We start from the raw sequence: 71,625 nt of genomic DNA on the forward strand, positions 1-71,625 counted from the left end.
TCTGCCTCCGGCACTTTGAGCATTGCAAGTTGATGACTCCAGGTAAGTAGAGGAGCAACCTCATATGCATCATGCAAATGGGTGTAGCTGGAGAAACTGTTTCCACTCTGCTGAGCAGCGCACAGCTCAATTTCTCCACATTATGTATGTTCAATCGCTTTGCAGAAGAAAAAGGCATCTGTTGGAAGATGCCTGGATAGTTTCAAGGGTAAACTAAAGGCGGCATTTTATTTCCTCAGAGTTGCCTGAGTTACTGGCAAATTTGCGGTTCAGATTCCGATTTGACTTAATATTGAAGCTGCCAAATAGGTTTGCACCTGCTAAGCAATGACTCAGCGTGACAAGATGCTTCCATTCCATAAGCATCTTACATCACGACAATGACTACTTGCAAAAAAGAAGGCTTACGTGTGAACACAACTTTTATATTGTTTTCTAGTTGCTTTATTTTGCAAAAGGAGACGGGTTTGTGATATAAGAAGGGAAATTGCATGGCTTAGTAGATGAAGAGCAGGTTATGTCTGGGGGGGGGGATTTTTGCAGGTATGGCTGAGGGCCTGTTCCAAGGTAGATGTCTTTTCTGCCATGCAGTGAGTGCAAACTTGTGGTAACAAAGGAATGACAATTTCACTTGCTTTATAGAAAAGATGATCTGTGTGGATTTTTCATTCTGACTCATGTTCATGTTGTCCTCTGTGAAGGATAGGGTTGCCAACCTCCAGGTACTAGCTAGCGATCTCCCGCTATTACAACTGATCTCCAGCCGATAGAGATCAGTTCACCTGGAGAAAACAGCCGCTTTGAAAATTGGACTCTACGGCATTGAAGTCCCTCCCCTCCCCACACCCTGCCCTCCTCAGGCTCCGCCCCAAAATCTCCCACCTGTGGCAAAGAGGGACCTGACAACCCTAGTGAAGGAATAGTGTTACCACAGTGTTGGCCCCACATCATGGCGCCCCTTCTTGTGGAAAAGATGACACATTTGAAAGCGGGTTTTCCTTCTAGTTTCCCTTCTAGTTTTTCTCCCACTTTGCCTTTGATGTTAAGCTGTCAGGTCCTAGGGCCAGAGGAGCGGAGTCAATAGCAGTCTGAGTTCAAAGCCGAGGTATCAAGAGAGTCCAGGTACAAATAGCCAAAACGTCATCCAAGAGCGGGGTCTCAGTCCAGTCCGAGTTCATAGGCAAGCCAAGGGTCAGAAGCAGGTAAACAGAGTGCCAAAGAAGAGTCACAGTCCAGTCCAAAGTCCAAGATACACCCAAGAGTCCAAACAGGTAACTCACAGGTAATACGGAGTGAAAACACACGTTCCCACATCAGCCTGGCTGCTAAGATTTGTTTAAATAGCCTAAGATGACCCAGCTGTTGCTGGTTCCTCTGGCTCAGCAGTCCTTGCTGGAGGGAACTCATCCTCCTCATCGCTGTCAGCTGGCATAGTTCTCGTAGAGCTTGCAGTCTCGCACTTCTCCTACGCCGGAGGAGGAGGGTTCTACCCCTTTGGCGTCGCTGCTGTAGCGGTGGTGGGGGGCTGCTGCTGGGCCCAGCTGAGTCCTCTGCCCTGGGTAGTTGTAGGCATGGGTCACAGTCATCCGCTTGACCCTTCTCTGCCTGCTGCGGTCCCTCCCTGGCACTGGCAGCAGTTTCCAGCTCTTCTACTCCCGAGGAAGCCTCACCAGACTGATCTCTGGCAGAAGCTTCAGCAGGCTGACCCATGACACAAGTACATTCCCTGCAACACCCTGAAGTAATTTAGTGTGCCCTTTAGAAATATGTACTTCAATCACAGGCACCAAGCCCTTGTGAATTCCCCTCAGTTGTGACACAAGATGAACAATTTTTTTTGTTTCCTTCTAAATTTGCCATTAAAACAATAGTAAAGGTGACATTAAAAGTTTATCTCATTAGTGTGTGAAATTACCTTTGCCTCATCAGCATTCAGTCATTGCACGACTGGCTGCCACCGATTTTATTAATGAGTAGAGATAGTCCAGTGGGAAATTCTATAAGAAATTGGTTTTTTTTTCATTCACGGTAGAAAAACAAAAACACTTAAATGGCTATATTTTCACCCTCCCCCAAAATAATGGCACTTTAGAGAGTCAGACAAGAATAAGTCTGCCGTTTTATCTGGGAAATTTATAAGGTTTGGGGCTTTGACCTTTAATCAAACTTTTGCCAAAGAGCTTTAATGGCTCCTGTGTTTTGTTTTCATCTTTCTCTGGGGATTAAAACAAATAGACTTCCTTTTACTTCACTCTTCTAGAGAGTCCTTAAAACAATTTAAAAAAAAATAATTGTTCCAGGAAAATCCCCTATAATTCACAGATAATTCAGTATAGTGCTGAAGGATATAGTGATGGCCACTAACTTAGATGTCTTTAAAGCTCCTTTCCTTTATCCCTTAGAAGCTCCCCGATCCATTGATCTTGAGCAGCATAAATCTAATGCTTGAGGGATATAAGGACTGAAATAAATCTTGCCACTGACAATGTAGCCTTGGGATCCCTGTCACTTAATAAAAAAGGCATTATGTCAGAGATAGAGTCATTAGATTTATACGTTAAAAGGGGAGAGATATAACGTGATCGAAGTTCCTCGTAAAAGCGGCATTCCAAGAGGGTATGAGCTAATGAATCAATAGAGCCAGAAGAGCAAGGACAGGTCCTGTCTGGGTATGGTATATTCAAAATCCTGCCCTGCATAACCATAGAGGGGTTAGCATTCAGTCTAGCTAAATAGAAGGCTCTAGAAAGACGAGTTGTCAGCTAGTAAGTATAAGTGGGCAAACCGTGTGGTGGTGGTGTTTCGAAGAACTGATATGAAAAAACGCGGCGAGCACAAAAAGTAGTGCTGTTATAATCAAGCTCTTTAATGCACTTTTTAATTTTGGTGAAAGCTTCAGTTTTTCCAAGATCTAATAACATATCCTGCGAGAAGCCCAACAATGACAATTTCTCATCTAAAGAGATGTCTTTAAAAGAAGATTTGACAAAATTCATAGAGAAGGGGTCCATCAGTGCCTATTAATCAAGATGGCTAAACTGGACATTCACCATGTTAAGAGGCAGTAAGTCTCCGAATACCAGTTTCTAGGGTCCAAAAACTGGGATAGGCTTTGCCCTTGGTGCCTACTTGTGTTCCCTATCTCTTTCCGCCAACAACAATCTGCTGCTGGATCTAAGCCAATAAGCTTATGATATATTCTGTGAAGAAATACATATTGTGGATCAATTGAAAGTATTAGGCAAGAACATCTCTTTGTCCACATGAACTCCACATCGTTCATTATGAACTTCTTTCACAGATTCTAAAGCCTTCATTACCCCACCCCAACTAAAAATCCCCAAATAGCATTTCCTCCTAAAATAGATTGGAGTATTGTTAGTCGCCCTTTTCTGTACTTTTCCTGCCTCTGATACCCTTTTTGAGATGGGATGATCCAGGAATGTGCATCACTATATCTAATTGGGCTGGCGCACTATGCACACAGCAAAGTGCATGTGATACAGCCAGCCACAACTATGGCTGAAGGGTCTACAAGCCTGGGAGACCCCCCAGGTTTGCCCAAAAATCTAACTTGATTTAAAAAAAAAACCTCCTCCAAAATCTACTAGCAACATCTGCACAGACATTTGTGGAAAGGAAGGGCAAAGCAGCCATAGTTCTCAACGACAATGCATAAGGTTGCCAACTTCAAGATGGGGCCTGGAGATCTCCCAGAGTTACAACTGATCTCCAGACAGCAGAGACCTGTTGCCCTGAAGGAAATGGCAGCTCTGGAGGGTTGACTCTATGGAAACACCCCTTGCTGAGCTCTCTCCCCTCCCAAAACTCTGCTGTCTGCACATTCTACTCCCCAATCTCCAGGAATTTCCCAAACCAGAGTTGGCAACCCTAGTTACTTGCGCTGAGGTTCAACTGGGGCCTCAGAAGTGGCAGCCGAGAGGATGAGGCAGTGGCAGGAGTGGAAGGTAAAGAAGGGGGAAATTGGTTCCTCCATCTATGATTCCTCATGGGTCCACACAACTGTGTATTCTAATAGAGGCCTTGCTATATGTACTGCCATAGTTACCACTAGGATTGCCTGGTTGCTGGAACCGGTGGGCAATTGCCCGCCAATCCAGCAGGCTGTTCGGAGTGGCTCCTGCACGACATGCTTACATCATTGCCGGGTTTACTTCCGGAAGCGCCGCATTGCGACAGGGTTTGAGCAGTAAAGCAACCCATCACGATGCGGCGTTTCCGTAAGTAAACCTGGCAGTGACGTAAGCATGTGATACGTGGCTGCGCAGCTGCCAACCCCGTTCCCAAAAACCTCCTGCCGGTGGAGAGGGAGGCCCTGGCAACCCTAGTTACCACTTTGCTTCTTCAGTTTATATACCGATTGTTTTAACATTCAGTTTTCCTTTTTCAGCTTGTCCCTATATTTTACCATGGCACGTTAGCCCAGCATTCTCTGGAGTCATATAGCCTTCAGGAAGTTACATGCTTTAAAGAAGTTACGTGCTATAAAAGCTGGTGGCTTCCACTGGCCCAACTCCAGGCTGCAGTCTTGTATCAGAGCAGTTTTTTTAAAATCGGAGGCTGTCAGTAATGGGCACTGAAGGGTGAGGTCTCCAGTAGCAAAGGTGACAGGACTGTTGATTGCTTCCTAATTACTGAAAATGAACATTATGTATCCATCAAGGCTTGAACAATCTGCTTCTAAGTGCTCCAGGCACCATTAACCATGTGCTCTCTTCTAGCAAGTGACCTGCTGTGGCTGATGATACATTTTCTGCCTATATCACAATGTGGGTTGCTCCATTTCTAGTTAAGCTCCTGTCCTCAGAAGGGGCCGGAAAGTAGTCATCCATCTTAATGATACTGGCATGTATCCTACCTTCCTCCTACACTGGGAGGCTTCCAGCATAAGCGACTTTGCTGTCAGAGGATGAGCCACTTTAGTCTAGAGGGAGGCTTCAGAATCGGTGTGGTGCAGGGGTAGGATAGGAACCCCGTGGTGCAGAGTGGTAAGCTGCAGTACTGCAGTCCAAGCTCTGCTCACGACCTGAGTTCAATCCTGACGGAAGTCCATTTCAGGTAGCCGGCTCAAGGTTGACTCAGCCTTCCATCCTTCCGAGGTTGGTAAAATGAGGACCCAGCTTGCTGGGGGTAAAGGGAAGAGGACTGGGGAAGGCACTGGCAAACCACCCCGTAAACAAAGTCTGCCTAGTAAACGTCGGGATGTGACATCACCCCATGAGTCAGGAATGACCCGGTGCTTGCACAGGGGACCTTTACCTTTTAGAGGTAGGATACATGGTATTTTCTCTCCAAAGGCCAGCATGAAAAGATAATGGATGCATGGCAAGGCACATTTCTCTTTTTCCATTACTTTGCTGCAGCCATGTTGCCAAAATCTTCCACTACAGCAAGAGTGTACTGTTTATAGACCACCAGCAGATGATGACAAGACCTTCTCATTTTGCTGCCTGTCAAGAACAGTGTATATGTGCCCAGAGGGTGACCGGGGAGCAGCAATCGGCTTAGCAAGTCTCAAGTTGTGCAACTGTATTGCTGACCATATAGAAAGTATGCAGAATCATACCTTGGATAAAACCACATTCAGCAGTTAAAAATGATAGTCATTTAAAAAGACCTCAGGCTAGAAGCAGACCGTAAAACAGCTGAAAAATATGGACCCCTCAATTAAAATCCTGGATAAAAGGGAAGTTTTTGGTTTGGTGCCTAAAGGAGAGCGCATTCCACAGGTAAGGTGCTATCACTGAAAAGGCCCCATCTTGGATTGCCATCCAAGAAAGCTACCAGTCTGTTGGTCAATAAACTAATTACTGATAGTTACTACTCCATTGGGTTTGAACTTGTATCTTCCTGATCAAAGCACTTTAACAGTATACACATTTCTGATACTTGTATGGGAAAGTGTGCTTATTCAACGGTAGGAAACTGTGACTAACTAGACATTATTACAGCAATTTTGCAGGATATCCTGCCATTGAAGGGGCTCATTCACTTGACCGCTCTGATGGCCATACTGGGAACTGGTCAGTTCATTTAAAGTGTACCCTTTCCCATTTCTCCAGTGCTAAAGGATGCAGCTGTCCCTCCCTCTGAGATATGCTTCCCTTTGACAGGCTTCAGGGAAATAACTTTGTGTAGTTCAGGCTGCGATTGAACTGGCAAAACTCCGAGTTATTGTCTCACGGATTGTGAAGAACAACCAACTCCTCATTAACTTCCAGGACACAAGAGCTTTGCATCCCTCCTCTCCTTTGCCTGCCCCCGGCCCCTCATTTGTCTTTTGGCCTCTATTTAATTCAGCCTAATAGGTTCTCAGCCTCGTCAGCTTTGGAATTAATTAACCGCTTTGGTTTAATAGCCACCGACTAAAGGTGCATCATTACCTTTTGGCCTGTTGCGAACATAGATGGTTTGGGTTGTTGACTCAGCATGTCAAATGGGCACCCTCTCAACAGCAGGAAATTAACTGGGAGGGAAAGACCTCAAGACCTTGACTTCTAACTGGTTTGCCCCTCTCTCCCATCTGCTTGGCCGGCCAGGTGGATTCAGGTGATAGCCTCTGTATCAACTTCTCCCATGGCTTATGGATTTAAAGAGAATCTCTGTCTAGCAAAAAGGGGCAAAGTAATCTTCATACTGGTTTTATAGCAAGTTTTTGAAGGGGGAAAAAACATTTACTATTTTTTGCAAATCCATCTGAGACCATGTCATATAAATATCTCTAAAGCTCATACTCCAAAAATCTTGTTGGTCTCTAAGGTGCTACTGGACTCAAATCAATGCCATTCCCACATCTTGCCATATTTCAAAAATAGGGTTACCAGGTCCCTATTCGCAACCGGCAGGAGGTTTTTGTGGTGGAGCCTGAGGAGGTTTTGGGGTTTGGGGAGGGACTTCAGTGTCATCAAGTCCAATTGCCAAAGCGGCCATTTTCTCCAGGTGAACTGATCTCTGTCAGCTGGAGATCAGCTGTAATAGCAGGAGATCTCCAGCTAGTACCTGGAGGTTGGCAACCCTATTCAGAAATGAAAACAGGATACTTCTATGTACTTCTAAACCATCTTTATTCTTAAACCATTTGTTTGCTTTTTAATTGATAGAAGATTGTACACTTACTGTCTTGCACTGAGTTTGAAAGTAGGGTGCTTTGGTCAACCGACTATAACGCTTTCCTTTTTGCAAACTCAAACTAATAGTGTAATCCAAGCAGAGCTGGGACAAACCTACAGAAAGGGCAAACACCCCCCCCACACACACACACATCCATTTCTTCTGGCAAAATCAGCACAGGGTTGGAGCCACAAGGAGGTTAGACCCCATGTGAACACGTGACTGAGAGTCAGGTCAGGCACCCGTGACCCGACTTCTGTCATACATTTTTTTTAAATTATTTCTTTTTATACAAGTTTCAAATATATATTTCTTATTCAACATATATTGTTTGCATATCGTACTTTTCTCATTCCCTTTCCACCCCTCCCATCCCCCTCCCTAACCCCGCTCCTTCTCCTTGTAATTTTTAGTCTCTTAACCCCAGCCACGGGCACAAAGTCTGGATCTTCCTGTCATACATTTAACATGTATTTTGCCCCTTCCCCCAAGACTCGCATCAAGATGCCTTGTACTCTTAGCTTCTAGAGTGCTGGCTGGAGGGACCTGAAGCAGGGCAAATCTAGAGAAGGTGGATGCATATTCAGAGAATCTGGCATCTCCAAAAACACAATGGAAACAAATGAGAGATATTAATTTTCAGGAGTTATGAGAAGAAAATATAAGACTGTCCTTGGGAAACAGGGATCATGGGAGCATATGCATTCTCTGAGGAGCACTGCGAATGTCAGACACCCTTCTTTTGATTTCAGTTTTTTCCTGTCACTGGAATTTGCAGCAATTGATAGTTTGGCTTGGGCTATCATACTTGGGCATAGGGTTGCCAACTCTGGGATGGGAAATTCCTGGAGATTTATGGGCGGAGCCTGGGGATTGCAGGGTTTGAGGAGGGCAGGGACCTTAGCAGAGTATAATGTCATAGAGTCTACCCTCCAAAGCAGCTATTTTGTTCAGGAGGTTTCTATAGTTTGAAATCAGTTGTAATTCTGGGATATCTCCAAGCCCCACATGAAGGTTGGCAACTCTATTTGGTGATAGGGTTGCCAACCTCCAGGTACTAGCTGGAGATCTCCTGCTATTACAATTGATCTCCAGCTGACAGAGATCAGTTCACCTGGAGAAAAGGGCCACTTTGGCAAATGGCCACTGTGGCATTGAAGTCCCTCTCCTCCCCAAACCCTGCCCTCCTCAGGCTCCGTCCCAAAACCTCCTGCCGGTAGCGAAGAAGGACCTGGCAATCTTCCATTAAGCACAATATGTTTTCAAAAGATTATGATGACTATGCTCTAGGGTTGCCAAGGGCCAGGTGGTGGCGGGCAAACGGCTGCCAATCCACCTGGCTGCCCAGCGATCAGCTGAGGGTCAGGGGGCAACGGGTGCACTTGCGCCTGCCCGAGGCGCTATGTCACTTCCAGTTTACAATCGGAAGTGCGCATCGCAGCGAGGCCTTTACCACTCAGACTGGGAGTTTGAGTGGTAAAAGGCCCGTTGCGATGCAGCACTTTCAGGTGTAAATGCATTGTAAAGGGCCTTTTTAACACTCAAACTGGTACTTCCGGTTGTAAACTGGAAGTGCCGCGATTGCGTTGGCGTGGCCACGTGTGCGATCCACCTCGCCTCTAATTCAAAAACCTCCCGCCAGAGGAGAGGAGGGACTGTTAGAAGATATCCTTTGGTTCTGATATTTCCTGATCCGTTAGCAAGGTGCGCTAGGCTTAGCAACAGCGAAAGCCCACGTGTGCGTGCGAGTGAGAAACAAAAGGGAGCAACAGGCTTCTTTCTAATCAAACTAAAGTCATTTATTGTAGAAATACACTTTGGATAGGAAAGGGACAAACAAGTCCTCTAATCTCTTCTAGCTTTCTAGGTTTCAAAGTATAAAAAGGTGTTAGGTGCTCTCCATCCCATTGTGGGGGGATGGGAGACCCAGTGCACTGAGAAGCGCACGGGACTTGCTTGTTGTCTCTGGGACAAGGGGAAAAGGAGAAGAAGAAGAGAGAGCGGAAACAGACCTGAGATTATCAGTCTAAAACATCAAAGGCAGAGGAACAGAGTTATAAAAGTATCGGGTATCCCTTTCTGTCCCTCCCTGTCCTCTCTATCTATCTAAGACTCTCTGGTCAGAAACCAGGGACAGGGACCTGGTATGCACAAGTCATGGGTACAAGTTGGGGAATAAGGCAAGCTGGCTGACAGTGCCCAGAAGGGGTAGAGCGCAGCTATGCAGAGCTATAGAAGGCTGGGGGCTCATTCCTAGGGGTGGCTGTGTGCATTGCAGGCCACAGCAATGGTAAGACTTATTCCTTCACATTTTCATCTTATTTCGAAGAGCATCTGCTTGTCTTTCTTGGACCCAGCGAGCCACCCCCTCCCAGCCTGGAGAGAGACAAAGGTTGAAGACACAGGTGGTAGGATGCAAGTTCAACCATCCTGCCAGCCTCTCCAAGCTACAGCTGGGTTCATAAATAGGGTTGCCAACTCTAGGTTGGGAAATTTCTGGAAATTTGGGGGTGGAGCCTGGGGAGAGCAGAGTGTGGGTAAGGAGGGGGCTCAGGGTGGTATAATGGAGTCCACTCTTCAAAACAGCCACTTACTCCAGGGAAACTGATCACTGTAGTCTGAAGATCAGCTGTAACTCAAGATCTCCAGGCCCCATCTGGAGGTTGGTAGCCCTAACAACTAAGCCGCTTCTATTCAGTTTTCAGCAGATTTAACATAACCAGCTACTGGGTGGGAGGGCAGGTGGACAACCTCCCACCCTTTGCCTCCAGTGCCCACTGCTGCGCAAATGAGCTGCAGGCAGGGTTGCCAACCTCCAGGTACTAGCTGGAGATCTCCTGCTATTACAACTGATCTCCAGCTGATAGAGATCTGTTCACCTGGAGAAAATGGCCGCTTTGGCCATTGGACTCTATGGCATTGAAGTCCCTCCCCTACCCAAACCCCACCCTCCTCAGACTCCGGCCCAAAAACCTCCCACCGGTGGCAAAGAGGGACCTGGCAACCCTAGCTGTGGGAGCAAAAACCAAGGGAAGGGGGGGAATGGCACATCCTCATTTTAGGTCAAAATTCCTAGAGCATCTGAGGGGCCGTGTGATGCCATTTACACCAATGTCTGCCCTCCCATGCTCCCCCCTCGGGTTGCCAGCAGCCATATGACAACCCTTCCAGCTCCTAAATGAAACATAACTGAAGATTCACATATGATGTGTCCCCCCATTAACATAGAGTCCAATGGCGTAATGAGGACAAGGAGGCTGGAGTGAGCTTCATGGCTTGCTTTATTGGCCAAGGAGTCATAACTGGGCGATCCAAGAAACAGACTAATGAGCTCTGCTATCTTGTCACACAGAGGGAGGGGCAATGCAAGAGGTTTTATAGACATTTCACATTCCAATCAACATTCGATTGCAGCTTGTCACTGCAACGTCATTCGTTTCTACTGCGCGGGTGGGAATTGCTACATTACCGAACAGAACTCTATTGTTCCCTTGCACGGAGAAACGAAACTTAAAGGAGTAAGGGGGTGGGGAGTAAGGCTCTTCCCTTATGTGAGAGGAAAGATTCCAGCCTTAGGAATGTTTGTGTGTATGCCTGCTTGCTTGATGCTAAAGAGAGGGGGTGGTTTGGGACCACTGACAAGCGGCTTCTTTGGGTATGCATGCAGCTTGAGTGTCTGAATGAGGTTACTCAATCACAACATTCCTCACTTTTTCTTTTGAACCTTCAGATACACAGTGGTTAGAGTGTCGGACTAGATCTGGACAAAAAAGGAGTAGATCTGGGAGACCCAGGTTCAGATCTCCACTCTGCCATGAAAGCGTGCTGGGTGACTTTGGGTCTGTCACATACTCTCAGCCTAACCTACCTCACAGGGTGGTTGTAAGGATATAATGGAAGAGAAGGAAAGGATGTAAGCCATTGGCGAGAAAGGCTGAGTATAAATGAAGTAAATAAATTGGTCTTTCCTGGGCTTTGGTTTCACAAAAATAAACTTTCCGTGATGGGATAGTGTGCTGTCACGGCACTATAGCCAGGGTTGCCAGATCTGGGTTGGGAAATACCTGGAGATTTGGAGGTGGAGTCTGAGGAAGGCGGGGTTTGGAGAGGGGAGGGACTTCAATGTAGGGTTGCCAGGTCCCTCTTCACAACCGGTGGGAGGTTTTTGGGGCGGAGCCGGAGGAGGGAGGGGTTTGGGGAGGGGAGGGACTTTGATGCCATAGAGTCCAATTGCCAAAGTGGCCATTTTCTCCAGGTGAACTGATCTCTATCAGCTGGAGATCAGTTGCAATAGCAGGAGATCTCCAGCTAGTACCTGGATTGTAAGGGCAAGTAATGCTCATAGAAAAATGGGCAATTACACCAGATTTGGAAAAATTGCAAGGGCATATTATGCCTGTGTATTCAGATATGTATGTGTATGAGATAAGCCATATAACTGTAAGTTTGTATGAAGTATATAAAACATCCAGTAAAAGCAAACAAGGTTTAGATGTAAATTTTGTTCATTATTTTGGTATTTTTCCATACGGAACACAGCATTAACTACCTGGAGGTTGGCAATCCCACTTCAATGCCATAGAGTCCAATTGCCAAAGCAGCCATTTTCACCAGGTGAACTGATCTCTATCAGCTGGAGATCAGTTGTAGTAGCAGGAGATCTCCAGCTAGTACCTGGATTGTAAGGGCAAGTAATGCTCATAGAAAAATTGGCAATTACACCAGATTTGGAAAAATTGCAAGGGCATATTATGCCTGTGTATTCAGATATGTAAATCTGTATGTATGTGTATGAGATAAGCCATATGACTGTAAGTTTGTATGAAGTATATACAACATCCAGTAAAAGCAAACAAGGTTTAGTTGTAAATTTTGTTCATTATTTCGGTATTTTTCCATACGGAACACAGCATTAACTACCTGGAGGTTGGCAATCCCACTTCAATGCCATAGAGTCCAATTGCCAAAGCAGCCATTTTCACCAGGTGAACTGATCTCTATCAGCTGGAGATCAGTTGTAATAGCAGGAGATCTCCAGCTAGTACCTGGATTGTAAGGGCAAGTAATGCTCATAGAAAAATTGGCAATTACACCAGATTTGGAAAAATTGCAAGGGCATATTATGCCTGTGTATTCAGATATGTAAATCTGTATGTATGTGTATGAGATAAGCCATATGACTGTAAGTTTGTATGAAGTATATACAACATCCAGTAAAAGCAAACAAGGTTTAGTTGTAAATTTTGTTCATTATTTCGGTATTTTTCCATACGGAACACAGCATTAACTACCTAGAGGTTGGATAAATGGAAAGGGACAAAGGTTTCAGAATAAAGGGATTAAATCATTTTAACGCTAGAACTGGTGGAGTTGGAGAAACTGGGGAAAAGGGGAGTATTGAAGGAATCATTGTGATAATGTACAAGATCTGGGAATAATGGAAGGCTACTTTTTATTTTGATCCAGAATGTAAAACTTTATAAAACATGAAACTTTAGAATGAAATTAATGCTAGGATCAGTATATGTTAACGAAGGCTAATAATACTTTATTAAGAGGTAGATGGAGGTGATGGGGAAGTTGTCATATTTTTTATGTTTAATGGTAATTAAGACAACAATCAATATAATTGCGATTGTGATATTATTTTTACGCTGTTGTCAAAATTATGGAGAATTTATAGCTTTAAAAAATCAATAAAAATTTATAAAAAAAAAAAAAACTACCTAGAGGTTGGCAACCCTACTTCAATACATCGGTGGGAATACATAGAAAATGCGAACAGTATTTTTTATAACACTTTCAAACTCTTAATACATCGGTGGGAATACATAGAAAGTGCGAACAGTATTTTTTATAACGTTTTCAAACTCTTAATACATCGGTGGGAATACATAGAAAATGCGAACAGTATTTTTTATAACATTTTCAAACTCTTAATACATCGGTGGGAATACATAGAAAATGCGAACAGTATTTTTTATAACACTTTCAAACTCTTAATACATCGGTGGGAATACATAGAAAGTGCGAACAGTATTTTTTATAACGTTTTCAAACTCTTAATACATCGGTGGGAATACATAGAAAATGCGAACAGTATTTTTTATAACATTTTCAAACTCTTAATACATCGGTGGGAATACATAGAAAATGCGAACAGTATTTTTTATAACACTTTCAAACTCTTAATACATCGGTGGGAATACATAGAAAATGCGAACAGTATTTTTTATAACGTTTTCAAACTCTTAATACATCGGTGGGAATACATAGAAAATGCGAACAGTATTTTTTATAACATTTTCAAACTCTTAATACATCGGTGGGAATACATAGAAAGTGCGAACAGTATTTTTTATAACACTTTCAAACTCTTAATACATCGGTGGGAATACATAGAAAGTGCGAACAGTATTTTTTATAACGTTTTCAAACTCTCAATACATCGGTGGGAATACATAGAAAATGCGAACAGTATTTTTTATAACACTTTAAAACTCTTAATACATCGGTGGGAATACATAGAAAGTGCGAACAGTATTTTTTATAACGTTTTCAAACTCTTAATACATCGGTGGGAATACATAGAAAGTGTGAACAGTATTTTTTATAACGTTTTCAAACTCTTAATACATCGGTGGGAATACATAGAAAATGCGAACAGTATTTTTTATAACATTTTCAAACTCTCAATACATCGGTGGGAATACATAGAAAATGCGAACAGTATTTTTTATAACATTTTCAATGTATTCCCACTGATGTATTAAGAGTTTGAAAACGTTATAAAAAATACTGTTCGCACTTTGTTTAGCCCCTTTAGCTGTGAAGACGTTTTCCAACCATTTATGAGCCGTGGTATCCAAAAACCCTTTTAAAGCGATGTTTTTTACAACATTTTCAAACTTACATCGCTGGCAATACAGAGCTTGGCTCACCAGATGTGCGCTTTCCAGTGTGCCGCGAACGTGCCCCGCTATTCTGTACTATACGGTACTACGGGTCCCCGTTCATCCAAACAGTTCGGTAGCGGCGACCGCCCTCCCAATCAGGGAGATTCGAGTAGGGCCGCCGCGCACCGCCAGTGACGTCATCGCTGTGCGCCGCCGCCTTGCACCGCGGCCGCCGCCATGGAATCCAACAGGGACGAAGCGGAGCGCTGTATCGGTATCGCGGTGGCCGCCATCAAGGCCAACCAAACAGAAAAGGCGCGTCGCTTCCTGGAGAAGGCGCAGCGCCTCTACCCGTCCCAACGGGTCCGCGGTGAGCGGGATTGAGGGGAGGGCAAGGGCTGGAGGCCGGAGCCTGCGTCGGCCTGGCTGACCTCTCACCCGCAGTGCGCTTGCGCACAAGCTGTGGCGGCGCGGGGCACTCTGGGATTGGAAGTCCCCAGGTGGTCAGTCGCGAGGGGGAAACGCGAGTTATGAGGCGAGTTTTGGAGGCGGTTTCCTTTGCGGGCGCGGGGGAGAACAGGAGCGAAGGCCGCGAAAGCTGGTTTGCAGTTCTAGGAGGGAGGAAGACGATAGTGTCCTTAACCAAGCTTAGTGCTCGAGACTACAACTCCCAGAAGCCATCGCGCCATATGTGAAGGGGTAGCAGTACATCCAGGAGCGAAAAAGCCCCCCCGCCCCCCCCCCCAGTAGGTGCGCTGTTTGATCCAGAGAGAGCAGCCAGCCCACCCTCCCCTTTCTCTTCCTCCTCATACATGGCCAAGGCAGGCGTGCCTTTCCCTACCAGGGATGACTAGCCTGATTTCTTTCCCGAGGCCATAACCCTGGGCTCTTCCTGGTGCTGGTACCCAGCCCGACCTTTCCCACGTCATGCCTCCCCATCGTTCCTTGAAAGCCTCTCCCTCAGTGCTGGCCCCGTGGGGATGTCTGTCTTCTGCTCCAGGGCTTGAAGCCCCTTCTTCGTTCGATCACCTGGCTTCCTCTTGAAAACAACAAGCTGCAAAAGGGTCTAAATCAACAACCATGGCCATCACATATTGGGATAAACGGGCAAAAAACTGGATTTTACTAAATTAGTGAGTGAGTTGTAGAAACAGGTTTTGTATATTCTTTATATTATTGTTAATAATGATATTTTAAAAACTGTTTAGACACTTGGTTCTTGTAGGTTATCCGGGCTGTGTAACCGTGGTCTTACACAGCCCGGATAACCCACAAGAACCATTGAACTCTGACCGTGAAAGCCTTCGACAATGTTTAGACATTTATTCGGAAGTCTGGTGATGGGTCACTTTTTATGGTGGGTGGAGGGGCAAAGGGGTTCTTTGAACTTTCTATTTCTTTTTAATTTAGATTGTATTAATGTAGATTATTTCATTGATACTCTTTTGTATTTTCTTTTATATATTTTATTATTTTATTGCTTGTTTTATTTTGTGTTATAAAAATAATATATATATACACACACACACACACAAATAAATAAATAAATCAACAACCATTAGTTTTGGGAACTACATGGAACTTCTGTGTTCAGAGGCAGCTTACCTCAGGATACCAGATGGTAGGGTAGGGACAAACAAGAGTTAGGGTGGTGGCGGCTGTTGGTTCTGTGCTGTGTTGGTGGACTTCCTGGAGGCATCTGCAGGGGGGACTGTGATTCTGTGGTAAGCATACAGAGGGTCACAGATTCAGTGGCATCTGCACATAAAAGGGTCATGTAGTAAGTGATGTGAAAGATCTCTATTTTAGGCTCTGCCAGAGTACACAGTACTGACCCTGGTAGACCAGTAGTCTGACTCATTATAAGGCAACTTCATGTGCTCATCTAGCTAACTGCCATTGGGGACATTTTTAAAATAAATAATGCATGTTTATTTGGTCCTTCAAAGCTACCTTGTTTGCCTCAGCCTCATTTTCCCTTTGCCATCAGTGCTTGCTTTGCACTTTGCCACTGACTTTTCAGAGCACACCTGCTGCTGCCTACTTGTTTACAAGTATCTCTCTTTTCCTAGTCACAGTACAGAAGCCTTCTTTCCTGATCCAGAAATGTCAGCTGCTTGCTGTCCAGCCTTTTCTTTGCCAGCCTTTCTAGGAATTACAGAATTACATACTTAAAAGTTTTGTTGTTGTTTTGCCCTACCCCGTTCTCTCTTGCAGTGCACTTGCCCCAAGGGGAAAAAAAGGCAAAACAGCACAGTTTAGTGGCATGGCTTTGGGATTACCAGTTTTTTGATAGCATCTCTGGCAGTTGTACAAGAGGCAGAAACATGACATGTGCAACATTTCTCTTCTTTTGGGAGCAGATGCAGCTGTAAAAGGCACAGGGCCTTTGTTGGGAAGGGTTGAACCTTACTGCTTTAGACAGTTGCTGTCAAATGATATCTGGAAATTCAGGGGTGTTACTGTGTGGCCTCAAGTGTGTGCTCTGTTGCTGTCAGTTCTGTGGTGATGGATAGAGAATTTCACACAGTGCTTTTCTCACCAGTTTTTCATCTTCGCTCTCAGATTAATGATGGAACGTTAGATTAAAAAGCGATGGAGATGAGGGGAAATATCCTCTGAATAGTCTCAAAGAGAAGAATGATCAGAAGTGTATTGAAAGGCTTCAGCGAAGATAGGGGTATATTAATAGTTACAAGAGTACAGCTGTACTCTCGGTTAGTAAATATTTCTTAGCTTAAAAATAGTGCTTTATGAAGTGCTGCCATGTTTCCAGCCTACCTTTTTTGTAGTTATTTGCAAGCTTTTCTCCTCTCAGTGTCTATTACTGTGACGGTGTATGCAGAAACTCTGAAGTGGCATCTTTGGTGCCTTCCTTCTTTGGTACTTGGTCTTGCTTGGAAAGTGATCCCAGCCGCGGATAACACATAGTCCTGTGTAATGAAGTCATGCTGATCAGACTTGGTTATATGATGATGTCACAACACCAGTTCAGAGTTGGGGTAATTTTCCTGCTTCATTCTGAATGGCCTAGCACCTCTTCTCTATTCCCGTCTCACCTCCAAATAATTGCTGAAAGGGGCATGTGCTTTTCCACAACTAATGAAAGCTTTGATGGAAAGTTCTCCCCTTTTCATCTCACCCTATAAAAGAATGTTGTGGGGAAAGATTTCTGCTGTATTTTGTAATTGCTTATCCTTGTCTAAATAATAGATGACTCAGTTTGCAGATGGAAGTCACTTTCATGTAGGATTTACTATACACTCCATGTATATAGATCACCTTGTGTCTTGATGACATGTGTTCAGATTTTTGCTGTGTGTACTTACAGTGTACAGCAACTGGGAAGTCATGGACTGTTTGTGATGTCCCTGTGTGATATACTTGTGGTCTGCATCCTAATTCCTATGTGACTTCCCATCTAAATAGTCTTTGATATTTGGGGAGGCTCCGAGATAAGCGGTATCCTACTGAAATCATTAGGATTGTACCTGGGCATGTGTCATGCAATCCAAAGCCATTCAATACAAAACATTCCACTGGAGAACCTATCCACTGTTTCTCCCAGGGTTTTGCAGCTTGGAGCATCTTTTTTGCTTCATTTATTTTACCCCTTTTCTCAGTAGGACAGAACACAGAGAAATGAAAACTTTGACTAGGTGTCTTCTATATGTAATCATAATATATTTTGGGTTATATCCACACAGCATGGGCTGTTGCGGTCATTGTACTGTAGCAGTCGTTTGCAACTGGATTATCCTGTGTGGACAAGACAGTCCAGTTGCACAAGATTGTTGTCATGCAACAATCGTGCAATGCCCAGTGGTGTGTGGCTGCAGCCTCATTCTGTGAGTAAGCAAGACCAATGTTGAAATCTTTGGCAGAATCTAAGAGAATGTACAGAGCACTGGTGTGTCACTGCTTATGTAACTCACACTTGCAATAAAAAGGTAAAATTAGTCCCCTGTGCAAGCACCGGGTCATTACTGACCCATGTGGTGACATCACATCACAATGTTTACTAGGCAGACTGTGTTTACGGGGTGGTTTGCCAGTGCCTTCCCCAGTCGTCTACACTTTACCCCCAGCCAGCTGGGTACTCATTTTACTGACCTCAGAAGGGTGGAAGGCTGAGTCAACTTTGGGCCAGCTACCTGAAACCGACTTCTGTCGGGATCAAACTCAGGACGTGAGCAGAGCTTTGACTGCAGTACTGCAGCTTACCACTCTGCGCCATGGTACCTCACTTTATTTACTTTTTAAGGAACTCCCTGGTTCTCTCATCACAAATGTGCAGCCTCTCTTGGGGCTGTTCCTAGGCTCCCCTCTTCCCCCCCCCCACCCTGCTTCACACGCCACCCAGGGGGTGGGGTATGATGGCTTTGTCTTCAGAATGCTTCAGCTTCTCTTTTAAAGGGGCAGCCAGAAAGAGGCTGAGAGCCTTGCTTGCATGCAGCTTGAAAAAGGCTGATCGGTCCCTGCCCTCTTTCTTGAATCACATCCACAGCCAGCTCAGTGCTGCCCATTGCTAAACTGGAGGGAAGCATATTGGCAGCCACCTGAATGGCTCAGCTTCTTCCCCCTTACTAGTCGCTAAAATAGAAAGAGAGTGTGTGCAAGATGTACCAGAGCCACTCAGGTGGACGCTAGTGAGCAACCATGACTGGCTGCAGGTGAATAACCACTTTTAAGACTGGCATTAGGCGGTTGCATAGCTTTAAAATACCCAGCATTTGAATCCATTCTTGTTACATGGAAAACTAATACATTGTATTGTTTGCACTTTGAACATCCTGTGGCACCAGAACTGTGGACGTCTCTCCCCAAGGATATTTGTCTGTCCCTGTCCTCCACCAGCAGGTGAAGACTTTTTTTTGTTTCATCTGGCATTCCCTCAGTAATCCCTCATTCCTACCCTGTGTTTTAATAACTGTTTTTTTTCCTGTGCTTTTAAACATGTATGTGAGTTCTGGTTTTCATTGCTGTTTGATGTTTTACTTCATGGTGCTTGTTTTAACTGTTAGCCTCCTTTGGTGGCCCTGATAAGGCAGAAAGGCAGGGTTCAAATTTTGTAAATAAAATAAAGATGTTTCTTGAACATACTGACAGATTGAGCATCAAAAAGCTGATGTGATGGCTGAGAAGCTGATACCACACCTGCCACTTGCAGTATTAAAAATAGCAAGGTCTTGCCAAGCAAAAGTTCACGTTCTTTTCACTATCTGCCCAGTATGGAGGGACAGTCTTCTCCTTGTTTGCATCAGATGTTCACCTTCTGAGCAAGGGGCCCAACATAGGATGCCAGACGTGGAAATTCTTGCTTAACAGTGTGTACCAATGTCTCCTCACAGTGACTTCCTTTAGGATTTTTCAGTAAGTTATCCCCTTGTTCAACATTTCTTTCTGAATCAATCTTTTAGATTTACTGTGCCAATGAATCAGTGCTAATCCCCGCAAAGCACTGCTGGTAGCAATACCACAGTGAGTACTTGGGACCGAAGAGCCAGTCTGTTTGGGGGATTCGCTCCCCCTCTTTGGCCGGGAAGAGCGGGGTAACAAATGGAAATAATAATAATAATACTTACCTGTTTCAACTTACACAGCATTCTGGATGTTTGTCCTCATCATGAGCTCTTCCAGTTGCATTTATTTCCATTAAACTGAGGTGCTAGGGAGTGTTTTGTAAATGAATTAGGGAGTGTTTTTTTAAGTTGCTCACCAAAATGAATTCTTGCGTTGGACTGTTTCAGTTGTGTAAGCCAAAAAAGAGGTTATCACCCTTCCCCTTCTTGGCCTGTTACACAGCAAACTCACATAGCCTCAGTTTATTATTTAAAGACATGAGTGTTTTTGAACAAAATCTTTAGTTCTGGGAAGCTTTGTGCTGGCTGGAAGAGACAAAGCAGAAGGAATCCCCCCGGGGGCCTTTGGTGGCTCTCAGCAGCCCAGATTTCCCCTCGCTTGCTTTTCAGTGAGATAGTTGAGCACGTGCTGAACTCTTTCCCAACGAAGTCAGCTGGCCTTTCAAGTTCTTAATTTGTGGCTGGATCATGGCCTTCATTTACATGAAATGTCCTGTAAAAATGAACACAGTATGAGCCCAATACAAACACTCCCAAATCTTAAAATGGAACTCATGACCCTCTATCAAACACATGAAGCTCAAGCCTACTTTTCCAAGTCAAGCAGTAAAACGTGCAATGCTTTTGAGGAGAAGCATTGGTAATATATGTCACCTTGGACTGTATATTGTATTCCTGTGGCTATTCGTTGTTCAGAGTCATCAATGTAACAGCATGGACATCAATTTTCCATATCGAGGAGAAATGCTGTCCTACACAGTAACTCCCAGCTCTGCTTGCTGGAGAGTTATGGGCACTTCATCTTGAAGCAAGTGATCCTACTTGAATTCAGAGCCAGGTGCCGTAAGCACAGTCTTCTTTATTACAGCCATTGACCAGCATTACAAACAATAGACTTTTCAATCCAATTACACAAAAAACTTAACTTATGAAAATAATTTAAAATGTGACCTTTTAAAAAAACATTTCAGACCATTTAAAATCTGCCACAACTCTGATTTCCCTGATCCTACTTATCAGAATACAAAATCTGGGTACTTGGCGCAATGTCTGAGAGTCCCAACTGAATTTTGTCAGTTTCATCAGAAATCCTATCTAACAGTGGATTAATAATTTTTTGCCGCCTTATAATAAGGACATCTCAAGACCATATGTTCTGTTGTTTCTATCTCATGTAATAGGCATAAACACAACCTTTCTAGGTACAGAATCTTCTTGAATTTGCCTTCAAGCACTGCAGAGGGAAGTGCCACACACCTGGCAAGGGTAAATTCTCTTCCAGTGTTGTTAATCTCTAACAAGGCCAAGTAGGCTGCTGGAGCAACAACATGTTTGGCACTCAATGAACATTGGGAGTCTGGTGATATAGAAATATCAGATTGGCATTCTATATCTTCGATCTTCTGCCAGATAAGGTTTTTTGCTTGGTCAAACGCACTTTTTAAGAGGCCCCGAGGGGATAATCCTAGAATACTGATACTTTTCCGGACTGCCTTCAGCCACTCAGATTGGAAGCTGTCCGGGAGTATCAGAGGAAGGAGACCCAGAGGATTCAGATTCTCTTTCAGCCATATCTGAATGGACGAAATACATACTCCAGCCTCAGCATTCCAGTCTCTGACCTAATCCAATCCAAGCGTTGGGCATTCTTCCAGGGACCTGTAGGACCGCTGTCAAAGACTTAGATTGTACTCTCTCCAAAGGAGCAAAGCAAAAAGATGGCAGACCCAAATGTGAACCATACAGGAGTTGTGCCATAGATTTCGATTTATACAGCTTCAGTTCTGCAGGCCCTAAGCACATAAATGTTCTAGACGTGTGCAATGCACGACTAGAGGTTTTGAGGTGTATTGCTCTTGGAGAGTCCAAAGTGTACCAAGCTATGCTATTGACAACTGGAGTAGTTTTTGGACTCTAGATAAAGGATTTTGTCCCACGCCTTTTGCCATGGGATCTTAACAATATCGATTTGTGACCGTCAGTGGTATCCATACAGGCATGAAGAAGTTTTAAATACTGCATCAAAATAACATTTTTCAAATAGGGAGGTGAGTGGGGGCTGGGGAGAGCTTTCCCCCCCAGCTAGGTGACACCAGGTATGATTCACCTGCTTTATGTCATCTAGTTGTGTTGCTGTGCTGTAAAATAAGGGCAAAGCTGGCTGGGGAGAGTGGGCAGGGCCAGGTGTTCTTCTTGACCGTTCCACCCACTTGCGGGTATTTTGTGTTGCCTGTTGTATGTGACACAACAGGGTAGTGTAGGTGGGACTGACGAGGCCTTGGCACAAACCTCACCTGATTCTGGGACTGGCCTGGGTGGCTTACAAAGGATAGGAGCTCACTTTTTAAAGTCTACATTTACTTGAGAGCTTTGTAAGTGAAAAATTGGGATTTGGTGGTGCTTTCACTCTTCAGGTTCATGCTCTTTCCAGAGATGGAATTAATGATCGTCTAGTGATTTGTGTTATCCTGTCTGCCCTGTGAATTTTGATGGCATTTGCAATCTTGTGTGCCTTTTATTGAAACAGGATTCTGGTAATACTAAACTCATTGGGGTTTTTCTTTCATCCAAAGGAGACACGGGACTTTGTTTGCACAGGGTGCTTTAGTAGTTTGTGGTTCGATATCCCTTAGTATATAGCAAGACGTAACTGCATTTAATCTCCGTACATGCCAGACATTAATATTTTTCTCTGTTGAATGCCTGTAAGCGTGAAAAGCTCTGTGGAGCTACAGTTCACCATCGTTATCAGGGGCTTTAACTGACTAAATTCAGGTTTATCCTTTGTTTACCCAACCAAAGTAGACCCACATCAAGGAGATGTTTCCTCTGGATAACTGATAATACCAACAAGTGAGCCAGTTTCTTGTTAGAATTAGCATGATCGGGGGTATCTGAGAACATTGATTCTGAGTTGTTCTCTTTATTATTATTGAATGTTACCTGGTGTTCATAAATTACAAGGCTTTATTTTTTATGTATGGCTCTAATATCTTTACAACTGTTGTGATTTCAGGAAGGGGAGGATGTAAGTAAATGATATTCTTCAGCATTGTTGACTTCCTGGTCTCCAATATAAGGGGGGGGGTCCTAGAATATTCCAGTCCTACTCTGTTGCTTGGCGTCTCCATGTGCTTGAACTCTGCCCAAAGCATTGTTTGTATGTTCCCTTATCCTTGAGAGAAACATATGCAGTCTCTTTTTATCCGGGAACTCTTCCCCCCCCCCAAACCCCGCCACCTATTTTTCATCTTGCTGCTCAGTCTCTGATCAAAAATGATCCCATAGACAAATTCAAGACTTTTAAGGGAGGATTGATTTATTGGCCTGAAGTAATTTCTCGGTCAGTGATTTATATCAAATGGTTTCTCTCTGGATGTGAAAGAGTAAAAATTTCAGCCAGCCAGGATTTCTTGGACAGTAGCGCCTACGCTGGTAAAGGAATATGAAAACATTTTATGGTGATAGTGACAGAGATGGGGTCATGGAAGAGGGAAGCTACACGCTGAAATGGGACTGAATTGACTCACCGCTGCATCTTCTTCCTTACAGTACTGATTGACTCTCTCATCAAGAATGAACAGTCCTCTAATGGCCATTCCCCGCACAAGGAATCCACAAACCCCAACCTTAGGAAAATGAGCGGTGAATTTCCTTCTGCCAACGGAGAGGCAGGGGGAGATACCACTAAAGGTTACACTCCGGATCAGGTAGATGCAGTTAAGAGGTAAGTGCTTGGGTCAAACTTTTGACTTGTCAGTAAGCCAGGCTTTCTGGTCGTCTCATGGTAAAAAATTTCAGTCCTTGCTGGAAGTGAGAGGGAAGCTTAGAAGGCAGTATAGTCATGAAGGCAACACAGTAAGGATATTTGTGTGCTCACCTGAGAAATCTTCTTCCGCACCATTGTAAGATTTAAGAGCAGCATGGCTGCTCCTGCAATTCTGCCACTAGGGGGTACCTTTTATCATTTTTGCATTTGAACTTAATATTCTGGCACATGGATCCAAAAGATCCCAGAGGGCTGCTTAAAACATATAAAAAAGTCAATAAACCCTCCATTCAATAAAAGGTAGCTCATGAAATCAAAAGAGCATCACAAGGCAATCAGAATCTTTAGCAGTAAAACACACACACACACACACACACACCATGCCAACAGCAGTACATTCCCAACAGGCTGCCCATACAATCTGGGGGGAAACATTTTTTTGAATAGAATTTTTTAATGTTCCCCAGAACAAAACAGTGGTCGCTGACCTCCAGAAAAACCCAGCACATAACGGATTTGCTGAACCTCTCAGAGAAGGGAGTTTCATACGGAGGGCACTACCACTGGAAAGGCCCCACCCCTTGCTGGCCACCCTGACATCAGATAAAGCTGGGTATCGTTAGCTGCTGGGCAGTCTCAGTACCTTTGGGACCTCTTGCATGCCTTGATTCTTTATTCACTAAACTTGCATCTGGTCTTTAGGGTTATGCTATGATTATGGATGGGCTTTATCTTTTATTCTGGGGGGTCAGTTGTGTGTCTGAGCACTGGGGCGCGTTGTATTAATTTAAGGAGTGCGTATATAAATTTCACTGCGTCATGTTCTTCCTGCAAATAAAATGCAGCAGCTTACATCTGATTCCCAGACTGCTTCTGCTTCTGCCAGTGCTCAGAGCCAGGCTTCTCAGCTTCAAACAGAGATCTGCATAATATACCCGTAGGCTTTGCTTGGGTGGTTAAGTTTTGGTTTCTTCGAATGGAACATTCATCTTTTTGGGGTGGGGGTAAGGTACCCTCAGTACTTTTGCATCTGGTTTGAGTGAGAATAAGATCACTCCTTCACGAGAGATCAGTTATTCTTGTGTACCTTTTTGCTCAAAATACAGCTGAAATGTGCAAGCCTGGTTTTTTCTTGTTGTTGTTTTTTAATTATTTTTTCAAATACGTATTATAAAACATACAACATACTACGAAAAGCATACAAACCACACAAAATAACAATTCTGCCTATCGATACATCGCTAGGACAAGTTACTGTTTGTACAAGCCTGGTTTTTTCGAAGCTAATTGAAATCGTCTGAAATTTGGGGATGTGGTAAAGTGCCAAGCCATTTCCTAAATCAGGGGTGGGGAACCTTTTTTCCACCAAGGGCCATTTGGATATTTATAACATCATTCGCGGGCCATACAAAATAATCAACTTAAAAATTAGCCGTACAAGTCCCAAGCAGGCAGCTGCTCCAAATGACACCCCACCCCTGCGCGGGCAAGCAGGCAGGCATCCAACTGGTGGCACAGGATGGTCTGTTGCACCAGCTGGGCGTAGCTGTCCAGCCACACGCTGGAGTTGCTCCTGCTCTGCCTGATTGGGGCCAGATTCTACAGCCAGCTCCTGCTACCTCCGCCTGCAGGGATGAAATGAGGACACACTGGCTAAGAACTCACCGCCCCCACCCCGCGCATTCTGGCCCTGCCCCCTTTAACCCCTCCATTGTCGCCACTTCTGCCCCCAGCCCTCTTTTAGTACAGAGGGAATACGTTTCTCCACGGTCCGGGTGGGAAGGGGTTAACACAGTTTCTTGGGCGGTCCTAGCAGCTCCATAGCTAACGACTCTTCTGCAAGGGGGAAAAAAGGTTCATTTTCTCAGCAAAACATCCTCACATCTGCCTTGAATAGAGGCTATTCCTGTCTGCGGGAGGGGGCGGATCACCAGTCTTAGATCCTTCTGAGCTACAGATGTGCCAAGATCCATGAAGGGCCAGCCCAAATTATTTCGCGGGCCTTATACGGCCCCCAGTCCTGACGTTTCCCACCTCTGTCCTAAATGAACTTTTCTTCAGGGCAGTGCCAGCTTGTGCCACTTGGGGGCAGCACTTTCACTGGATTAATTCAGAAATTGCTCTTGAAGGACCAGTTTCCCAAACTATGGCTTGGATTTCAAACCTGTGTTGCTACACAAGTTAAAGGACACTTCTGCTCAAACAAAAAGAGACAGATGATTTTCATCTGCACTTTTCACCTGCTGTTTGCACCTCATCCCTCACTGTTCCTGAGGGACTCCTGACTCAGGAATGGTTTATTTGGTTTTAGGTCGCCCTTTCCTGGCCAAGCCAGGTTACCAGCAGCTTATATTGCTGCTTTGACGTGCATGGGTTCTTTTTCCTGTAAGTTGTGTGCTTGAGGTTTGTGGGGTCTAGCTTTGCATGTTATGCTTTTGTACAGAGAGTCTTTAAAGGCAGGGGCAGGGGATCTCCGTACACATACACATCTAGATGCCCATAATAATGAATCAGTGGACAGGAGCAGTTGTTTTCCCTGGCGCACTAAAGCGGGAACCGCTTGGGAGGGTGCATCCTTTCCAGTCATGATTTCAGAGGCACCTGCTTGTCCCCCTCATCTGCTGCTGCTCCTAATCTTCTCTCTTGTCCTCCTCCCACCCCAGTGTGGCTTTAGTGGTACAGCATAGCAGCTCTTCATAGAAGCATAGAGTTGGAAGGGACCACCAGGGTCATCTAGTCCAACCCCCTATACAATGTAGGAAATTCACAATTACCTCCCCCCCACACACCCCCAGTGACCCCTACTCCATGCCCAGAAGATGGCCAAGATGCCCTCCCTCTCATTATCTGCCTAAGGTCATAGAATCAGCATTACTAACAGATGGCCATCTAGCCTCTGCTTAAAATCCTCCAGGGAAGGAGAGCTTACCACTCCCCAAGGAAGCCTGTTCCATTGAGGAACTGCTCTGTTAGAAAATTCTTCATAATGTCTAATCAGAAACTCTTTGGATTCAATTTCAACCCGTTGGTTCTGATCCGACCTTCTGGGGCAACAGAAAACAACTCGGCACCATCCTCTATATGACAGCCTTTCAAGTACTTGAAGATGTACTTGAAGGGCTGTCATATATCGTCTTCCATCTTTTCTTGTGCACAAACTATGAGCAGCTCCCCCCACCCCCAGGGTGTGTAGAGCTCCTGAGAGCAAGACAGCATGAGGTATTAGAGCATCCTACTGGCAGAAGAGACACCCCCCTGCACGCACAGCAAGAAGCATGGAAGTGTTAGACGTTCCAGCTGGTCACAGCAGCTTCCCCTCCTTCCCCAGCTGGCTGGTTTGAAGAGGGATTTAGAGATGCCCTCCTCTCCTCCAATGCTGGTGTTGGCTGGGAGGCCTCAGATGCAGACCACTTGTTCTCGAAGCAGCAGACTTGCCCATGGCTGGTCTGTGTGTGGATTGATGTGCTTGCCTGCTAAAGAACTGGTTGCCAGTAGGGAGATGGCCAGGGGTTGGGGAAGGGGTGTTCAGAAGGTAGAATAGCTTTAGAAGGAGACCTGACTTCCATGCAGTTTGAGAAACATGACTTGAGGGGGCTTTGAGCTCTTCAGCGCAGGTCAGTGTTGCGCCACCGGCTCATGTTTTGCTCTCTTCTAAACTTAAGGTGGTAACCGGGCTTTTAAGGCTAGAAAAGAGAGAGCGCCATTCATGCGACAAGATGGAAGTTGGCCACTTGGTGTGTTTGAGAGAGGGGATGCTACTTCCCCCTAGTGAATGGCAAATGGTTAATCTGGGTGACTGGGACCAGTGACACCACAGCACGTCTTTGAATGGGTGTCCTGGCCAGTGATGCGACACAATGGCTTTGACCCCAGCAACAAAGTGGAATTAGAGGGCGGTATTAGATTGCCTTTTAAGCGACTGGGGGAGAGGGGAATGGAAAGTTAAATACTTACCTGTCTCAGATTAACAACTGCTGTCTGATCAACTCTCTAATTTCTAGGGTAAAACAATGTAAAGACTATTATGAAATTCTGGGAGTAAGCAGAGACGCCTCTGATGAGGACCTGAAAAAAGCTTACCGGAAATTAGCATTGAAATTTCACCCCGATAAGAATCATGCACCAGGTGCTACGGAGGCCTTTAAAGGTAAGGCGTGGCTTTTGTTCCGTGAGTCATTGCCTGGTGCTGTGAAAGTGGTATATCGGGGGGAGATAGAGGGCATCTGGTGGGGCGTGGGCATAATTTTGGCTGAGGTTAGTGGAGACGTATGGTTATTCTATTAAATTGAAATCTGGGAGAGACTAGTTTGTTTCACACATGGCTTTTATAACATGTCTTCCAGCTGCTAGTGCAGCAGTCAAACTGTGATACATAGGTGATTCATCACGATGGGTAGCCGTGTTAGTCTGTCTGTAGCTGTAGAAAAGATCAAGAGTCCAGTAGCACCTTAAAGACTAACGCAGTTTCTGGCAGGGTGTGAGCTTTTTTGAGTCACAGCTCACTTCTTCAGATAAGTGATTCAGAAGAAGTTCTTGTGTACAAATATTGATCCAGCATAGATCTGTTCTCAGCAAAGAAAAACTCCAGTTCACACAACTATTTTGAGAATGTGGGTTACGGAAACAAATGTTGAACTCTGTAGGCCATTTAAATAAAATGTTACTCTGATTGGGTCATTTCATGCTAAACCTCCTCCTGGCAGCCTATGTAGCGTCTCCCCTTCCCTGATCCTTCTTTCCCTCCCCTCCTTTCCTCCCACCCTCTTTTTTCTTCCCACCCTGGGAGCTTTACCTCTTGTGCCTATTTCTCGTCTTCCTTTTCCTCCCTCCTGTCTTTTACCTTTTTCAGTCTGTTCACCCTCGCCACTCTGGTTGACTGACACTAAGACATGGAAGGCTTGGCAATCTTGCTTGGGATTGCCAAATAGTAACCTCTAAATGACCACCAAGATCTTTGTCAGGATTTTTAAAAAAGATATGACATCTGTACTTGTGCACATGTTGATTTGTGTGTGTGTGTGGGGGGGTTAACCAATGTTTGGGGAGTTTAAGGTTTAAGATTTTTCTGTCAGTTTCAGCATTCTTCCAGGTTTGCAGAAATATCTCCCCTATCCATATATCTCCCCACTGTGTGGATTTTTTTGCCTGCGCTCTACAGTCTTGTGCAGAATAAGATATATGATAATCAGGATCAGATAGTAAAGGTTCAGTTATTCAGAATGTGTTACCATGTTATTTGAAGCTGTCAATGTTTTGATCATTAAAACTTTATGCTTATAATTTATTTTCATGGCTGGGGAGTGAGGGCATCTTGGCGAGAGAACAGGCTGGATGCCAAAGAGGGCGTTCAACACTGAATCATTGCTAGGTTCTTCTCCACCTGGCAGAAGAGTATATAGGCTGCCTAAAGGGTGTGCATTGTGTAGACTTTATGGATTTAAAGGCTGTGTTTGACCCTATATGTAGAGAGCATCTGTGGACCAAACTTTATGCATCTTCCTTCGATCACAAGGTTTTGTATTTAATTCAGCAACTATACAATAATCCTACTGCTTGTGTTCATTGTAGCCTCAAGGGACAATTGACAATGAACATCCCTTCGTCTAGGGGAGTGATGCACAGTTGTCTGTTGGCCCCCCTCCTATTTAATCTCTATGTTAATGATCTTGCAGGAGCCTTATCAACGGTGGGTTCCCATGTCCTTGTTCTGGCTACCAATGGGACCCCTCTGTTACTCTGTGTGGATGGTGGTGTCCCTTTATGTCGATCACCAGTAGGTCTGCATAGGTTGCACCGGAGAGGGTTTGGTAATAAACTGTGACGACAAGTCTAAAGCCATGGTTTTTCTGAGATCTTCTTGGACCAAGCAACTCTCCTGGATGTAGAATAATCAGCCAATCGAGTAGGCGTCCCAGGTATTCTTTTTCAAGCTTCTTTCTCCTGGAAAGCTCACGAAGGGTTCTTCCTGCTTTCAGTGGCTGGTTCCTTGGCGGCTATTTGTTGTTGTTGTTTTCTGTCCGGGGGGTCAGTTTGTTTCTGAAGCAGTTCAAGTATTTGAATTGCTGTCTCCACTTTTGGGGTGGGGTGGCCAATTGGATTACTGGAATCGGTAGCTCTATTGATCGACCTTTTGAGGTTTTTCTTCGGAAAATCAAGATTATTCCTTGCTGTGTTGCCTCTGTGGCTCTTCAGTTGGAACTGCACTTGGGATGAGTGGGGTGCCAAGCCTAGAACTTGGCTTGTCGCTTTCATTTGAAGGTCTTCTTTTCTGAAGACACTAATTGTTTTCTTTTGTTCAGATCGTTACGCTTCACATTGGTGTTCCAGTTTTGAACCTCACTTTCTTTTGTCTTATGGTCCCACAGGCTGCTAGATTATCCTTAGAGCACTGGAGACATTAGATCATCATTTGTTTGTTGGCAGGACTTGTAGATTTTGCTCTATGTTGCTTTTTGGTAGTCCATCCTCTTACTCTTCCATCTTTCTTTCATCGGGATTCACTGTCCCAAAATAATCAGAGGGCTTTTCTTTTGGCTAGGATAAATCCTTTCCCTTGGGATAGATTAAGTGCTTGTGGTTATAGGGTGACTGAACCTTTATCTCATATTTTATTTGATTGTGTGTTGAGTTACCCTCTGAGATACCTTTATATGTACCCGTTGATAGTTTCCAGACCCTTCCCTTGCTTCTCTGTCTTCCCTGCTAGCTGATACTGATTCTTGTCTTACTTTGGCTGTGGCTTAACTTTTACCTATAGTGGCTTCTATATAGGGATGGAAGTAGAGGGTGGTATTTGTGAGGCTGGTTCTGTTGAAGACCTCTAGGTCACTGGAATGTTAAGTAAAATAAATAAAGAAATTAGCCTTTTCTGTCATTGCTAGTCCGGTTCCTTTTAAGCCCTGTTGTACTTGACAAAAAAATGGTTCTGGTAATCCTTTAGGTTCCTCTTAGGCACTGGAACTAGATTAGATCTGCAATTTTCTAGACATTTCAGCATCTAGCACAAAACCTTTCTTCAATAGTTTGTCCTTCTGACTTTGCAGAGTGGCAAAAGGCAGGTTTCTTCACCTGTAGACTTAAGTTGTTATATTTACTGATGGCTCTAGCAAGAGGTTCAAGTCCAAATGGGAGCATTTGGCAAGATACACTTTATTCTCCTCCAGGAGGTAATCTTTAACCTGGTTCCATTTCACTGCCCCATTTACACTCCTTGTCTTAGAACCACTAGGGCCCGCTAGCATCGCTCCCTTTGGCTTCAGAGAGCAGAAAGAAACCCGACCGCTCTTCAGAAATGTCTCAGTTAATATTGTTCTGCCTTTGACGTCAGCTGGCGCTTTAGTGTTCCATCTCTTCATGACAGCTGACAGTGTGACATTTTGGCTTGTTTTAAGTACATCACGCTCCTCGGCTTTCTTGGATTAGGCCTGTAAAAAAGTAAGAATTGCCTTGCTGCATAGCATGTGGATCCGTCCTGGTCTCAGGCAGGGCCAGCCCCCATGCTCAGGGAAGCCTGGAGATACCTGTTCATTGTGGTTGATCCCCACCCTCAGGCTGTCAGAGAGTTTATTGTTGCTCAGCATTCTAGTTGCATTTAAAAAGGTAAAGGTCCCCTGTGCAAGCACCGGGTCATTCCTGACCCATGGGGTGACATCACATCCCGACGTTTCCTAGGTAGACTTTGTTTACGGGGTGGTTTGCCAGGGCCTTCCCCAGTCATCTTCCCTTTACCCCCAGCAAGCTGGGTACTCATTTTACCGACCTCGGAAGGATGGAAGGCTGAGTCAGCCTTGAGCCGGCTACTTGAAACCAACTTCCATTGGGATCGAACTCAGGTTGTGAGTAGAGCTTGGACTGCAGTACTGCAGCTTACCACTGTGCGCGACGGGGATCCTCCAGTTGCATTTACACTGTTAATATCATTGAAGAACAGTAGAAGCATGTACACTTTGGCAAATGATGTCAACCTGACAATTTTGGGACATCACTGCTTGATGACATTTTTAGGTTATCCATTTTGAATGCCAAAGCAGGTATAATACTTTACATTCCAAGTGCAGCATTGTTTTAAGCACAGCAAGCCAACCCAAATTTATTTTACGTTTATTTATTATTGTATTTAAATATTTATACCCCACTTTGCTCCCCAGTAGGGGAGCAGCTTACAACATTCTCCCTTCCTTAACTTTATCCTCACAATTAACCCTGTGAGGTAAATGAGTCTGAGAGTGAGTAACTGGCCCAAGCAAGCTACCATGGCAGAGTAGAGATTCGAACCTGGGTCTCCTATGTCCTGGTCCCACACTCTAACCACTGTGCCCACTGGCTCTTCGATAAAGGCATGAGAAGCCTTTTGAAAGCTTTTAAATGAGCTGGTGGCTACATAAGAACATAGGAGAGACCATGCTGGATCAGACCAAGGCCCATCAAGTCCAGCAGTCTGTTCACACAGTGACCAACCAGGTACCACTAGGAAGCCCACAAACCAGACAACTGCAGCAGCATCGTCTTGCCTGTGTCCCAAAGCACCTAATATAATAGGCATGCTCCTCTGATCTTGGAGAGAATAGGTGTGTATCATGACTAATATCCATTTTTACTAGTAACCATGAATATTCCTCCATGAACACGCCCACTTCCCTCTTCAAGCCTTCCCAGTTGGCAGCCATCACCACATCCTGGGGCAGGGAGGTCCACAATTTAACTATGAGTTGTGTGAAGAAAGACTTCCTTTTATCTGTTTTGAATCTCTCGCCCTCCAGCTTTAGCAGATGACCCCGTGTCCTAGTATTGTGAGAGAGGGAGTAAAGCTTCTCCCTGCCCACTCTCTCCAAACCATGCATAATTTTATAGACCTCTATCATGTCTCCCCTTAACCCCCTTCTTTCCAAGCTAAACAGCCCTACGGTGTCTTAGAAGATACTTCTCGAAGATATAATTGTTCGTGCTCCCTTTTGTTTCTTGGGCTGAAAGAGAACTGATGTCATAACCCCCATGAAGAGACAGTCGTGTCCAAGGACCTAGATTTCAGTGGGTTGAAACTGGAGGACCTCTGCACAGGGCTGTGCTGAAAGGACCCTTAACGGTATAGATATTGTGTGCCTTTGGTTTTTCCCTTTGGTTGTTTCCACCTTGAGCATTCATAACTGTGGCTTGGATCTGACCATGCAAGTCCACTTATGGGTGCTTCTTTGGAAGAGAGGGCAGTGGTTTCTGCTGATTCTCCTTCCTGCTGACCACTTTACCCCCGTTTGCCAGAGTCTGCTGACCCACCTCCCACCAGAATTTCAGGAGGCCCCCCTAGACCCCTGCAGGAGGCAGAACCAGGCAAGTCCTGCTCTAGAAAGGTCCTCTTGCAAATTGAAGCCTGTGTTCGTGGAATACCTTCCCTACCTCCTCCCTCCTGCTGCAGCCCACAAAGCCCCCCGATGGGAGGCCAGGGGACCCTCACAGGGCGGGGGCAAGGTGGAGGATCTGCGGCAGGAGGGAGAATTGGTGGAAGTTGCCCCCTTCTGCAGAAAGTGAGGGGGGGATGCAAGCCATTGTGAATTCGCCCTTCTGGTTGGGCTTCACGAGGAGGCGGATTGCTGACATCGCTCCAGCAATTTCATCTTATCCTGCTACTGCTTCATCGGTGAACTGTGGGGCGAGGCATGGAGTCTAGTACCATGGTTTCCTGGAAGAGGGAGCAAATGGAACTGAGAAATAGTTATGTCCAAAGGGGGAAGGGATATACTTTGGTCACTGCGAGGTGAGTTGAGGACATCACCTTGAATCTGGTGGAAGAATTTCCATCCCCAGTCCCAGCATTGTTTAAGGTTGCCTAGGGGCCCAACACTTGGCATTTCATCACCTGAGTTCTGTCGTAATTTTGATGATAAATTGAGCTTGGTAACCCTCTCGCATTTGGTTGCATTTCTCTGCGTGTCATTTGGTGAGAGTAATTTTTCCAGGGAAATTTTCATTTTTAATGTGTTGTGTTCGTGATTTGGACTGTGCAGATAGATCAGCAGAGGAGTTAATATTGTAATTTACAGGTGTGGTGTAATGGTGTGTGTGTGTGAGAGAGAGGGAGAGAGAGAGAGGAAAGAAAGAGGAAAATAAACTATAAGTTCTCAGGAAAATCCCAGAATGTGAAGTAATTATAATTTCAGTGCATCTACATGATTTTCTCTTGGCTACACATTGAAGTCCTACTTCTGCTGCTGCTGCTGCTGCTGCTGCTAATAGTAATAATAATATATTCTTATTCTGTCCTTCCTCCAAAGTACTCAGGCTAGCATATATGATTCTCGCTGCCACCATTTGTATCCTTAAATTAAAGAAAGAGGGAGAGACTGTCCCAGGCTGAGAGAGCCTGAAGTGAGCTTCATGGTAGAGCTGGGGTCTGAACACAGCTCTCCCTGACTTTAATCCAATGCTCTTACCAAGTGGAACTTGCTGTTGATTCAAGTTCACTGTAGGCATATTCTCAATTTAAGAGCCAGTGAGGTTTTCTAGCTTCCCAGGTTAGACCCTCATTCATTTTAAGGTAAGGAACAAAACAAAGAATCAGTAGCTCCGTTTGGCTTATCTTGCTGGACCTGACTACTTTAGAGTGGATAGGTGGAACCAGACATTTGAATTCTCCCTTTAATAAAGCCAAAATTTAAAATCCTCCCTGCTCATTCAAAGCTAGGAAGAAAACCTTTTAATTGTCATGGTGGCTTTCTGTGTGCAGGGATTATTTTTTTTCATGTGAGAGAAGAGGATGACATCTGCTCCCCTTCCTGTAGTCTAAACTGGTGCGCTCCAGCCATGGATGATGCCATTGGGCTGTCTGAATTGAGGGGCAGCAATGCTTAGATGCCAGTATAAATAATGTGAGCAGGCGCACATGCACCAGCTGTCATGTGATAGCTGCAATTGTCATGTGACAAAGAGGATGCATGAATTCAGCAAAAGGCCTGGATTGTTGGCTTCAGAAGGCCCGGTCATCTTTTCAGTTGCACATATCCTTGAAATGCTTTGGTCTAAGACTTAGCTTTCAAAAAAAAAAGTTGGATCAGGCCATAAATCTTTACTACCTGACCACTGGAAGAGTGACTGCTGTCATTTGCTGTTCTTATAGCATTTTCCTAAGTGCTGTTTGGATACGTCACATACATTCTGTTGGTCATCTTTGCAACAGCCTTGTAGGACAGATTTCCGTGAACATCCCTGTTCTGCAGATGGAGGGGTGGGTGAGCTGAAGCTGGGAAGGCTGTTTGCTGAAGGTCACCCGGTTAACGGGGTGAATTTTGAACTAGGGACCCGACAGCTTCATCTCTGGGCTTTGGCTTTACTGATTGAGCTGTCTCCTGCAGGGAAAAACAACTAACTCTCCTCTTCTTGCTCCCCTTTCAGCCATTGGTAACGCTTACGCAGTATTGAGCAACCCGGAGAAGAGGAAGCAGTATGACCAGTTCGGAGAGGCAAAAGTCAGCCCCACGCGGCACGGGCACGGCCCTCCGGACTTCCACCGAGGGTTCGAGGCTGACATTTCCCCCGAGGACCTCTTCAACATGTTCTTTGGGGGTGGTTTTCCTTCCAGTAAGCCTTTTAGTTTTAACTCCATCTTGAAGTGGTGGGGGAGGGGGGAGTACCTGCTGGGGGGGCTGAGGGCTCAGCCGGCTCTTCTCTTCATTCTCATGCCAGCACCCTAGCACCTTGCAGATAAGCGGAGATTACCCTGTTTGTCCAGTACCGACTGAAAGGTCCCAGGCTTACAAAGCTAATAGAGAGCCAGGACTCCACATGCTAGACAAACAGCCATCCAGACATGTCAGCAAATAGCATCATCAGAGACAGGAGGACCTGGTGGTCGTCCCTCGCGAGCTGTATAGCCAAGTTGGTCTTTTTTTGGGTGGTGGTGGTGCTGGAGCCAGTTTTGAGGAGGCAGCATTTCCCCTTCCTTTTCAACACTGCAGAAAGGAAAGTGGTTCCTACCCAGTCAAGCTGTATATCCTTAAAGGTGACCTGAAGTGCCTGACTTAAAGCAGCTTCATCTTTAGCCCGTCTGCACCCTTCAGCTGGGAAGAGGGTTGCCCTTGAATGAAAAGGATTCCCCAGAGGACCAATGGGGTGATCAGAGGAGGCTTTACTTCCCTGAGAGCAGAGCTAAAGGGAGAGGGAAGGGCGCTTCCTGTCTGCCAGGGAGCCAAGGGCAGATGCCACTGGATTCCCTTCTTGCCCGTCAGAGCTCACGGCAAAGGGAGGTGGAGTTCCCCAGCGTCGTCCCTTATGATGATGACTGATCATCGTACTCAGGGCCAGGGAGGTCCAATTTGACGTAGTTGGAAGGTGTGGAGTTGGAAAGGGGTTGTCGCCTCCTGCAGCATGTGGCTTAGCTCCTTTGCTTGGGTCTTTTGGAGGCTCTGCAGGAGGACCTTCCCTGTGCCTGCTTCTCTGTCCATAGCGGTTCGTGGTCTGCATTGTAAAGTGCAGTAAGTTGATCAATGATTCCCGAAGGCTGGGAGAATAAAACCTGGAGGGTCCCACCCACAACCCTTTCTCTGCATATCTCAGTTCTTTGATCACCTAAATCGATTCAAAGAATCTGCCTGCAATAAAAACTAAAAAGTGTGCTTCTTTTAGTTAAGTTTCAACTTTGCCAAGGTGGCAGGTCTTAGGGAGTGGCTCAGTGGGCCTCCAATTGCCAAAACCAACTCTAGAGAAACGTCCAGGCCTGGCTCATGCAACCAGCAGATGAGCAGGTAAATTTCTTCCTGGATTTTACTTCTTCAGGCTCGGGGAGGGGGGTGTCCGTGGTTGACCATTCCTGCATTTTCAGAACTCCATGGGTGTAACAGATCAATGTATCCTGTCACTTCCTGTGACCTGCTACCCTCAATTCTGTAATGGCTGATACCAAGATTTAGACCCTGCATCAGTGCTCTGAGTTTGGCTTATGCAGTTCCAGTGCAGCAGCAGAAACTGTGATGTTATCATTTGTGGCTGTAGACTCTGTGAAGACCACTCTTGTCCCCCGGTTGCAGTGAGGCTTGTGGTTTTCCCAGCTTAGAGTCAGTTATGGGTTAATTTTGCTGCTGAACCAGGGCTCTGCAGTGTCCCGCTTTTGAATCCAGCCTTTTGCATGCCAGAAACGCAAAATAGAGACTTTGCAACCCAGGAACTGTTCAAAATTGCCAGCTCTGCTCTAATTAAAAAAAGAACATCAAGTCTCTGGTGCTTTTATGCAACCAGCATGGTTGCTGAGAGGTTAAAAGTGGTGGTTTGGAGTGGCGGACTCTAATCTGGAGAACCGGGTTTGGTTCCTCACTCCTTCACATGAGCGGTGGATGCTGATCTGGTGAATTGGATTTGTTTCTCCACTTCTTCACATTAAGCCAGCTGGGTGATCTTGGGCTGGTCACAGCTCTCTTAGAGCTCTCTCAGCCCCACCTACCTTACAAGGTGTCTGTTGTTGGGAGGGGAAGGGAAGGTGATTGTAAGCTGGTTTGATTCTTCCTTAAGTGGTAAGAGAAAGTTGGCATATAAAAACCAACTCTTCTTCTTCTTTCTGCTATCTGGACAGTGACCACTTATTAACGTCTCGGTGCTCTTTGTTTTTTACCAGTGGGAGAGATCACCCCATTGTATTTTATTGTCTATCCTAAAGGCAGAAGATACCAGGCCTTGGTAAAAAGTTTTATTTGCTTTGAACATACTTGCTATAAAACTGGAGTTTGTTCCGCTGGGAAAGCCTTGCAGATATGAGAGCAAAATCAGTAGCAGACAAATCCAGTATGTGAATTCACAAATCCCCAAGGCATAAAATACACTGAGCATGTTACTAGCCTGCTGCTGAGTAGGAAATAAAAGGAGTATTTTTTAAAAAAGGCATACTTACAGCAACAAAATAATAGTATAAATATGCACTGGAGTTAGTGTACTAATGTGGTGTTTGGGTTGTTAGCATCATCACATCTCTGAGAAAGGGCACCCATGTAGGTTGCCCAGACAAGAACGGCTTTCAGTGTTTCTCCAGAATTGCTGCATAACTCTACAAACAAGCCAAAGAGCGCACGTGCATGTTCAGTTTTGAAACGTCAGCAAATATACAGATGCACTCTTTAGTCTCCGCATCTCCTGTGCATCCTAAGCATAGACACAATCAGAAGCATGGAGGAGCTGGAAGGCTGAGAGTCTCAAGTTCCCATTGGGGCTCAGGCTGCCCACTGGATGGGGTTAAGCATGCCCTCTAGGCGAGCAAAGCCGGAGCCCAGCCTGATGCATGGCTTTTCTGATCTCCAGCTTCCAAAGCTTTTGGCTCTCAGACCCATCAGTGAGCCAGCGTGGCCTTTAACCTTGCTTGCTTTGTGGTTGACGTCACGGTTTGTGAAACTTGGCAGGTTGGCATCCCTAAGAACACTCACTCTGTGGCCCCGCATGTCTTAGCGCTTGGCTGTGGGAGACCCCTGCAGAGAGAGAGGCACGACGGAGTCACGGGTGGCCAGCTGAGAGAGCCGAGGAGATGGTTTGGGAGGGAATGTGGCTCAGTGGTAGAGCATCTGCTTGGCATGCAGAAGGTCCCAGGTTCAATCCCCAGCACCTCCAGTTAAAGGGACTAGGCAAGTATATGATGTTTAAGACCTCTGCCTGAGACCCTGGAGAGCCGCTGCCGGTCTGAGTAGACAATACTGACTTGGATGGACCAAGGTTTAGTATAAGGCAGCTTCCTGTGTTCAAGGGTACCCATCCAGAAGACCTTCGTCCTCACATTCCCTCTCCTAAGGTCTGGCTGGTCCTCTGCCAGCTTCTGACAGGCCGTGGCAGATAGAGGCCCAAGAGGCAGGGAAGGAGAAAAGGCACCAGAGGCAGAGTGGAGCCTCCAGGGCCCTCCCAAGAAGAGAAAACCGGGGCTTGGAGGGAGAGGAGGGGGGGTCGTACTTACCTGAGTCTCCCCGGCAGGCCCTACCCTTAATAGAGAGCCCAAAGGAAGAAGATCCTGGGAGTGCTGCGCCCCTGCCCGCAACAGGAAGCCTCCGAGAGTGGTGGAGTCTGCCTGCAGGGAACGCCGGGGAGAGCCACGTGAGACGGGAACCCCTGGGGGGGGCAGAATCCTTTGGTGACTGAGGGAGCGGGGTGGCCTCATGGCAGCTGGCAGGAAAAGCTGCATGGTGGAGACGGTGGGAGTCAACAGGGAGAGGGCTCTGAGATGGACAGGGACCAGGAGACCCCTGAGATCCCCTTGTGAGGAGTGCTGTCGGCACCAACCCACTTATTTCCTGAGCAAACGGCTTTCAGCTGAAACTGTGGGCAGCCCTCTTGGATTGTGGAAGATCCTAGTTTAAAAACAACAACAACAACCTGTGCCCTGTACTTCTCCAGTACTTCTGTACCATGGTCTTGAAACTAAAATAGGATTAGTTACGCATTCCTGTCATGGTTTGAACTGCGTCCATATGTATAGTCTGGACACTTCAGCAACTGCGTGTTTTTTACAGTACTGGTGAGGAAGTTTAACCAAGAGTTTTGGTCTCCTTTCCTGACAGTAACAGCCAACCCCAGGTGTCAACTAGTTACTTGTCAATAGAGGAATCCTCTGGCGCTAAACACAGTACATAACATGACATTTTGCTGATCTCCATGGAGCTTAGTTTCATGCGTTGTGTTCAGGATCTGAGAGTGGGGTGGGATTCTGACAAAAGAGCCTCTTCCAGTGGAGCAAAAGGGAGCCATAGGAATCAACCTAATGTAAATTCAGGTAGTTTAATTAACCTGGTTTTCCCATCGCAGCCTTTTGACCAGTCCTGCCTATTACTTCGGTCGTTATGGATTCATTACGGGCCTCTCCCTGTCCTCCTCTCAGCTGTCACTGCAGTCAGTCACCTGACGGAACGGCATTCCAGGCATGGAATGTTTTACATTCTGTTGCCCCTCCTGTTGTCCTATCCTAAAACCCTCCTTTAGTTAGCTGATAGGATGTTTCCAACTGTCCCTCACAAGTCTCTTTTGCCCACAGGTAACGTTCATGTATATAGCAACGGCAGGATGCGATATACCTATCACCAGAGGCAAGACAGACGAGAACACCAGGGCGATGTAAGTTGCAGCGAGGAGGTGGAGAAATCCGTGATATTTCAAGATCACACAGAAGTGTCTCAGTAAAACAGTGTGCCTGTGTGCTCCTGTATCCTAACTGGTTTTGTTAATTTTTTCACTTTGCTAGCTCAAGGGGGCGCTGCCTCCCCTTTCCCTCTCTCACATTGTCTGAGATTTCTGGGCATGAAGAGATAATGAGTGAGCAACTGCCTTGTTTATGTATGTGTGTGTAAAGTGCCATCAAGTCGCAGCCGACTTATGGCAACCCCTTTTGGGGTTTTCATGGCAAGAGACTAACAGAGGTGGTTTGCCAGTGCCTTCCTCTGCACAGCAACCCTGCTATTCCTTGGTGGTCTCCCATCCAAATACTAACCAGGGCTGACCCTGCTTAGCTTCTGATATGCTAATATTACCGAATCCGCCAAATACGCCTTCCAAAAATGGTTTTGATGTGAAAAAGGACTGTTGGAATTCCAGTTCCATCTACCCCCTCTCCCCCCACCCCCGCAGCACATGTGGCTCATTGGTGCTTGATGTGAGAAGGTTCTTCCAGCTTCTGCATCCTTCCTCCATTATCTGTTCATCCACAGGGTGATGCTTCCAGGCCCAACGTCATCCTCCGATTTGTTGAGTCCTCTGGAGCCGCAAGAATCTTTAAGCAGTACCCCTAAACTTGCCAGTGCCTTTTGAGTTTTCAGAAATCCTTTTGGCCTTTGGGGGAAAGCTGTCTAGCAAACTGGGTGTTTTCATTCACAGTGGGTGTTTTCAAGTGCTCTCTGGCAACCAAGTTTGTTGAATACAGAGTACAAAATCTGAAGGATTATGGACTTTGGCCTTTGGAGCATAATGAAGGGCCGTCGGGCATTTTACGCTTCTCGATCCACTTCCCAAATGTGATCACTTCTTAACTGCAAAGTAGCGGACTGGCCCAGAGCGCCATGTTGCTCTTAGCTGTTCAAAGGGGGGCATTTTCTGTCCATATAAACATTGTTAAAGTTATTAATATTACCACTTTGCTCCCCAGTGGGAGAAAACATCACTCTCCCTCCCACACTTATTGTAAGCAACAACCACGTAAAGTAGGTTGGACTGACGACAAGAGACCGGCCCTGTGTTCGTCCGTGGCAGAATGTGGACTTGAACCTGTTTCTCTCAGATCCTAGCCCGACACTCTTAAAATTATTTCATTTTATGTAATTTATTTAATCGTATATATGTTGGTTCTTGTAGGTTATCCGGGCTGTGTAACCGTGGTCTTGGAATTTTCTTTCCTGACGTTTCGCCAGCAACTGTGGCAGGCATCTTCAGAGGAGTGTCCTTCAGTGTTACTCCTCTGAAGATGCCTGCCACAGCTGCTGGCGAAACGTCAGGAAAGAAAATACCAAGACCATGGTTACACAGCCCGGATAACCTACAAGATCAGAAAGGTCATGACTACCGTTTTCACTAAATTGTATGTGTTTTTGCAATATTTATCAAAACTGAAATGTTTCCCCAACGTGACTTTCTGGAACAATAAGAAGACTCCTGATAGTTATTGAAAATGATAAATCCTCCCCTTCCCGGTTTTTTTCTGATATGGAATTAAGATGATAATTTTGGAATTGGACTCCCCGTACTCTTAACTACTGTGTCATACTGGCTCTCAAACACTCTGCAAACAAAGGAGGCTCTGTGGCTCAGTTGTAGAGCATTCCCCTGATTTTTTCCAAGGATCTCTGGCAGACGGATATGGGAAAGGCCTTTCTCCGCTTGAGACCCTGGAGGACTGCTGCTAGTTGGAGTAACTGAATCAGTAGTGTGCGGGTATCGGGGAGTGCAGATGTTCCTATCACGATCAAAGGTTCCCACCCTGCAAGCCAAAAAGGCAAGCCCATAAATCTGACTAAGATATTTTACCTGGCGATGGAAACCTCTGGCCACGTGGCCAGTGTCACTCAGTCTAGCAGCTCAGCCCCATCCCACGCACTCAGTTCTCCCACTGGGGCTTCTTTTTGATGCTCTGCACGTGCACAAGGATGCTTTTATTTTTTTAGTGCACACGTGCATAATATCACGTGGAGGCCATACATGAAAAATATGGTGGCGCTTACATGCAGTGGCTGTTCTTTCTTATGTGGCATGTGCCCATATGCGCACAGTATTAAAAAATAAACATGGTGGCCCGCCTGGCCTATTGTAGTAGCCTCGCAAGAGAAGTTGAAGGTGGAATTGGCCAGGCCTTTTGACTTGGTCAAGGGAGTTAGACACGCTTGCCTCCTAGCTCCTTTATTATTTAATTTATATTTGAATGATTTAGCGGCAAATTTTCAAGAGGTTTGTCACCCACCAAAGCTAGCAAACCATAGTATTCCAATCTTGCTTTACACTGACAACACAGTTCGTTTGTCTCGTTCAAGAGTTGGATTGCAAAGACCATTACAAAAAAAAAATTCTGAGTATTCTTTAGGGAAGGTCTTCCAATAAGTACCATAAATCAACGATTATGGTCTTCTCTAACAAGAGAAAACTGCTGTCTTTCTGTTGGGTACTAGATGGCACTGTTGTTGATCAGGTTAAGGAGTTTGTTTATCTTGGTATTCTCTTATAATCTGAGCTGGAACTTCCACCAAAAGGCTGTATCTAATAAAATAAAACCTGGTGTTGGGGCAATTGTTAATTATTTTTATACCAAAGGTGAAAAATATATACCTGGAGCTATTCAAGTGTTCAAACAAGAAATTATTCCAATTACTTTTGGTGCTGCTATTTGAATAACTGCTGATAATGAGTCTATAGATCATCCTGTGCTTCAGTTAAATACCCCTTGGTGTGTCGCTGGTGTTGTCCTTTGTTCCGAGTTTGGCCAAATGTCTCTTGAAGCAAGGGCATGGTTGTTTTCTTTTAAGCTACAATTTCGGCTGTTATTTTAAGCACAGGGATTTCTAGTTTTTTTGAGACATGACTTGTATTGATCCTCATGGCAAACATTTTTTATGAGAAATTGTCATTGATGGGCATATTGTGGGATATGGTAAGAGATCTTGGGAAATCAGAGGCCTTCTCTGAAATAAAGAAGTGTATTAAAGAGATTGATTATGTTAGCACATCATTTCGTGCTTGTCAGCACATCATTTTGTGCTTGTCACGTTTGCTCATCTCAGTTTTTTGGAATTCCTCCCCAACGTTGCTTGCCTGTTTATACCTATTTCTTGACAACTCCTCGTTTCTTAAGAGCTTTTTTTCTTGCTAGACTGAATGCTAACCCTTCTATAGTTATGCAAGGTAGATACATGAACCTACCATATTCAGAAGGGACCTTCATGTATTCTTCTGGTTCTGTTGATTCTCTCGCACACTAGAATGCTACTAGAATGTTATTTTTATAAGGATCTAAGATCAAGATATATTATTCCTCTTCTAACAGATCGAACTAGTAACTCTGTGTCTGAGCTAATACTCTATTAAGTGACAGCCATCCTAAGGTTACATTGGCAGCAATCCTAAGGTTACATTTATCTCAGTCCTTTTATCCCTTAAACAATAGGTTTAGAATTATGCTGCTCAAGATGTATAAATCAAGGAGCTTCTAAGGGGGGAAGGAAAGGAAAATGGGAGTGTGGGAGGGGAAGGCAACAGAACTCAGCGGGGATAGATTTGGCCTGTGTGGTGCAGTGGTTAAAGCATTGGGCTAGGATCTGTGAGACCCAGGTTTGAATCCCCACTCTGCCGTGGAAGCTTGCTGGGTGACCGTGGGACAGTCACACACTTTCAGCCTAACCCACATCACAGGGTTGTTGTGAGGATAAAATGGAGGGGAGGGGTTTGATGTAAGCCCATTTGGGTCCCCCCATTGTGGGGGGAGAAAGTTGGGGGGATGCGGGAGTTGATCCGTTTTGTGAATGCCTGTCCTCTTGACATCCTCCCTTCTTCCCCAGGGTGGCCTCGGGCTGTTTGTCCAGCTGATGCCCATCCTCATCCTCATCATCGTGTCCGCGCTCAGCCAGATGATGGTCTCCAGTCCACCGTACAGCCTGAGCCACAGACCGTGAGTTCCGGTTACCTCCTTCAGCACGCTTAGCCTGGGCCTGTTGAGTGCCCGGGGAGGGAATTAGGAGGAAAGAGCCTCTTTGCCAGTTTCTGGTTCGTTGCAGATGTTCTTTCCCACGTGGTGTTTTTCTTCCTTTCCGTATGTTCCCCGTGCTTGCCTCCTGGCACTACCTGATGCCTGCTGAGATAAGAGCCAAGGGAAAGGCTCAGGCATCGGGTAGCAGAGACTGTGCAGCCTCAGCATCCTTGGCTCCTGAGTGAAAAAGTTGCCAGGCCAGGCGATTTCAGCACGTGCCTCCTGTGAACTTAGAAATCTGGCCACGTTGGTCGTTCTAGATAAGGATGCCGTTTCGCGGGGATGAATGTGGACCCCTTATCATGTCGTGTGCTTTGCTGTGCAATTCTAAGCAGAGTTACTCTCTTCCAAACCCCGTTGGCTGACGCTTCATCACGTTCCATTTCCTGCGTGGAACTGTTTGTGCCTTTCTTTTTTGTACACCTTGAGATGATGTCGATGGAGTTCTAGGATCACAGTTCAGTGAATCAAACACGGAATGACCTTTCCTGCCCGAGCAGGGGTGTGAAGAGAACTCTGCTTCTCTCCCCCCAGCAGTGGAGGCTTGTGACTCCGGCCAGCTATCTTTCAGTACTGGGGGGGGGGGAATTAATACTTGGGGCCCTGCAGTGATGGCCTCTTTCTTATCGTTTGGAAGGTTGCCGTTTGCTGTCGCATTGCCGAGATAACCAGTTCTCATTGCGCAGAGACCAGCTCTACCAGCTGATTAATGATCAAAGATGACGATATCCGGAAAAGTGCTAGATACACTCCAAGGACATAGTTTTTGAATGGACCTCTCTGTGTATGCTTGTTTTGCTTTAGAGGTTGGCAAGTGGCAATGCATGGGCTGGATCTGAGCCCAGGACGGGTGCCATCTGCCCCTTTCCCAGCTGTCAACCCAATCTCTCCTTCCTGCCACCTGCACTTCCGGGGGGGGGGGAGAACTACAAGGGAGGGGGGTGATACGGGACCAGAACATATGGCCAAGAGGAATGTTGCTTCTCTCTTTCATTCTAGTTTTTTTCCCCTAGTACCTTCTGTGTAGGACAATAAAAAGAGAGAGAGGGGAGCAGCGTTTGAAATGCCAATTGGCCTTTGTGTCCATAATTGCTGTTCAGAGTGGCTTGCCAGTGAGAGCAGCAGCCAGCCAGGAAGTTCATCTCATGTGTGATGATGCGTATCGTTGGGAAGGTTGTTCCACATTTTGGGAGGCTGCAGAGCTTATCTGTAAAATCGGAGAAGTGATGGGCAAGGCAGGGTTCAGTGGGGTGCTTCCCCCCCCCTCACCTGTTTCATGGAGTGCAGAACTCCAGGGATCTGCTCTCTTCTACTTAGAAGATCTCCCCCTGGCTGGAGGAGGGCAAACATCTCTCTCTGTTGGTGTAGTGATGTAGTGGTTAAGAGCAGCGGACTCTAATCTGGAGAACCGGGTTTGATGCCCCACTTCTGCACATGAAGCCTGCTGGGTGACCGTGGGCTAGTCGCAGTTCTCTCCGAACTCTCTCAGCCCTACCTACGAGGTGTCTGTTGTGAGGAGAGGAAGGGAAAGCAATTGTAAGCCGGTTTAAGACTCCTTAAAAGGGAGAGAAAATCGGGGTATAAAGACCAACTCTTCTGGTTTCGCAATATAAGCAGCAGTTTCAGCCATGTGGCATGGGAGAGGGTGACTCGGCTCAAACCTTAGCATGTGTTGTTGTTTTTAGTTGTAAGGTGTTTATATGAACATGTGGGAGCAGCCTTGCACTGAGACAGGCTGTTGGTCCAGCAGGAGTGGTACTGCTTGGCTGCCGCTCTTCAGTGTAAGCCGACTGAGATCCTTTAGCTGGGGACTGAGCCCAAAACCATATGCATGTGAAGTGCTGTAACCACTGAGCTTTGGTACCTCCAAATGATCAGTTTCATGAGCTGATCGGGAGCATTTTGCATGCCTCCGTGGTGGGGAAGTAAGATGAGATGGAAAGAGGAAAGTTAGCGGAATCACTGGCTATGCAGAGGGAGAGAAGTTATTCCGCTTCAAGCCAATGCCTGTATGTGTATAATGGTGGACCTATATCAGGGTGGGGGAACTTAAACTCGGCTTAAACTTACAAATTCAGGTTTAAATTGTATTTTGTTTGTTTGACATTCCACGGGTTGTATTTTAAATTGCACATTTTCTACTGCACACATTCTCTTTGATAGATGTTCACTTTTGGGAAAGTGTTGGGGTATTCCTTTTTCAGGATCAGACTTTCTGGTTTGGCACCAGCACGTTTCCAAAGTGCAGACTTTCTGAAATACTGAATTTTGAAGCTTGAAGGTGGACTTTAGAGGTATCGCTGTTCGTGTGTGGGCTTTCACGTTCTGTCGCTTGCGCCGGCTTGCCTTTCCAGGCTGCCCCACACAGCAGCTTCTCTGCCGGATCTTCAGGAGGTTTTTTGTCAGCTAGTGACATCTCTGCTCTTCGGGAAGGGCCTGTTGCAAGATGACGTAGGTGTAATATACAGCTTTTCTTATTCACTTGGGGCTGGCAGAGGGAAACAGCTGGAGCCTTCTGTTTGGGACTTGAGCAAGAAAAGGGAGGGGAGAGAGTTGTTTGCTATTTTGTTTGACGCTCAGTCACAGATTCTGAGACCAGTGAAAATGGAGAAATACAACATCTTACAAGAAAAAAAAATACAGATGCAAATACAGAAGGCGGCTGAGGGGAGACATGATAGAGGTCTATAAAATTATGCATGGTTTGGAGAGAGTGGACAGGGAGAGGTTTTTCTCCCTCTTCCATAATACTAGAACGCGGGGTCATCTGCTGAAGATGAAGGGCGAGAGATTCAAAACAGATAAAAGGAAGTATTTTTTCACACAACGCATAGTTAAATTGTGGAACTCCCTGCCCCAGCATGTAGTGGTGGCTGCCAACATGGAAGGCTTTAAGAGGGGAGTGGACATGTTCATGGTGGAAAGGGGTATTCATGGCTACTAGTTGCAATAGATACTAGTCATGATCCATACCTATTCTCTCCAGGATCAGAGGACCATGCCTATTATCTTAGGTGCGGTGGAACACAGGCAGGATGGTGCTGCTGCAGTCATCTTGTTTGGGGGCTTCCTAGAGGCACCTGGTTGGCCACTGTGTGAACAGACTGCTGGACTTGATGGACCTGGGTCTGATCCAGCAGGGCTTTTCTTATGTTCCTATGTTCTTAACTTCTATTAAAGAGAAGGATGTTCCCTTTCAGTGTAGGCATGTCCTGGGGTTATAGGCTTATCTGTATTGGCAAAATGGGGCGGAGGGGGGGCATTCTGAGCCTTGTGTGTGTGCTATCTCTCAGCTGCTTCTACTCCAGTAATCGTAAAGCTTGAAATTACTGCTTTGTTATCACACACCCCTTCTTCTTCCTTCCTCTGCTGTCCTCCTGCAAATTGGTATGAGTATTAATTGCTGCTTGTGGTATTATTTACAGATATATTGTTGCTGCTATAGTGAAGGCACATAGCTTTAGTTGTAAATGCGATGTCATTTATGGGTTGATTTTAAATGGTTTTAAAAGGTTGTGAGCCGTTCTGAGCCTGACTTTGGCCAGGAAAGGGCGGCCTGTAAATCAAATAAATAAATGGATGGTACTGCCAGCATGGTATAGAGGTTAAGAGCAGTGAACCAGGTTTGATTCCCCACTCCTCCACATGAGCGGCGGAGGCTAATCTGGTGAATTGGATTTGTTTCCCCACATGACGCCATCTGGGTGACCTTGGGCCAGTCACACTCTCTCCGCCCCACCTACCTCACAGGGTGTCTGTTCTGGGGAGGGGAAGAGAAGGTGATTGTAAGCCAGTTTGATTCTTCGTTAAGTGGTAGAGAAAGTCGACATATAAAAACCAACTCTTCTTCTTCTGTTTATACTTCAGGATAGATTATGTTGTTCCCTGGGTCAGGGAGAGAAATGGAACCTCCAATGCATAGCATGTCCTTTTGTGTCTCAGCACCTGATCCGATCACCTTTCTCAGACTTTGAGCTCGTTTTTCGTTTTTATAAGACTATATATTCCCCCCCCCCCCCCATAAAGAACTGGATGGAAACTTAAGTAACAGTCAGAGGAAGCCAAATGCATCAGTTCAACTGTTGGCTCATCACAGGAAGATTAGCTGCATCAGCCAAATGGCAGGCCTCTTGGCATTCATCCCACCTGCTTCCTCGGTGACAGAACGTAACAAACGCATTCAGCTGGCCCTTGTCCTTGAAGCTGTAGCACAGGCACCGGCCAGCAGGAGGTGATGGTGACTTGCTGCCTGGGCTTTTCACCCTACTGGCGGCTGTTTAGGGAAATCTGGGAAGCTGAGCTTGCCAGCCGTCTTGCCACTACAAAGGTAGGCCTTCAGAAGCCGTCTCAGCGCTTCCAAGTGATCAATCTAGTGCTCGCTGTAAATCATCTCCTACACAAACAAGCCCCCTTGAGAAAGTAGAATGCTCTTCCATGATAGACTTGGCTCCCTTCTTACCAATTGCCACCACCTAATATTCATGGGCCCTGACCTGGATGGCCCAGGCTAGCCTGATCTCGTCAGATCTCAAAAACTAAGCAGGGTCAGCCCTGGTTAGTATTTGGATAGGAGACCACCAAGGAATACCAGGGTTGCTGTGCAGAGGAAGGCACTGGCAAACCACCTCTGTTAGTCTCTTGCCATGAAAACCCCAAAAAGGGGTTGCCATAAGTCGGCTGCGACTTGACGGCTCTTTACACACAATATTCATGGGGTAGGGATACGGTCAGAGATTTTGGTTTGCTGCAGGTGAGAATCCAAAATTCCTCCACCAGAAATATGTGTTATTGTAAGAATGGCAGGGAGCCTTGTCAGTCAGTTTGAGCAAATTAGCGTTACCACATTTTGTTGAAACTAATTTTGGGTTTTATTGGGAGAACAATTTCAGCCTCCCTGAGCTCCTTAGAGGAAGGGCAGGACCAAAATGTGGCGGATCAAGCAGCGAACAAGCTGTTGGCCTCCCTCAAGATTTTCTTCAGGTTGAGGGTTGAACTGGACAATTAATAAATAAGTAACTTAAATAAAAGGAGAATCTGGGCGTGTGTGGAGAAAAAGATGCTTCTGGGCGTGATGGAAAGGACTCGCAGGCTGCAGTTCACCATCAGCAGAGCGATGTGTTGCAGGCATTATGTAAATGTTTTTAATCGTTGAGTTTTGATGTTGGGGGGTGGTAATTCTGTTTGGAGCAGGAGAAAAGGAGCAGCGGTCTGGAAGTCCCGCCAGCCCTTCTGGCTTTGGGGGCTGCTCTTTTGGGCCGCAGTCTGAGGGCCTGCAATCGCTGCGACTTTGTCCAAGCCAGGCAGGTCTGCTCAGTGCCTGCCAGTGTAGGCATCTGCTTGGGAGCCCCCATGTAAACCCCTCCAAACAGGATAGGAATGAAGGGATCTTGGAGGGGGGGGGACCAGGCAGGGCGATAGATGGCAAGGCCGATGGAACCTCCAAGAGTGATGGAGTCCCATCTCTCTGGCCGATGGAAATGCTTCACCCTCACCTGCAGTTGCCATCTTGCCCTTATAAAAGCTTTTTACTTACTTTCCTTCCTAGCTCCCATGACCCACTGGTCTTAGAATCATAGAATCATAGAGTTGGAAGGGACCACCAGGGTCATCTAGTTCAACCCCCTGCACAATGCAGGAAATTCACAACTACCCTCCCCCTACACCCCCAGTGACCCCCACTACATGCCCAGAAGATGACCAAGATGTGTTCCCTCTCATCATCTGCTAAGGTTATAGAAACAGCATTGCTGACAGATGGCCATCTAACCTCTTCTTAAAAACCTCCAGGGAAGGAGAGCTTACCACCTCCCAAGGAAGCCTGTTCCACTGAGGAACTGCTCTAACAGAAAATTCTTCCTAATGTCAAGATGGAAACTCTTTTGATTTAATTTCAACCCGTTGTTTCTGGTCCGACCTTCTGGGGCAACAGAAAACAACTCGGCACCAACCTGTATATGACAGCCCTTTAAGTACTTGAAGATGGTTCTTGTAGGTTATCCAGGCTGTGTAACCGTGGTCTTGGTATTTTCTTTCCTGACGTTTCGCCAGCAGCTGTGGCAGGCATCTTCAGAGGAGTAACACTGAAGGACACTTCAGTGTTACTCCTCTGAAGATGCCTGCCACAGCTGCTGGCGAAACGTCAGGAAAGAAAATACCAAGACCACGGTTACACAGCCCGGATAACCTACAAGAACCAATGAACTCTGACCCTGAAAGCCTTCGACAATACTTGAGTAATAGTAATGGAGTAATCCATTGGTCACATTGGAGTATAAAATGGGGACACTCCGGCATCATGTGAGAAAGCGTTATCTACGAGCTAAATCAAGATAAAACCTTTTTCTCCTGGCTATGAAGGCTCCACACTGGTGGGATGCTTGGTCTACCAGTGGCTGGTTGTTAACGAATGCCGTGATGCATGGAGTGGTGCCTCCTAACGTTAGTTCCCCTGTAGCTGGACCGAAGAGAGAGCAGTCGCTTGGCATTGGTACGGAGTGCAAGTCGGAGCCTTAACGGAGGATGAAGCTACAGCTGTTGCTTCCTGCAGAGCGCGATGGGTCCATTCTTCTGCATTGTCGTAATGGCTGGTGTAAAATGTTCTCCAGTGCATCAAGCCAAGGGTGTGCGCAGCATTCACTAGGAAAGTGAATGGTGGCTGTGGTTTCCAAGAGACGGCTGGCCCTGACTTTTAGGGAAGAAAGATTTGCTTCTCTCTTTAATATTAAGTTCGGAGAAGCCTAACAAGGGATTATGGCTCAGCTTTTATGTGTTCTAGAACCCTGACAATTAGGGAAGAGTTTTTGTTGAGAAAAGTGATCTCTCCGGCAGCATATTTTAGCCGGCTCTCCTGCTGCTTAGCAGATTAATCCTTTCTCTTTTCAGAGTAATAACACCTTCTGCTCATTTCTGGTTAACCCAAGCTGCTGCTTTTGGGATTGGCTGCCAAGTGGGGAGAGAAGGGGCCTGATGTCCTTAGGGTTGCCAACTTCCAGGTGGCACCTGGAGATCTCCTTCTATTAGAATTGATCTCCAGACAACCAAGATCAGCTCCACTGGAGGAAATGGCTGCTTTGGAGGGTGGACTCTGTGGCATTATGCCCTGCTAAGGTCCCACCCCTCCTTAAACCCCACCCACCCCAGGCTCCCCCCCTAAAATCTCCAGGTCTTTCCCAACCCAGAGCTAGCAACCCTAGCGGTCCTCCAGTTGCCAGCCACGTTAAACAAATCTGGTGTGTATGTTCCATTTGGGACCCATATTGGGAGTAAATGCAATTTCAATGTCAATACCTTTATTGGCATACCATCAAGCAGTCAATCAAATAAAACCAACGCTCTAAACATCATTTAACCTCAGCCTCTTAACAATTTCATCAAAAAAATTAGCCACAGATTCAATAGTCTCAGAATCTCGGGAGGATAACAACAATTTGATCTTACTATCATCAGCTTGATCTACATGGGAGTGAATTCAGATTTGATGGTCCTGAATGGAAGGTTGTTGTTTAGTGTTTTTAGGATGAATGACAGTTCTTTAACAGTGTGCTCCTAAGCAGAGTTACACACCTCCAAGCCCACTGGCTTCAGTGTATTTAGAAGGTATAACTCCTTAGGAGTGCTCTGCACTTGCATGGAAAGGAGTTGTGGGCAAAAAAAAAAAAAAATGAAAATGTTAGGATCTATAGAGGGGCGTCAAAAATTGTAACCTTCCCGTGTTCCAGATTGCATGTGCTATTTTTTGTTCCAAGTATTTTCCTTTTTTAAAATCCTACTGGGTGGCAAATGGACTTCTACTGGATAACTTTGACATTCTCCTTTTGGGAATATTCCAGGCTGTGGATTCGGCTCAAGCAGAATTTCTCTGATCTGTGCGTACGTAGCAACTCACGAATGTTGCTGCTCACAGACTGATCTGCAGTTGGCCTTAGCAGTTTGGGACCTACCAAACTGAACACAGCCCACGAGACGCGTACTGTGACCTGCACACTCCCGGACACACGCGCCCTTTTTGCCAGCTGCAAGGGCCGGAGTGTGTTCATTGAGCCCCTGGTTTTGGGTTGGCAATTTGCCCGTTCAGGGAGGCAAGCCTTTTCTTCCTTTGAGCTCCCTGTTTTGTTCTAGTGATTCTTGACTCTCTCTTTTTTTTCACCCTCTTGACCAGGTCTGTCGGCCACATACACAAGAGAGCGACTGAGCACTTGAAAGTGTCCTACTATGTAGCTGAGACCTTTGCAGAGGAGTACACTGGCACAAACCTGAAGAACGTGGAGAGGAGCGTGGAAGACGACTACATTGCAAACCTCAGAAATAACTGCTGGAAGGAAAAACAACAGAGTAAATGAGCCAGCTTTTAAAAAATAAAACGACACTCCCAGTTAATTTAGCTCTCCTTGGGACACACGATGCATGTTCTAGAAGAGTGACATCTCTGACTGGATGGGCTTACAGCGGTTTGGAGGCTAGAAGTATCTTTTGCTGCAAACTGACTCCCTTGCAAATAGTCAGGTTCTATAATGGTTCTTACCTTCCAGCAGTAGCAGTTTGCAGAGATGAAATATTTGGCACAAATATATAATCCATATAATATTACAATCCATATGTTTTACATGCCAAATCCAGAGGAGAGATGTAACACTATTTTGTGGAACTCTAGCTTGAAAATATTTTTTTTATTTTCCTTACAAGGCACATGTAGTAATGATACCTTGATTAAGATTCAGATCTGGCTCATCAGCTCCCAGTTCTCTGTCCTTTGTAGAGGGAGCAAGCTCTCCAAGATGCATTATCCATAGCAGGAGAGCATTTGCACACTTTCAAAAAGGCAAGCTATGCCTACAAAATAATTCCAGAAGGGTAGCGGTGTTAGTCTGTGACAGCAAAACTAAACAAGAGTCCAGTGGCCCGTTAAAGGACTACCAAATTTTATTCTGGCATGACCTTTTGTGAGTCAGAGCTAATGTCTTCAGAAGTATCATGCTTTTTGTTAGTCTTTACCATTGGACTGGGGCTCAGTTACGCTCCTGCAAAGGAAGGCTGTTATCAAACGACGCAAGTTGAGAGTTACACATATATTTGCAGGTCTGATTCAGTCAGCAACTGCAGCGCTGATTAAATTGCCTGGTGTGTTTAGATACCATAACTAAGTGGTTCTCAACTGTTTTAGACAGTATTTAGTATCCAGATCTGTAGTGTGACACCCTAGAGTTGCTGATGCCATCCTGGAGCACGCAGAGAGATGTTTTAAAATTGTGGCCTGGGGAATTTCTGACGGGCCCTCAGTGGTGATAACCAAGCTTCCCATTGCTGGTTTTCACCCTGCTGTAGAAGTTATTGCAGTTTATCTCAGCAAGTTCAACGTCTGGGACAGTTTGTTTTGTTGACTTGGTTGGAGCCTCCTGCACAAGATGGCCCATGACAAGATGGGAGAGATAAGGGGAGCGTGGGCCCTATAGCCATGGAGTTCTGGGGAAATCTCTGCCGGGGGGGGGGGGTATTACACAAGCTTCAGAGAGAGAGAGGAGGGGAGAGAGAGATGGATGGATGGATGGGATAGATTGGATAGGATGGATGGATAGATAGATAGATGGATAGATGGATGGATGGATAGATAATTTATTTGCGGCCCTTAGCCAGATAAAACAAAATAAAACAGGAAACATGGACTAAAATACTCTTGCAAGCAAAAAATTACAGTCCGGGTCTTATAACACTTAAAAGGAAAAAATTACAACCGAGACACATCTGTCAATCGGGCTAAGAGACTGTTCTATGGTGTTGAATTTTCATTGCTGCCGTGCAAAATTTCGCAACCTGAAGAGTGATTGAAGGATTATCCCCTTGTAGGAGCGCCTCAATCCTTTCTCCTGTCCTGTCAGGTCCCATACTCGATAAGAGGGGCTCAGTAAACTTCGAACGGGGTAACGTATAAAAATTGCAGTTCAGGAGGACACGCTCAATAGTTTCTAAGTCCCCTGATTTGCAGGGGCAGAATCTCTCCTCCCAGGGTAGCTTCTTAAATTTCCCCACAAGCTTAAGTGAATGTCGCACTTCCTGGAATTCTTGACGATCGTTTCAGTAATTTGGCTTTTTAAAATATCTATATAGAGGAAGGCTTGCTGTACCGGGCACGTTACTTTGGAGATTCAGACCTGTATCAAAGAGCGCAGAAGATGGGCACGCCAAGCTGCAGCAGACTGTCGGAAGTGCAGGCGTCCTTGCACGGATAGCTGATGTGGAAGGGCTCTGTGGAGGTCAAAGTAAGAGCTGGCGGCGTTTTCTTTCCTGTGGTCCCGAAGCAAGGCACAGCTGTCCTTATTTTTAGACTTGGCCCCGAAGGAATGTTCATCTCCTTCCCTGGCACGCCCATCCCTTGATCAAGAAGCCCTCCTTCTGCCTGGCTTACAAGGCGGCTTGCAACGTTGATAAAACGCATAAAATTAAATAAATTACAAACCCAAAATTTAAAGTCATCACTCAGGACTGATAGTAAACCAAATGCAGTCCTAAATAAAACTGCTGAAAGAGGTTTTCCTCAGTGGGGAGAGTCTGCCTTGCTTCCTTCCCCCCCACACTGCATCTCAAAATGCCCCCTCCCAATACTGTTCCTGAGGGACAAGGAATCACAGGGTCAGCATGAGGGGAGAGTTGAAGATCTACCGGGGGGGCGGGGGGCTCGTTTTAGCAAAAACTCCCTGGTTTACCACCTCATTGAGGTTCTTTGTCAGGTTTTACTCATATAAATTGAATACACGCTGGCTGCATTGAAAGAATGCTGGTTTTCCCAGGTTCCCTTCACAATAATGCAATGAAGTCTTCCGCACAACAGCTACTTTAAGACATGTCTGGTCCATCTAATGCAGCCCCAAACTCTTCTGGGTTCCAAAGCAGAGCTTTGACTGTGTGGACGCATGCACATGTGTTTGAGGGGGGGGCTGTTCTTAGACAGGTGTTCCATTGCAGAAGGGGTCACCAACCATTCTTCTAAGGAGAAGAATGCTGCCAAACTACCTGTTGGAGAGCCCTGCTCTTGGTGGTGGCTGTCTCCGCTGGCCGCTGTTTTGCTCCTTGGAGCCAGCATGGTATAGTGCATAAAAACGGCTGTTTGGAGCAGCGGACTCTGATCTGGAGAACCAGGCTTGATTCCCCACTCCACATGAGTGGCAGAGGCTAATCTGGGGAACTGGATTGGTTTCCCCACTCCTCCACATAAAGCCAGCTAGGTGACCTTGGGCTAGTCACAGCTCTCTTAGAACTCTCTAAGCCCCACCTACCTCACCGGGTGTCTGTTGTGGGGAGGGGAAGGGAAGGTGATTGTAAGCCGGTTTGATTTTCCCTTAAGTGGTAGAAAAAGTCGGCATATAAAAACCAACTCTTCATCTGCTGGGGCTGGAGGGCGAGAGATTCAAGACAGAAAAAAAGGTATTTTTTCACACAACGCATAGTTGGATTGTGGAGCACCCTGCCCCAGGATGTGGTGATGGCTGCCAGCTTGGAGGGCTTTAAGAGGGGAGTGGACATATTCATGGAGGAGAGGGGTATTCATGGCTATTAGTTAGAATGGATACTAGTCATGCTGCATACCTGTTCTCTCTAATATCAGAGGAGCATGCCTATATTTTTGGGTGCGGTGGAACACAGGCAGGATGGTGCTGCTGCAGTCGTCTTGTTTGTGGCTTCCTAGAGGGACCTGGTTGGCCACTGTGTGAACAGACTGTTGGACTTGATGGCCCTTGGTCTGATCCAGCAGGGCCTTTCTTATGTTCTTCCTTAGAGGTTTCTCTTTCTTCCAATGTGCCATCTTATTTTGATAACTCCTCCTCCTCCTCCTCCTCCTCCTCCTCCTCCTCCTCCTCCTCCTCCTCCTCCTCCTCCTCCTCCTCCTCCTCCTCCTGGGAAGCGGAGAGACCTGTATGGTTTGTTTACCACATGCTGTTACTGGGAATTTCTCAGTGCAGCTGTTGTCAGATAGGGAGAGGATAAATGTTAAATGGGCAGATTTGCATTTCCAGTTGCTCCAGTCTACTGTATGGCTTGTTGAATGGTGCTGGAAAGAGGGTGTGTGGGGCTTTTTCCTGTGGGGTTTCTATTGTCCCTTCTCACATGCTGGAGATTGATGGCTGTTGCTGTTTTTATTCTCAGACTCTTCAAATGCCTGCAGACTTTGGAGGAAGTGAACTGAGCCAAGGAGACAGTCTAAAGAATCCGCTCTTAAATTAAAAATGGAATTGGAGAATTGGCAACGCACAACTGCCCTCCCCCACCCCTTTCCCCACCCCCCTCCAGCATCAGATCTGGACATTTCTTAGAACAGAAGGAAGACTCCTCGCCCTTTTTTCCTTTCTCCGCTATCCACTGTCATGCTTCTTTCAGGATCCAGGAATCCTGAGAGCCAAGTGTCTTTGTTTTCTTCTCTTAAAAGCCTGCGAGAGTGGGGTGCTGTGGGCAGCGGGGGTTAGGGGAAGCAGAAGCAGACTCTCTTCTGCTGTTTCACCGGTCACTTCAAAGAGGGTGGGCAAAATCAGAAGATCTGTAGGAGTAAAGAAAAATCAATTTTAAAAGCAGGATAATTTAATTTAGAATTAACTTATAATTGTAAATATGTTGTACTTCTAAACTATGCAGGGATAGAATTAAATTATTTCATTTTTTGCTGAACTTCGTAACCCAGGAAGTGTGCATTTTAGCCTTTCTTCCCCCCCCCCCCCATCGGACTGATCCTATAAAACCTTTCCTACTTAAGACAGCCTTATTCGAGGACCTGAATTTTTTTTATATCTAAGTGGCTTTTTTCTGATGGAGAACATGTTTAGAATCCATAATCACTGGAACCTCTAGGAATGTTTTCTACATAGACATCCTGGCCCTGGTTTGAATTTGGGGCCTCATTTGGAGTTTTCAGGTCTCCTGCGGCAAGGAGCAAAAATTGCCCCTAGTGATGATCTGTAGCTCCCCTGAAGTTGCTGCTTGCGTGGAACTTCTTATTTATTTTTATCCATTGCCGCCTGTCTCTCCTCTGCCTTGCAATCAGAGTTTGTTTTGGCGCCTAGAGCTTTCCCTCCTTCCGGCTGCCAGCACCTTACAGCGATTTACCCCACCTTGCAGCGCTATTAAGTTGTCACCTAGGCTGCCTTTCCTTGGCATAGATTCCGTTCCGAGAACTTAGCGCCAGTGGCCATTGTCCGCCATACTCTGCTGCAGATACGTATCTCCCTTGTGTTTCAGTGGAGCCTAGAGACATCTCCCTTTGCAGGGAAGAGAAAATGTGCAACCATAGTATTCAGCCCTCTGTTGGCTGCCTATTTTTGATCAGGAGGGGATTTCGCTGCAGTCTGTCATGATGTGCATGATGGAGCAAGCTGAAAGTCATATCCCCATTTCTGCATAGTCCATCTTCCATTAGAAAGATACTTGGATTTGGACCCATGTTCTTAATAACTCCCATAACTGCTCATTAAAAGCCACTGGAATGCTATGAAAGGAACCTGAAGTGTCACGAGTTAATGCCTGCAGATTTGGCCAACCTTGTTGACCTTCACTGGTGAAGGGGTGCAGGTGCCAGGGGACCAATGTGTCCACAAAACTTCCCCACCCATTAATAGTTCCTGCATTCATTTCAACGCCGGGGGGCACCTCTGTGCATCTACTCTTTTTCCTCCATTGAAGTGAACGGGTTCGAGAACAGAGCGTCTAAGCAAAGTTAGACCGAAGAAGCCAAATTTCCATCAGTTTACATAGACTGGATTCTCCTTTACTTTACTTTTTTAATTCCAGGCACATTTTCTGTTCTCAACATTTTGCAGGCTTTGTGCCGGATCGAAATAACACGAGAGTTTAGGAGTAGCCGGTAAGTCATTTTACTCAAGTTGCTCCTTTGGAATGATCAGACTGGATTTTCATGCTGTGCAAGTCACTTGAGTGTGCCTTGTTGTTTGTCATAACTTACCCATATTCAGGGGTGAATTCAGTGCATACTTAGAGCTGCAAAAAGACTCCTTCCTTACCCCTCCAGCTACCATCCCTTACCTTGTAATGACAAGTACAGGCCATGAAATTGCCTGAAACCTCAGCCCTGTCGACTAACCCGCAACGATCTCAGAGGCCCCCATCGTTTCTGACATCTCAAGAGCGGCGTCGGCGGTCCCAGGGCCTCCACATCCAAACCATTTGACTTCTCAAGTAGATAGCCATGGAGGACACAAGCAAAGTGCAATAGATCCTGAAAGACGCAAAAGGCTGTATTTCTTAATTTAGAATTAATTATACAATTGTACATGTATAAATAAAAGTTTATAACATGAAAAGTTTCCACCAGCATTCCTGTCATGAGGCTGAAATGGTCCAACAAAGACACAGTAATGTTATTGGAGGCATCTGGCTAGTCGACCGAGGCTCAGAGGCGCTTGAGTGAAATGCCTTTATGGTGAATGATGCCAAATCGATGCTCGTGTTTGCTGCTGACTCTGTCGCTGTTTCCAAGACTGGCAGAATCCAGTTGTTAGCGACAGTGGGGGATTAAGTGTTCTGCTGGTACAAATAATGTAAGCCATAGAGTTTTCTGGTCCTGTATGTTGAAAAGCTACCGTGTGCTGAAAATCTAGATTTGTCAGACTGCCTGATGTAGAACAGATTTTCTGCTCCAACAGTTTTCAACCAATGTTCTTGCTTTGTAAGCCAGTTCCCAATGTTCTGTCCATTCTCTCACACTTTGTTGTGACCAAGGAGCCGGGGCACTGATGGCTGTCATGTGGTCCCGACTGGGGGCTTAACTGGCCCCAGAATGTTGGGGGGGGGGGAAAGGGGCACAACTATGGAGAAAAATCAAATGCTCGTTGAGGGACAATATTGCCGTGGGGCAGAAATCTGCCTATCATCCCTGATCCTGGGTGGCCTGACCTCTACTTCCAAGGGACCCTATAGGAGAGGTGTGATATATTTCTGCCTACTCTGTATATTGAAGTTGGAAAATAATCCAGACAGAGTAAGAAGACGCAAGCCTACTCATGTATAAACTTGCATAGGATTGCACCTTTAAAGCAAAGTGGCCCTCAACCCTGAGAGATTAATCAAAATCAAAGAATCTTGGCCTGTACAGGCCAGACTGTTGTTGTTCTCTCCATATTTGTGTTTGAGTTGTTCATATTTCTTTCTGTTAGGAATTCCACGCAGCAGTTCTTGGGCTCGGCATGGGTCAGTTCTCAGTAAGCAATACCCATGTTGCCCCTTACTGCTCTTCAGTCCAGATTATCAAACACTGGTCGTTTATGTATGAGTTCTTTCATTCACGTTCGCCCCCGGTCTGAATCGTCGTTCCTTGGAGTTATGCATGAGTTTTCCGACCGTTAGAAATGACCTCAGGCCCAGCCCTTGCAATGTCCGGGTCTTCCCATTCCTCTGTTAACCCGACTCTTCTTCCCTGAGCAAAGCCCGGGTGAAATCCCCATGCAGAAGGCAAAGTGCAGGACAGGGAAGCTTGGTTTCGCTCACAGCCAACTACAAAGCAGTGTATAAAGAGGCAGGGATTTGAATACTTCCTGCTTCCTCGGAGCTCTTTCTGAGCAGAAGAAAAGCTTTTTAAAACTGACGCTTGCATTTCTCCCCCCCCCCTTCCTTTCCGATTGCTCTGGTGTTTTTGTTCTTAAAAAAAAATTATGTGGCAGTGAGTATGTGGGAGGAATTTTCCCTCACAGTAAGAACTACAAGTAAGCCAATTACAAAGCAGCATTTAAAGGGGCGGGACGTGATTGGAGCTTGGAAACTGCTGGTTTCAGAGATTCCCAACAGGGAAGTGTGGGTCCAGCGAGCAACAGACCTCAGGTAAAACTCCCGAGCATAAATGACCATTGTCAACCTTGTTCAAGATTATCTCTAAGAACTTGGATTTGGAGACATCAACTGAACTCATCTGAAACACCAATGCCTCATACCTAATTTTCAAAGGATGTTTGCAATGTGGCACCTGTAAGAATAGTGGAGTCAGTGATGGGATTTTCCCACACACAACGAAGACGCTTTGGGAGGATAGGTTTGATGAATATTTCAATTTTGATGTAAAACTTGGATAGAGATGTAATCCAGTATGGTGTAGTGAACTAGATGAGGTGACCCGGCTTCAGATCCTTACTCTGCCATGACGCTTACTGTGAGTTCATCATGGCTTCTGCACAGTCCCACACTGGGACTTAGGAGGCCATCTGCGAAATGGGTTTCCAGAGTTTTCTAGAAGACTAGGGGCACTCCCATCTCCCCTTGGCGCTTTCCTGCTGAAACCATGACATGAAGAAGAGTTGGTTCTCCAGATTAGAGTCCACCGCTCTTAACCACCACACCACCCTGGCTGGGAGGGAGAAGCACTGTTCCCCCGATTTTCTTTGCCACCACAGAAAGAGGATTCCCAATGCTGTTCTCTGTCTCTTCCCCCCACCCCAATCTCACAGGGTTGTTCTGAGGATAAAACAGAAGAGGGAAGCCCTATAAATTTCTTGAGGGAAACGAAGGCTTAAAAATCAAATATATGTGTTAAAATGTACTTGGGAGTAGGATTTACCTTAAGAACATAAGAAAGACCATCTTGCTGGATCAGACCAAGGCCCATCAAGTCTAGCAGTCTGTTCACACAGCGGCCAACCAGGTCCCTCTAGGAAGCCACAAACAAGACGGCTGCAGCAGCATTCTCCTGCCCGTGTTCCAAAGCACCTAATATAATAGGCATGCTCCTCCGATCCTGGGGAAAATAGGTATGCATCATGACTAGTATCCATTTTTACAAGTATCTATGAATAGCCCTCTCCTCCATGAACATGTCCACTCCCCTCTTAAAGCCTTCCAAGTTGGCAGCCATCAGCACATCCTGGGGCAGGGAGTTCCACAATTTAACTATCTTTTCTAATGGGGCTCTGTGAAGCAGCACCTCCTGAGAGGTTTCAAATTTCCTTCCACCTGTTATATACAGATGATAGCCGGAAGTGAAGTATTTTGGCCTACCTGGCGCCAACTGAATCATGTGTTGTTTACTCATCTCCTCTGAGCCATTAACAAAGATGGTTAAATACAAGTGATGTGAATCTATTCCCCAGCTGCCTAAAGCTGAGAGCGTAGACTGTTAGAGCAAGCTGTTAAGAGGAAAAACAGGAGAAGCAGATGGGAGATGTCAACAAAGTGGGTGTTCTTGGCAGCTATCCATTCAATTAACAAGGGGTGGGGAAAAACAAGAACTGAAAACAGCCATTTTAACTACTGTTGTTTAGGATGGTGACTGATATTTTCATTCTGTCCCACCACCCCAATAAAAAAAAATCCCAATACTCTTTACCGCACTAGGAGGCAAGCTGCTTTCTTTGATAGTGGGACTTTTTTGGTTTATGACGGCCAGAAATTCAGTAGGCGAAGATGTAGTGAGATGTTCATAAAGATGAACACCATAAAGATGTAGTGAGATGTTCATCTAATTATTTTCTGCCTATCGTGGTGCTGTTAAGACACTTTGACAATAATGCATCTTTGTGCATTGTCTCAAGTGAAGTATGTTGTCCAAAAAATATATATGCAAAAATCTGTGTTATGTGGATGTTAGTTAAACAATGCTTAGGGAAATTGTGTCATGTAGATCAGGCAAAAGATAGGGGGGCAGATTGCTGAAGATAAATGGGGGTCCACTTCTGGACCCCTTGGCCAAGATCTGGTGGACCATGTAATTTCTGCAGGTTGCTTGGAGTCTTGCAAATAGTGCTGGACAAGGAGGATCCCAGTCTGATTCAGCAAGGCAATCCTTATGTTCTTAGCAAGAGTGCATATCAGGAATTAGATACTTGTTAAGAGATTCTGAATATTTAAAGCACATGGATGGGCCACAGGTGTTCTAGTGAAAGACTAGAACATGCAGTATCTGACTATAGCCCTACAGTAAGGCATGAGTGGTGAGGAAATGGAAGTTCCTTGCTTCCATGGGTGGTCTGCATAGGCAAGGTGAGGCAATTGGATTCTGGGTGCCAGCAAGGAACTATGGCTCAGGGAGGCGATCTGGCTAAGTGGCAGAGCATCTGCTTGGCATGCAGAAGGTCCCAGGCTCAATCCCTGGCATCTTCAGTGAGAACAATCCAGTAGTAGGTAACGCTAAAGAGCTCGACATGAGACCCTGGGTGGTTACTGCTAGTCAGAGATGCCAATACTGACCTTGACAGCCAATGGCCTGACCCTGTATAAAGCAGCTTCATGCATGAAGAATGGAAGATCTGACCAGCTTGACCCCTGGACAACTTCCCAGAAGGACCAACTGCACAGAAATGAGCAGAAACTGCCCAGAAAATACGTTACACTCTGAAGGCCATCTTCAAACTCCTTGTCCCGCCCTGCTTCATTTTAGCCAATATCAATTTCCTCCTTTTGGCACTACATTCCACCTCACTCCAACAGTGTGGTGTAGTGGTTAAGAGCAGTGGTTTGGAGCGGTGGACTCTGATCTGGAGAACCGGGTTTGATTCCCCACTCCTCCACATCAGTGGTGGACTCTAATCTGGTGAACTGGATTGGTTCCCCACTCCTCCACATGAAGCCAGCTGGGTGACCTTGGGCCAGTCACAGCTCTGTTAGAGCTCTCTCAGCCTCACCTACCTCACAGGGTGTCTGTTGTGGGGAGGGGAAGGGAAGGTGATTGTAAGCCGGTTTGATTCTCCCTTAAGTGGTAAAGGAAGTCGGCATATAAAAACCAACTCTTCTCCTCCTCCTCCAACAATCACAAAACAAGAGCTTCCATTCTGGGTGGGTTGGAAAAGTCAGGTCTACAGCTTGTAAAAAAGGTAAAGGTAAAGGTCCCCTGTGCAAGCACCGGGTCATTCCTGACCCATGGGGTGACGTCACATCCCGACATTTTCTAGGCAGACTTTGTTTTACGGGGTGGTTTGCCCGTGCCTTCCCCAGTCATCTTCCCTTTACCCCCCAGCAAACTGGGTACTCATTTGACCAACCTTGGAAGGATGGAAGGCTGAGTCAACCTTGAGCCGGCTACACCTGAAACCGCCCCATTTTGAAACTGAGTCCAAGGGGTGTTGCTGACTGATTTCATTAGGTCAAATGGTGTGGGGTGCAAAACAGGTTTCAAAGATGCACCCAGAGCCTCCTTACAGAAGCCACTTTCTGAAACTATCAAAGCTGACTCGGGGCAGTTATAAAACACACTTCAGTGTGGGAGCCAACACCATTTGGAAGCACAGCAGCTTTGGGAACGATTCCTTAGTTTGTCTGACCCGGAAGGGTGGAGAAGCAGAATTCTGACCTGCCTTTGTTAAGGGAGGAAGTGTAGCTACCTTGAAGGGAGATGTTCTTCCTGTTGGCTGAAACGGGATTAAGAGACAAGCCAAGGGATGGGGTGAGGAGTTTCTTCTGAGAAACGTGACCAAAAAGCCCTTTCTGAGTCCAGAAATGCCAGACAGCCCAAGCCTCATCTTGCAATGGTTTTGTGCTGAAGTGGTTATAGAAACAGTCTTGAGGATGACAGAGCTCCAGGCAACACAGAGAGTGGTTTGCTTGCTTGTCTCCCATTTCTGTCCCCAGTTGGGCCCTGAAGCAGCTTACATTGTTCTCCCGGTTTTATCCTCCTAACAACCCTGTGTGGTAGGTTGGGTCAGAGTGTGTGACCGGCCCAATGTCACCCAGTGAGCTTCCATGTCAGAGTGGAGATTTGAACCTGGGTCTCCCAGATCCTAGTCCAGTACTCTTAACTACTACATCATGCTGGTTTTCCAGTGTGGTTTCCTCAGAAGTAAGGATTTGCTTCCTGGAAAGGATGCTTAGAATTGCAGTCATGCAACATGACCCTAAGCACGTTTGGTGGTGGTGGTGGAAAGCGCCTTCAGATCACAGCTGACGTATGGTGACCCTGTAGGGGTTTCAAGGCAAGAGAAAATTTGGAAGTCATTTCCCATTGCCTGCCTCCGCATGCTCTGAGAGAGTTCTGAGAGAACTGTGACTGGCCCAAGGTCACCCAGCAGGCTTCGTATGTCAGAGTGGGGGAATCAAACCTGGTTCTTCACATTAGAATCCGCTGCTCTTAACCGCTACACCACACTGGCTCTCAAGCTTGTTTTCACTGATATAAATCCTCCTGCATTCAACAGAGTTTATGCCCAAATAACTGTGCATCAGTTTACCACCTTGGGCAAGCTTTCTAGAGGAAGATTATGGCTGGATTTGTATATGTTGGGAGGGGTATTTTTTTGTTTCTAATTAGGATTGCCAACTTCCAGGTACTAGCTGGAGATCTCCTGCTATTACAACTGATCTCCAGCTGATAGAGATTGGTTCACCAGGAGAAAATGGCAATTGGACTCTATGGCATTGAAGTCCCTCCCCTTCCCAAACCCTGCCCTCCTCAGGCTCCGCCCCAAAAACTTCCTGCCGGTGGCGAAGAGGGACCCGGCAACCCTATTTCTAATGTTGCTTGCTACTACTTGGTGCCTTTTGTTTTTGAATAGTAATTATTATTTTACAATTCCACGCTGCTTTTTTATTTTGCATAGGGGGGAAAGGGCATAAAGCTTTTAGAAATAAATATGTACCAAATACTCAGCCTTGTGAATATACCCACAAGACTTCCACCCAGTTCAGATCTCATACGGTCACTCACAGCCAGCAGCATCCTAATGGGTTTGCACACAACTCTACGTCCTTCCTCCTCCCAACCCCCAAAATGCCCCCCATCCCCATCCCTGGTTAACAATAGCAATGTTTTACCAAGTTGTATTAATGGGCATAACCTATTTACTGGTACTGCTGGTTTGAGAGCAAACTGTGCCTTGTGGTAATTATGCTGGCTGGAATGCCAAAGTAAACCATTGCTATTCTTAACCAGGGAAGGGATGGGGAATTTGCAGGGGAGAGAAGGAGAAAAAGCCAGGCAAATAAAGGCTAATAATAAGGCAGGGTGTAGGTGTGGTTTCAGTTGGTGGAACCGCACAAGACTCCCTCACACCCCAATCTGAATTCCAACCCCTCTCTTATTGTCCTTTAAAAATGCTGGCCAGATCCTTTCACTGATCTCCCAGCATTACATCTGATGGATCCCTGCGAAGGTGTGGCACACAGCTTTCTCTGCAGTGGCAGCCATGTTGCGGCATCTCCTCCTGCCGCACCCTCGTTGCATAATTTGGCCAACAGCAGAACATGCATCATGTGCAAAGGTGTTTGCTGAGGTTTATTGAGCAGATCTGGATGGCTCGGTTTGTGGCTGCTGAGTCTGCCATTTGAAGCTGTGTCATACCTGGGGATTTTGATATGTTTGGATGTGCTTGGCATCGGGCACTTACACTGGAAAGATACACTGGAGCAATACACTGGTCAGAAAAGGTTTCCGTGGACACCCACCATGACATAGAGGTTAGACTGTTGGACGAGGAGCTGGGATGACTGGGTTCAAATCCCCGCTCTGCGATGGAAACTCACCGGGTGAAGCTGGGGCTTGTCACGCTGTCAGCCCCAACCTACCTCACAAGATGGTTGTTGTGAGGATAAATGTGGAAAAGGGGAGGTTGATGTAGGGCTGCCAACCTCCAGGTGCTATACCTTGCAAAAACAAGCAAGTGGGAATACACACAAGTAGCGCTTATTACAAATATATACAAAATTCACAATCCATGTTCGATGCAGTCTTGATGCAATATAGTTTTCTTAATATATTCATAAGAATTCTCATTAAAAAAGTCCATAAGGTACATGTATAAATAATCAATGGATCTTCATAATAGAAGGTGTAGATGGGGGACGGCCGTTTCAAGAATATTTCTTCAGCCCCAATTCTATTCAAGTTTCCAAAGTAATAAAGTATCATGTAACATATAGGCAATTCACTGGTTCCTGTAGGATACTCCAAAGTATCCTTGGGAGTATCCTACGGGAACCAGTGAATTGACTATATGTTACATGATACTTTATTACTTTGGAAACTTGAATAGAATTGGGGCTGAAGAAATATTCTTGAAACGGCCGTCCCCCATCTACACCTTCTATTATGAAGATCCATTGATTATTTATACATGTACCTTATGGACTTTTTTAATGAGAATTCTTACGAATATACCGTATTAAGAAAACTATATTGCATCAAAACTGCATCGAACATGGATTGTGAATTTTGTATATATTTGTAATGAGCGCTACTTGTGTGTATTCCCACTTGCTTGTTTTTGCATGTTTAAACACAATATAGTTGTTGTTATTTTGTACTACTTTGTTCCTGTGCGGTTTTCCAAACCTCACGGTATTGGCACAGAAGTGCTTTGATTTTGGGTTGTTAACCTCCAGGGGCTAGCTGGAGATCTCCTGCTATTACAACTGATCTCCAGCCAATAGAGATCAGTTCCCCTGGAGAAAAGGGCCACTTTGGCAACTGGACTCTATGGCATTGAAGTCCCTCCCCTCCCCAAATCCTGTCCTCCTCAGGGTTCACCCCAAAAAAACTCCAGTGACGAAGAGGGACCTGGCAACCCTAGATCGATGTGACATGCCACTTTGAGTCCACGCAACAGAGAAAAGCAGGATGATAAATTAAAAATAAGCACGCCGCCGTGCAGTACTGACAAGGGGTGCCGGGAGATGTCCTCCTTAAACTACGCGGCCGCCTCTTGATGTAAAGCCCAGGCAAGGCCTGGAAGTTCATGCTGCCCGTTCTGAGCGGGAACCGAGCCAAGCATTCTCTCGGAGAGCTGGCAGCAACTCTGCCAGCAGCTGCACGGAGCCCCCCTGCCTCTAGGGCCTTGAGTCAGCTGGAATGTGTTTGGCAACGCTTGGCCTTTTTCACTGGAGCAGAGCTGAATCTGCTGACTCTGGGTCGTCCCCCCCCCCCCCGCCCATCCCACCGCCTGTTGCTGCAGCTGCAGTTCAGCATGTGTTCCTCCTCCCCCACCTCTCCTCTTCCCCAAGCGGGACATGAGCTACGTGCCCACTCTGAAAGCCTGCCATGGCCTCTCCCCCTCCTCCACAGCTGTTCTCCCCTCTGCCATAAACTAAGCCCCAGCAATCCCAGGGAAGCGCCGGGGCTCTCCATTGATGCATGGGGGCTTCTGCCTTGGATTTGCTGCTCTTTTGATGCACATTTCCCCCCATCCCTATTCTCAAAACTCAACAAGAAGCCCCCATGCAGAGTTTTGAGAATTCAGATGGGGGAAATGTGCATCTACAGAGTGGCAAATCCAAGGCAAAACCTCCCATGAATAAATGGCCTGCCAACAACCAAACCGGAGGGAGGCCTTCGGCGCATCAGGGGCTGGCTGAGCTGTCCTGAGTTTTATTTTAGCATGTGAGAAATCCTTGACCTGGGCCATCCGGGCCTGTTGCCTTTTCCCCCGATGCAGTGGAGTCTTTTTTTCCCCCTCCGTTTCTTTTCAAAATAGATCCGCTTGATGGAAAGCGAGGCGGCATTATTTGATCCTATTGCACTTTTAGGATGCAGGGTGTTAAATACTACAGGAATTAACGTGTTAACAGGCTTTTCAGCACTGAAGATAAACCGGGTAGTTCAGCTTATCGTCTTGGACTGGAGGTCATAACGTAAATGCACAGAACAGGAGAAAGCACAACCCCCACCCCCCAAATACAGTTAATACAATTATTCAAGGGGGGTTTTTAGAAAGGGAAGAGTGTGACAGTAAAAAAGATAGAAACAAGGAAAATGTTCAGTAAAATGGAATTGTTTTGTTTATGTATTCTACTATTTTTATTTCAGTGCTCTCTAATTTTGTCATCCAGTTTTATTACATTTTTATAGAGATGCCGGGCCAGTGGCCAGCATCCCTGGGAGCTTTAGGGAATGGGCGGGGTCAGAAATGGCCTTGTGCAATGTGTGACATCATATCCACCTGAAATCCAGATGTGATGTAAGAACTTGGGAGGAGGGACTCTGGCTGTCCCTGAAAACCTGGGTTGTTTGTGCATGCCGTGCTCTGCCCGGTGTCCCAGGTTCCTCAGGCAGCTTTCCGGCTGCTTTTCCCCGCGGTTTCTCGCAAGTAGCACTACTCGCGAGAAACCACAGGGAAAAGCAGCCGGGGAGGAAAGCTGCCTGAGAAACCTGGGACACCGGGCAGAGCGCAGCAAAGAAAGATCACATGCTGGGGCGCCAGGGAAGCCACGAAGATGCGGCAAAGCAAAAAAGAAAGCCCGCACCCCCGCCAAACAGCTGAGTGGCGGTAGGGCAGGGGGCGTGAAACGGGCTAGTTGGAAACTTAAGATAGGAACAGGAGGAGGCAGGGAAAGCCTCACGCCAGCAGTTCCAGTTACACTGTAAGTGACGTAGATGGCGCTGGTCACCCCCTCTCTCTTCCCCCACCTACTTCCACCCGCCAACCAACTGAGAGTCGGCGGGCAACAGCAGTGATGGGCAGTAGATTGTCCACCATATGCAGGCAGTTGGCAACTCTATTTTCTCCCCCTACCTTTCAGATTGCTCCATTTTTTGTTCTTAAAATGCTTTTTTATGCAACAATTGGGTTTTTTTGGGGGGGGATTTTCTCCCACAGTAAGCTCTACAAAGTAAGCCAATTACAAAGCAGCATTTAAAGGGGCGGGGACTTGGTTTGAGCTTGGAGACTGCTGGTGCATAGATTCCCAACAGGAAAGTGTGGGTCCAGCCAGCAACAAACCTCAGATATAACTCCCATGCATAAGCAGCAGGAGCGGTATTTGGGGGAGGATTTGGGACTGCAGGGGGAAAGGCGGGGAGGGGAGAAAGAGGCACTCCACAGGCAGCAATCTTTCTGCCCATGGAAAAGCTCTGCTGGATCCCAGTCTCTCTCTCACACCAAGCAATCCTGTCTGGAAGGCTGTGAGGTCAGAGGCTCTTCAGCATACCTAAGCTCCACTCAGTGCTGGTATTTTGCTCCATACTTCCCCCCCCAGGTCTGTCTAGTGCCATCCATTTCACTAACATTTTTTCTCCTGGGAATCTCTCCCATGTTTCGAAATCACCTGCACAGTGCCAGAGTGAGAGCTTGGAGAAGAAGGCCCTGTGAATTTATGGTCTTAAACAGAAGCCCAGCCAACCAAACTCAATTCACCAACTATATGAGGTTGCCTGATCATTCTCTCCTGGTTTTGTAATCTCGGGCGAATGTATTGAATCCACAGCGGTCCAATGTAATAGTTTGGTAGTGCTGTGTACAGTTGTTGGGCCACCCATTGCGCCAGCCTGCCTCGCCGCAAAGCAGTTTACTCTCTTCTGCGTAGTCATCTTGTTTTTCATAGCACATCTGTTCCCAATTCTGCTTGCCCCTCCTTTAGATCTGACCTCAGTCTCCTCGCACTGGCACGTTCAGTTCTCTGGCTGCATCCTGAAATGGATCTTGGCAATGCTCCCGAAACATTTCCCAGTCAGATGATTTACGTCATAGCAACCGGAGGGCGTGTGCTTACACACGGCATTGCTGGGTAAAGACCAAACGGCCTCCGGGTGGCAAGCAAGCTAAACTGAAGGCTGGCATCGGCCCAAGCACAAATAGCGCCAACCCCAAACCCACTAACTAACCTGCCATCAGGCCACAGCCCATAAGCCCAAAGGAAGGAGTGACTCAGATCTCCACGATCTTTTTAGCCCTAAGACAACCCAATACATGGTTCCACCATATTGCCCAGCAATAAGGCGTCTGTTTGGCTCCAGGAACTGCAAAAAACAGCAAACATCCTAGAAAGCAAGCGGATCAATGGCCCGCAAGAGCAAAGCTGGAGGTGCATCAATGAATGGCTCTTTGGTAGAGTTTGGCATGTAGAAGGTCTCAGATCCAATCCTTGGCACCTCCAGTTAAAAGGATCAGGTAGTAGTGTGAAAGACCTCCACCTGAGACCCCAGACAGCTGCTGCCAGTCAGCAATATTGACCTTAATAGATAAATATCTGATTCAGTATAAGGCAGCTTCATGTAATGTTCACACTTTCTTTCACTTATGGTGAAACCACATAATTTTTGTTAATGTTTACTTTTAATTGTACTTCTGGTCACATATGGACAGATTTCCTTGCTTGTGCTGCTATCCTAGCACGTCCAGCAAAACTGTATTAGGATTATGAGGCCTATTCAAAAGAACACTGTTCAGATACTCAACTAGGGTTGCCAGGTCCCTCTTCGTCACCAGTGGGAGATTTTTGGGGCGGAGCCTGAGGAGGGCGGGGTTTGGGGAGGGACTTCAGTGCCATAGAGTCCAATGCCAAAGCAGCCATTTTCTCCAGGGGAACTGATCTCTATCTATACTCAACTGAGTTGTAAATAAGCTGCTTGGGGCGGAGACATGTCCCTTTCTTGTTGCTCATGTCATCCTGTGGGGTCAGCGTCATGTGTTGTGTGGTTGCTAGCATAAATCAAAGCTCAACAAACTGGGCTCTCTTGTGCCAAACCTGGCTCTCAGAACAATGCTATTTATCCTGCTATAATTCTACCAAATATGAATCAAGGTGGGATTTAAAAAAATATATTCATTGTTTGTTTTATGCATCAGGGAAAGAAAATAATTTTTCAAAGTAAGAGAGAAAACCATTCCTTGCTTCAATGTTGCAGCTCCTTTGGGGGTTTTGCAAGCAATGCCTCAGATAGTTCAATTGCTAGCCATAGCATGTCACTAGCCATTGCTGACTCTTAAAGCCAGCCTGGCTAACCATCAATACCTCTGTGGCAAAACCTGCCTTTAGCCATCAGATCACTACCATTATATAATCAATAAGAAACAGGGTGGATTTTATTTAAATCAAATCAATTTAAATCACTAGTCAGTAAGACTCTATTTAAATCATGGTTTTCTACATAAACAGCACTTCTCATGATGCGGTTTCATTCCAGCCACCAGGCCTTGCATTTCTTTGTTGCAGTCTTTGCATTTAGCACACATGCCTGCCTTACCTATAGATAGAGGAACTTCAGTAAAATATTCCCAAACTTGGTCTCTTTTACAGCCTTCTGCCACTATAGATTTTCTCCTCCAGGGAGAGAATAATATGATAAACCTCAGGCTGTGCACATAAAGAACCCAAGACTTGTGGAGTGTTCCACTCAGAAGGTTTCACTTCCATTTTTACTGCTTGCTCCTCCCTCCTCACACTGAGCTCCTTGTGCAGATCTATTCCACTCCAAACAATCTTCTATTCATTGAACTTCTTGAAATTTAGTACTTAAGAGGTATGGGGTTGGTTCTGTGTGCATAGATTTGCAAAGGTCCGATGGGATTAAGGTCTTTTTCTCAACTCTGCGTGTTTATTTTATAACATTTTTGCCGTGAAGAAGAGGCACGTTATCTCTGCAGACACAAATGCAGTTTTGAGAACCGCAAAACCAAGCCTCTGTGAGACTATCTTCTAGATAGAAAAACTGCCCAAAATAATATTACAGAAACCTCTGGAAGAGCATGACATTGTGAATGGATTAATGGAATTCATTTACCAGAAAATATAAACATTGCATCAATATAGAGCCTCGTGCTACATAATTAAAAATTTATCCTTATTTCATGATGAATAACCTTTAGACTATAATGTGTCTAAAATAGAAAACGATCTTTATATAGGTTTATCCTCAAAAAGGCTTTTATTAAAAAAAAAAATCATTGATTTGTATCCACCCTGATAAGAAAACTCAATTCCCTTCTTAATGTGTAGGCTCAAGCACGGTTTCCCCCCGTCAGTTATTTAAAATGGTATCATTGCGCGTCTGACGTTTCTTATTCCGGGTGGGGGGATATAGCTACAGGTGCAAAAAGAGACAGGAAAACAACACTCATTGATGTCGCGTTGTGCACGGTTATCTGCGGCGCGTTTTCAATGCCCAGGAACTGGGAATGGCTGTAACCCATTCTTTGGTTTCGCATAAGCGGGCAGTCCGATGGAACCACATACTTCCCAGCAGCAGAACGGGTTTCCCGCAGTAGCTCCCTGAAGCCGCGACGTCTCTGGGAACGAGGAAAGGGCAGGCAGAGTCTAATTCAACGTAAGGCTGCTATTGTTTCATTGCCACTATAATTAGGAACCGGATTCGTGTCTGTTGCTGTGACAGCCGCCATTTATGGGCAGCGGCTCTTATTTTACAGTTTTGCATGTCTCTAAGAGCAAGGAAGCCGAAAGAAA

At 45.9% G+C, this 71,625-nt stretch overlaps 1 protein-coding gene across 2 annotated transcripts; it reads left to right on the forward strand.

Moving 5' to 3' along the window:
* Nucleotides 1–14,239: 14,239 nt before the first annotated feature.
* DNAJB12 (DnaJ heat shock protein family (Hsp40) member B12) lies at nt 14,240–55,792 on the forward strand. 2 transcript variants are annotated; one of them, XM_056849438.1, is made up of 10 exons: nt 14,240–14,397; nt 23,162–23,336; nt 27,380–27,525; nt 34,761–34,946; nt 38,307–38,426; nt 39,361–39,440; nt 43,358–43,467; nt 51,704–51,876; nt 53,647–53,798; nt 55,681–55,792. In XM_056849438.1, exons 1-9 carry the CDS (start codon nt 14,265–14,267, stop codon nt 53,766–53,768), a joined length of 1,245 nt encoding a protein of 414 aa, XP_056705416.1. In that variant the 5' UTR covers nt 14,240–14,264; the 3' UTR covers nt 53,769–53,798; nt 55,681–55,792. The 2 variants fall into 2 exon arrangements, with proteins under 2 accessions (XP_056705416.1, XP_056705417.1); XM_056849439.1 differs by lacking the exon at nt 38,307–38,426.
* Nucleotides 55,793–71,625: the final 15,833 nt, after the last annotated feature.

The sequence above is a fragment of the Euleptes europaea genome, chromosome 5 (assembly GCF_029931775.1).
Source record: "Euleptes europaea isolate rEulEur1 chromosome 5, rEulEur1.hap1, whole genome shotgun sequence".
Lineage (NCBI taxonomy): Eukaryota > Metazoa > Chordata > Lepidosauria > Squamata > Sphaerodactylidae > Euleptes > Euleptes europaea.

Coding starts and splice junctions, on each gene's coding strand:
- DNAJB12 (XM_056849438.1), top strand. CDS start 14,265: ATGGAATCCAACAGGGACGAAGCGGAGCGCTGTATCGGTATCGCGGTG. Junction 38,427..39,360: donor GGAACGCCGGGGAGAGCCAC/GTGAGACGGGAA, acceptor TTTTGCCCACAG/GTAACGTTCATGTATATAGC. Junction 43,468..51,703: donor TACAGCCTGAGCCACAGACC/GTGAGTTCCGGT, acceptor CCTCTTGACCAG/GTCTGTCGGCCACATACACA.